Source organism: Callospermophilus lateralis, chromosome X (genome assembly GCF_048772815.1).
Source record: "Callospermophilus lateralis isolate mCalLat2 chromosome X, mCalLat2.hap1, whole genome shotgun sequence".
NCBI classification, from domain to species: Eukaryota; Metazoa; Chordata; class Mammalia; order Rodentia; family Sciuridae; genus Callospermophilus; species Callospermophilus lateralis.
In genome coordinates this window covers 30,796,867-30,868,955 of record NC_135325.1, presented here as the reverse complement: position 1 = coordinate 30,868,955, position 72,089 = coordinate 30,796,867, and the positions used below count along the sequence as shown (strand labels likewise).

Below are 72,089 nucleotides of genomic sequence, written 5' to 3'. Positions count from 1 at the left end.
GAAGGAGATGGGGAGAGATGCAGGGAAGAGGGGGGAGGGGCTGCAGTCCCAATATCTCCTTCAATGGCACATCCCTAATAACCTAACCTGCTTCCACTGGAATCTACCTCTTAAAGCTTCCGCCACCTCTAATAGCACAACAGGCTGGAAACCAAGCCTTTAACACATAGGCTTTTGGGGGACATTTCAAACCCAAACTTTAGCACCTTGACTCATGGTCCTTTATGGTATTTGGAGGACAAAACCTCAACTCTGGGTAAACCTCTTTGCCTATCCTATACCTACCCTCATAGTTGAGTGTGATTGGAAAAAAATATACAATGGGATAAGTAGTATTGCTTTAAATATGTGACAACTCAGTGTAAAAGGTTGGTCCTCCAGTAGTGCCTTTTAGTACCACTATATTGATTAATTAGTTTGCTTTTCCACTCTCCAATTTATTATTTCATATCAGCCACATATCTCATCAAATCCCTAACAGCTCCTTTCTGACTTTTTCTCAGCTGATAAAAATCCATCTCCACTGCTATTGACATAATTTAGGCCCTCATCACCTCGGGGTATGTATAAAACACACACATACAGTTTAAAGTACAATTATACAGGGAGTATCCCTGCAAATCCAATCCATGGCATGCAAAACCTTCCATAAATTGATACAACCTTCTTTTGCATGCATTTTATTAGATTTACTGCTTAGTACTTCATATTTTTTGATGATGTTGTAATGATAGCCTTTAAACATTTCATTTTCTGAATGTCTATTGCTAATACATAGAAATACAATTGAGTTTTGCATATTTTTTATATCTAGTACCTCAGATAAATTTTTGTATGCATTCTTTTATATTTTCAATATATAATCATGTCATCTTCAAATAATTGCATTTTTGTTTGTTCCTTTTCAATTCTTACATTTATTTTTATCATCTTATTTCACAGTCCAGGAAGTTGAACACAATGTAATAGTCAAAATCTTTATATTATTTCTCATCTCAAAGGGAAAACTTCCATTTGTTTTGTTATTCAGTAGGATGTTTAATGTGAGTTTTCATGTAGAACACTTTTGTCATCTTAAGAGGTTGAAGTTGGAAGTATGCTTTCCATTCCTAGTTTGCTAAGAATTATCTCCTTTTAATGAGAAATGGGTCAAATGTTTTTCAAAGGCATTTATTTTTCATTTGTTAAGAAAAAGTACACCTATACATTTTGGTGGGACTGCAAATTAGTACAACCACTTTGGAACGCAGTATGGAGATTCCTCATAAGACTGGGAATGGAACTACCATATGAAGCTGCTAGCCCATTCTTTGATATTTATCAAAAAAGTTTAAAATCAGCATATTATTGTAATGCATACCAATGTTTATAGCAGCACAATCCACAATAGGCAGGTGATGAAACCAGCCGAGGTGTCCATCAATGGACTAATAGATAAAGAAAATATTATACACACACACACACACACACACACACACACACACACACACATAATGGAGTTCTATTTGGCTATAAAAAGAATAAAATTATTGCATTTGCTGGTAAATGGATGGAACTGGAGGGCATTCATGCTAAGTGAAATAAGTCAGATTCAGGAAATCCAGGGTTGAATGTTTTCCCTCATATGTGGAAGCTAGAGAGAAAAAGGAATGAGAAAGTGGACCTTATAAAAATAGAAGTAGATGTGGGGGGATCGAAGGTAATGGAGGAGGGGAGGCAAAGGGGCAGAACTGGGGAATGAAGTTGACCAAATTATGCTACAGGAAGAGGAAGAGGCTCTGGGAAGAAGGAAAAAAGGTGAGGAGAGAGTAGTGGGAATTTAAATGGAGAAAACTGTTATATGCATTTGTGAATATGTCAAAATGAACCCCACTATTATGCATAACTACAATGCATTAAAAATAAAACAAGTGATTTTAAAAAGGCTTTGGTCAAAATTAACTTTTATTTTTCTCATTATTTGTAGAGTTGTATAAATTAAACCTATCCTTGCAAATAATATTAAATCTTTATATAAGAAGGATAATCAGAATTTTTTTGTATTTGGTTATATCATGAATTATATAACTGATTTTCTTTTTCCTCTTTTATTTTTCCAATTTTCATTAATTATGAAATGTGTGTATAGAGTGTATGTGAAATACATATATTTGGTTTAAGGAATTATTACAAAGAAAACAAATCAACCCAGGTTAGGAAATTCATTGTTTTTGCCTCCCCAATCATATCTCCTTTTTTACTCCCTAGATGTAACCATATTTATCACTTTTGTGTCAGTTTCTTGCTTTGTAGAAAATAATTTTTCTCCTATATATGAATACCTTAATTCTATACATTTGCTTTGCTTTTACAAATATTTAATTTGATATTTTAATTTTTTAAAATTAACGTTTTGTTTGTTTTTGTTCTTTTTTGGTACTGGGGTTTGAACCCAGGGGCTCTTAACCACTGAGCCACATCCCCAGCCCTATTTTGTATTTTATTTAGAGACAGGGTCTCACTGAGTTGCTTAGGGCCTCACTTTTGCTGAGGCTGGCTTTGAACTCACAATCCTCCTGCCTCAGCCTCTTGAGCTGCTGGGATCACAGGCATGAGCCACCACACTCAACTACATTTATTTATTTCAAAAAAATTTAAAGTTGTGGATAGACATTTATATTATTTATTTATTTTTATGTGGTACTGAGGATCAAACCCAGTGCCTCACACGTGCTAGGTCGGTGCTCTATTACTGAGCCACAACCCCACCCCACTAAATCCATTTATTTATTTATTTATTTATTTTTAATTTTAAAATATTTATTTTTTAGTTATGGGTGGACATAATATCTTTATTTTTATTTTATGTGGTGTTGAAGTAAAAACCCAATGCCTCATGCATGCTAGGCAAGCACTATACCTCTGAGCCACAACCCCAGCCCTAAATTTATTTTTGATTGTGGAAAAATACGTGTAACATAAAAATGTGCTCTTCATCATTTCTAAGTGCACAGTTCAATAGTGTGAAGTATTATGGACATTTTTCTACAACAGATCTACATAATTTTTTTATCTCACAAAATCAAAACTCTAGGATATCCATTAAATACTGACTCCCCATTTCTCTCCCCAAGCCCTGGCAACTACCAGTCTACTTTCTGTCTTTATGAACTTGACTTTTCTTGGTACCTCATGTTGTTGTAAGGACAGGTGAGGCAAGGCACCAAAGATAGCAGGAAACAGTTGCTGCAGCCAGGTTTAGAGGGCACAGCTTTTGCTGTAATCAATTAATCCCCTGAAACCCGAGTTCAGGAAGTTTCAGAGTTTTATACCCAGTGTGTAAGGGGAGGGGCTCAGAAATTCACAGTCTGTAGAAGTTCACATAAAAGCAACTTTTTCTTTCACTGTTCTGGGCAAGTTAACTCTCAAGGACAACTCCTGAGAAGGGGAGAGCTTCTTCTCCCCTTTCTTTCCTCCACCTGCCAGCTGTTACCATGGAGCCCATTTGTAACTTATCTTAAAAATGTAGACATCTCAGCTCAAGGCCAGAGGCCTTGTTTGCACATTTCTTCAAAGTACTATACTGGATACATATTTGTGAAAAACTAGTAACGGGGTGTCCAGCACCTGGAGTGCTGGTATCTTCCCGGCCAGTAGCCAAGTAAAACAGGGCAACACGAAAATATGAAGTTTATTTACATTGGACTCTTTCACAGAGACTCTTTTGCTGACAGTCCTAAAATCAGCCATGGTGGAGAAAGGGGATGCCACTTCAATGTAAGTGGAATCATATAGCATTTATTTATTTATTTATTTTGTGGCTGGCTGATTTAACTTATCATAATGTCCTCAAGTTTCATCCATGTTGCAGCATGTATTAGAATTGTCTTCCTTTTTAAGACTGAATAATATTCCATTCTTTGACTAGACTACATTTTGATTATTAATTTATCTGTTGATGGATAATTGGATTGCTTCCACATTTTAGCTTTGCTTGTTTTTAAACTTTATATAAACGTTTGTATTTTTTTATTTTTATTTTATTTATTTGGTACTAGAGATTGAACCAGGGGCATTCTACCACTAAGCTACATCCCAATCCCTTTATTAATCTTTATTTTGAGACAGGGTCTCAGTTAAGTTTCTGAGACTGCCCTGGAACTTGTTTATCTTCCTGCCTCAGCCTCCCAAATTGCTAGGATTACAGGTATGTATCACCATGCCCAGTTAGCCCTTTTTATTTTATTTTTGAGAAGGGTCTTGATATGCCCAGTCTGGCTTTGAACTTGGGATCCTTCTGCATCAGCCTCCCGAGTCTCTGGGATTACATGAATGCACCACTGCACCTGGCTTGTTTTTGTTTTTGAAAATTTGGTTCAGAATTATAGTTCATCCACATTGACACATGTAGCTATAGTTCATTCTGTAGTAGAAGAACATTTGGGGTTTAGCTATTATAAACAACTCTGATTTTCTTGCTATGTCTCCTGGTATGCACCTGGCGAGTACCATGTATCCAGGAATAGAACTACTGGCTTATAAAGCATGTATATCTTCAACTTTACTTGATAATGTAAATTTGAATTTGATTACTAATGAGGTTTAGCATCTTTTCAAATGTTTATTGTTTGTTGAATTTTCTCCTGTTGGGAAGTGCTCATTTCCTACATTTTTTTTGTCTATTTCTTTTCCCCTTTGTAAACATTTTCATTACTTGAAATTAAGTTCAGGGGCTGAGGTTGTGGCTCAGTGGTAGAGTGCTTGCCTAGAATGTGTGAGGCACTGGGTTCGATCCTCAACACCACATAAAAATAAATAAGAAATTAAGTTCAGATATTCTTTTATAATTTTAATTTATTTTTAATGAACATAATTAGATGCTTTTGGTCTTTTTGAAAATTTTTATTGTACATGACAATTATATATAATAATGGAATTCATTGTTACATATTTGTACATGCACACAATATAATAATCTAACTTGAAATTGATCAAATTTTAGAAATTTTTAACTTTTTATTTGTAATTTAAATTTTAAATTTTGTTTGTTGTACTGGAGATTGCACCCAGGGGCACTCTATCATTGAGCTACAGCCCTATTCCTTTATTATTATTATTTTTTTTTTTTGATACTTGTTTTCTCTAAGTTGCCTAGGCTGGCCTCGGGATCATAAATCCTGAGTCTGTGGGATTACATTTTTTTTTTTTTTTTTTTGGTACTGGGGATTGAACCAGGGGTGCTTAACCATTGAACCACATCCCCAGCCCTTTTTTAAATTTTTTTTATTTAGAGACAGAGTCTTGCTAAGTTACTTAGGGTCTTGCTAAGATGCTGAGGCTGGCTGCTTGAACTTTTGATCCTCCTGCCTCGGCCACCCCATTTGCTGGGATTCTAGATGTACCATCTACAGTTTATTTTTAATTGTGCTGAATTTTTTTTTTTTTTTTTTAACATTTAACCATTGTTAAATGTCCTAAGTATGTAAATTTGGCGAATCTTGGTCACAAAACCAAGGGCAAAATTCACCTACAACCTTTAAAAATTGTAGCAACTGAGTCTTTTTTATTTGCTTTCCTTTCTGATTAATTATTGTCTTTAAAATAGTCAAGTACATGTCCTTATCAGTAGAAGTCGAATTAATTAATATTAATAATTAATATTAATAATTTTAACATCTCCTTTGCTTTAGTACCTGCCCGGTACTTCCGTGACCCCCAAAATATCACCAATTCCTTATTTCTATAGCGCGCTCCCTAACTCAACCTAATCAATTTAATAGGTCCCCTTGTGGGCACCACTTCTGCCACGCGACCAGCACGTGAGATTCATAATAGAGGTTTGAAGCATAAAAATTAACTAGTGAGTTTTAAAATTAAAAAGACATAATTCTCATTACCTTTATTGCCCAGCTCCAGAGACGGCTCCTCCTAGCTCCTGCCTCCAGCCACCTAATGCTGTGGTGAGATTAACACAAGAGGCCAGCGTGAGAGAGGGAACATGCCTGGGAGTGAGCTTTTATTGGGGAACAAAAAATCCAAGGGAAAATTCCATCCAATGAAGGTCAAGGGGGGAAGCATTCCAAGGTCAGGGTCAGTGATTGGTCTTCGGATCAGTGGTCAGGCACACCCCCACACCGATAAGCCCTGCACCTGGGGCAGGGTGGGGAAGGATCTGACATAGCTGTGTCTAAGCACCTCACACCCAGCCAGGGAGGTAACTCAAATCACGTGCAAGAATGGCTTCCCACAGTTAAATATTCCATAGTTATGAAGCAGACATTCAGAACTTTCTCATCTTGCAAAACTGAAACTCTGTACCCATTAAGCAACAGCTGCCATTCCTCTCTCCTTCACTGTGTGGAAAACACCTTTCTATCTTCTGTTTGTAAGAAATAACTACAATAAATTCCTCATAAAAAAATGGAATAATCTGGGCTGAGGTTGTGGCTCACTGGTAGAGCACTTGCCTAGCATGTGTGAGGCACTGGGTTCGGTTCTCAGCACCACATATATATGAATAAAATAAAGGTCTAACAACAAAAATTAAAAAAAAAAAAAAAAAGAATAGTCTGGGGCTGGGGTTGTGGCTCAGCAGTAGAGCGCTCACCTCACACATGTGAGACCCTGGATTCGATCCTCAGCACCACATAAAAATAAAAAATAAAGATATTGTGTTCATCTAAAACTAAAAAATAAATATTTAAAAAAGAAATAAATAAATAAGTGAAATAAAGGTATTGTGTCCAATTACAACTAAAAAATAAATATTTTTTAAAAAATGGAATAATCTGGCGTTTGTCTTTTTGGGACTAGGTCACTCCACTTAGAATATATGTCCTGAAGGCCCATCTATTTTGTTGCATGTGTCAGAATCTTTCTTTTTTGGGGTGGGGGGCAGGTACCAGGGATTGAACTCGGGGTCACTCAACCACTGAGCCCCATCCCCAGCCCTATTTTGTACTTTATTTAGAGACAGGGTCTCACTCAGTTGCTTAGCACCTTGCTTTTGCTGAGGCTGGCTCTTAACTCATGATCCTCCTGCCTCAGCCTCCTGAGCTGCTGAGATTACAGGCGTGCACCACCACACCCGGCAGAATCTCCTTCTTTTATAAAGACAGAACCATATTTCATTGTATATATAAACCATATTTTGTTTACCCATCCATCTGATGATGAACAGGTGGATTGCTTCCACTTTCTTGGTTATTGTAAATAAGGCTGCAAATAAGACTGTAAATATCTCTTTGAGACCCTGCTTTCAGTTCTTTTGGATAATTACCCAGAAGTAATATTGCTGTATCATATATATGATAGTCCTATTTTTAGTTCTTGAGGAATTGCTGTATTGTTTTGTTTTTCATAGTGGTTGCACTATTTTACATTTCTACCTACAGGGGTTCCAATTTCTCCACAGCCTTGCCAACACTTGATATATATTTATCTATCTATCTATCTATACACACATATATACGTATGAATATATGTACATATATATGTGTATGTATATATATATATATATATATATATAGAGAGAGAGAGAGAGAGAGAGAGAGAGAGAGAGAGAGAAGCCATTCTAATGGATGTGAGGTGATATCTTATTGTGGTTTTGATTTACATTTCTCTAATAATTAGTGATGACTGCCCATCTCTTCATATGCTTGTTAGCCATTTATGAATTATCTTCGAAGAAAAGTCTATTCAAGTTTTTTGTCCATTTTTAAATTGAGCTATTTGATTTTTTGAGTTGTAAGAGTTCCTTATATATTCTGATATTAACTTTTTTTTGGTTTGTTTTGGTGCCATAGATTGAAACCAGTGGTGCTTAACCACTGAGCCACATCCCCAGCCCTTTAGACTTTCTATTTTGAGACAGGGTCTCCCTAAGTTGCTTAGGGCCTCACTAAGTAAGTAGCTGAGGCTAACCTCAAATTTAGAATCCTCCTGCCTCAGCCTCCCTGGTCCCTGGGATTACAGGAATGCACCACCATGCCCAGTAGGATATTAATTTCTCATCAAATATATGACTTGCAAATATTTTCTCCCATTTCTTAGTTGCCTTTTCATTCTGTTGTGTCCTTTGATGCACAGAAAATTTTAAGTTTGATGTAGTCACATTTGTCTATTTTTGCTTTTGTTGACAGCACTTTTGGTGCAGTATCCAAGAAATCATTTTTAAATACATTGTCACGAAGCTTTCCTCCTATTTCTAGAAGTTTTACAGATTTGGGTCTTATGTTTAAATTTTTAATTCATTTTGAGTTAATTTTTGAATATGGTATAAAATGAGTCCAACTTTTTGCTTTTGCTGTTTATATCTAGCTTTTCTAGCACTATTTGTTGAAGAGGCTGTCCTGTACCAATTCCCTTACACTTTCATAATTGCTCTTTATACAATCTATTACTAGCCCCCTGTCAATTATAAGTAGGGTGACTATACATCCTAGTTTGCTCAGAAGAGTTCCACTTTGTAACTGTTGCTCCTGTATAATTAGTGGTCCTTCCTTTCTCTCAATATCATTCTGATTTGAATGATAAATTTACCCTAATTATATACAAATACTTAACACATATTTTGGAATTGTCAGTAATTTTTAAATTTATTCTCTCTCTCTCTCTCCCTCCCTCCCTCTCTTTTTGCACAGCGAATTGAAACCTAAGGGCACTTAAGCACTGAGTCATATCCCCAGCCCTTTTTATTTTTTATTTTAAGACATGGTCTCATTAAGTTGCTTAGGGCCTTGGTAAATTGCTGAAGCTGTTCTTGAACTTAAGATCCTCCTGCCTCAGCCTCCTGAGCTGCTGGGATTACAGGTGTGAGCCATTAATTACCTTTTAAACATCTTTTGATGAATAGAAATTTTTAATGATATTGTAGCTAACCATTTAATGTTTGAGGTACTTGGTTCAAGAACTACTTTCCTACTCCTTGGTGATGAGTGGTTTAATGATTTGGGTCATGAGAAGATTATCCTTGGTCAAGTTTATTTGCCCATCAACTAAATGCTCAAAGGTAAGCAGTGGTTACAGAAGTACCAGCAGAACTTTTTTTTTTTTTTTCTTTTTTCGATGTAATGCTTTTTTTTTTTTTTTTTTTTTTTTTAGTATTTATTACACATGTTGACTGAATGGCTTTGTTTTTGTTTTTGGTAGTGGGAATTAAACCCAGGGGTGCTTTACCATCGAGCCACATCCCTAGCCCTTTTATTAATTTTTTGAGACAGGGTCTTTCTAAGTTGCTGTGGTTCTCATTAAGTAAGTGACTGAAGTTGACCTTGAACCTGGGATCCTCCTGCCTCAGCTTCCGAAATTTCTGGGAATATAAGCCTTCACCATTGTACCTGGCTGTTTTTAAAAATATCTTTATATTATAAAAATGTTTAGCCACACATAAATACACTACTTATCATTCAGGTTTAACAGTGATAGATATTTTGCTCTTCTTGTTTCATCTATCTCACTTCCATTTTTATTTTTCCCTCAGGAATATTTTAAGATGTATCAGACAGCACATCATTTTACCCATAAGAGCTTCAGTAAGTATTTGTAACAGATAATGCCTATTTAAAATATACAATACCATTATCATGCCTAATAAAGTCATTTATAATTCTTTAACCCATTATGTTCCATCATTCAATAAAAATTTAAATTAAGCAACAAATACACCACTTACAATAATTTCAAAATAAATATTGTGTTTTAAAAGTCCTATTATTTTGAGGAAAGAAATAAGTGAGCGATTTCAGCATTTGAAAATATTTTTAAATTCATTGGGAAAATGGCATAAACTTCACTGCAAAAGTTACTTCTACTAAATGTTCAACTGAACAAAAGATTACATACGTAACTTATATGTAATGTAAAAATGCAATCATGAAAGTATTTGCTAGAACTAGGTTGTCATTTTATTCCAAGAATATACTGTATTTCAAATTATCAAAGGTGGAGAACTGCTGTCCTCTAAATAGGACACGGGGACAATGTTTGCAGCACGGTAACATGTAGTATACTGCATTGCAGCCTGATAAGCTACTTGTGTTACATTACAGAAAGTGGTAGAGAAGGACCCAACAATGATCTTTCCCTTGGGAGTGAGATAGTTCTACAAATGAAGTGGTAGAGAATCAGGAGATGCTCTGTACTCTCCAATCATATATATATATATATATATATATATATATATATATATATATATATATATATAAAATTTATTTTTTTATGTGGTGCTGAGAATCAAACCCAGGGCCTTGCACGTGCTAGGTGAGCGCTCTACTGCTGAGCCACAACCCCAGCCCTCCACCTTTTTTTTAAAAAACAATTTATTCAGTGCTTATGATTTTTTGGTATACCTTCAAAATATTGTATTCCAAGCTACAGGCACCATAAAGGAAAACAGACTATACAAGTGTCCTCTGAAATCCACAATCTTAGTGAAAAAAACAAGCAAGAGGGTCATATGATTACAGATTTAATATAAATAATGAAATTCTCATTGTAAAATGGTTAGATGATAAAATTGTCATTGTTGGGACAAACCATGATAACAGTGGGACCATTTGGTAAAGTTCAATAATAGAAAAAATAAACAGTAAAGCCAATATACCTGAACCAAGGGTAGTGGGGACCTGTAACAATTTCAATACTAATATGGATAAACACAATTGGTTGGTTTCCAAATATTCCACTTCTATTATAGGTAAAAATTGGTATTGGCCTTTGTTCACTTGAGTAACCAATATGCATATCGTGAATACATGGATTATTCATAAATTTGTGAACAAAGACAAGAAAGATCTCATAAATTTGTTGGATTTCAAGAGAGATATTGGCTTAACATACCTAATACAGTGCAATGAGAAACCATCCAGAGGAAGAAAGAATAATACTTGCAGACCTACTACTATTCAAGATGATATCACATGTGACATGAGAAGTCATATTATTTTCAGATGGCCAGAACAACAATGATTTCAAAACAAGCCATCTTGTGCATAACTGACAACATATGGTAAAAAAATGTAATGTAACCCCTTGTTTGAAGTGTTTTGCTCCTCTCCACCAAAAATAATTGTTAAATAGGTCATGAAAGTCACTTCTTTGTACATTGTGTAATGCATGAAAGGATATCATATTTGTCCAATATCTTATTTATAGGAGGTCTTATATAAATGTAAAAGATTCTGCATAGTCTCAGTGTCCTACTTATAGGAAAATTTGTACTTTCCTTCTTAATGATAATAAAGGAAATATAAGCTTTGGATCATGTTTTCCAATCTGTTTTAATGCACCTGTGTCAATTTCATTGAAATATTCAGAATTGAAAACTTGGGACTTATTAACAACCCATCTGTGTTCAACTTTCCCCAAATGTTTCTAAAAATTTTTATAGTCAGTTTGTTTGGATCCAAATCTAAACTATCTACACATTTATTTGGTTGAAATACCTATTAAGTCTTTTTTGGGTCATTACTTTCGGATAATTCTTACATTCTACAATTAGCTTATTCCATCCTTGTGGTGTGATTTAACATGTTCTTCTAGCTCTATCCCCGTATTTTTGTGTGGAAGCTTGATTACATTCAGGTTAAATTCTTTTGGCAAGGATACTACATAGGTAGAACTATCTGCTTCCTATCATATGATATCAGAAGAGTTCAGTGTGTAAAGTTAAGATTGATCAAAGGGCTTTAGGTACTGTCATTTTGATTTAGTCTTTCACCCTTATAGTTTTAGTAGTCACTGATGATCATTTTATAGATCCATAATTTCATTTTGGGTTTACAGATGGCAACATCCTGTCTAGCATTCCTTTAATTTTTTGAGACAGGGTCTTTCTAAGTTGCTGTGGGTCTCATTAAGTAAGTGACTGAAGTTGGCTTTAGTGTTTATTTCCTAGAATTTTTATAAAGAGGAATGTTAAGTGAAGTAGGCCAAACTCCAAAAGTTGTGGGTCATATGTTTTCTCTCATATATGGAATCTAGAGAGGAAAAAGGAAAAGATGAAGGGAGGGTCTTATGAAAATGAAAGGGTGAGTGCAGTAGAATAGAAGAAAGGAACTGGGAGGAGGGATGAGAGAAGAGAAAGAGGAAATGCTTGGGAGTGGTACTGGACAAATTACATTGCTATATTGTGTGCAGATTCAAACCCACCATTATTTACTATAATGCACCAAAAAACGTGGAAAAAAATAACCCAATTGTAAAATGGGCAAGGGATCTGAATAGACATTTCTTCAAAGATGATATAGAAATAGTCAATAAGCACCTGAAAAGATGATAAACTTCAATAGCCATCAGGGAAATACAAATCAAAACCACAATGAAATACCACTTTGCGCCCACTAGGATGACTATAATAAAAAAGACACATGATAAAGTAAATAAACAAAGAGGAATGTTCTCCTACTAATTATTTCATTACCTTTCATTACCTCCAGTTTGTTTTGGAAAAGCAGGATACATGCTTGATTTGTTGCCTCTGTATTACTTCTCTCTTTTTTTTATTGGTTGTACAAAACATTACAAAGCTCTTGACATATCATATTTCATACATTAGATTCAAGTGGGATATGAACTCCCATTTTTACCCCAAAGACAGATTCTGCAATCTGTATTACTTCTCTATTGCTACATAACAAATCATTTCAAACATAGTAGCTTAAAACAACATTCATTTATTATCTCACAGTTCTGAAGGTCAATAGTCCAGTCAGGCTTCATTTAGGGTCTCATAAGGCTGAAGTCAAGGTGTTGAATGGGCTGGAATTTTATATGGAGATATTGGAAAAGAATCCTCTTCCAAGTTCATGTGAGTTTTGGCAGAATCCAGGTTCTTGCTATGATAGATCCGAGGTCTCTTTTTCTTTGCTATTGGCAATTACCACTCTCTGCTCCTGGAAGCCACCTGTACATTCCTTCTCATGTGGCTCCCTGCCTCTTCAAATAGAATGGTTGTTGAGTCCTTTCTTCTCTTCAAGGTTCTCACTTCCTTATCTGCCATCAGCTGTTTTTAAAGGGCTTATCTAATTGGGTCAAGCCCACTCCAGAAAATTTTAGTATTCTGAGATTGACTAACTGAGGAGTTTGATTATTGTTATTTGTTTTTGTGGTAGTACCTAGAGTAGTGTTTAAATTAGCCCAAGGTGGGAATTTGGGGAAGCCATCTTTAGAATTATGCCTACCATAGTATGTCAGTTTCAAAATAATAAACTGATACCCTAGAACAGATGATTAATAAAATTTGTTTACATTAGCATCTTCATGGCAAATGGATGTGTGTGTATGTGTGTGTGATGTGTTTTAACCAATTACATTACTTTTTTTTCAATGCTGGGGATGGAACCCAGAGCCTCATGCATTCCAGGAGCCACACCCCAACCCCTAACACTATTCTTTGTGTGTGTGTGTGTGTGTGTGTGTGTGTGTGTGTGTGTGGTAATAGATGGACAGCATGCCTTTATTTTATTTTATGTGTTGCTGAGGATCAAACCCAATGCCTCACACGTGCCAGGCAAACACTCTGCCACTGAGCCCTAGCCCCAGCCCCTAATGCTTTTCTTTTGATGCTCAAATCATTCCATGTTTGGCCAATATAAATGCCTTCAAATTGTTCCTGTGTTATTTTGATAAGACCTCAGTAGTCTTTAGTAATTTCCTTTGCTATATTATAAAGTGTTTCAGGCAAATCTTGAAAATTTCCTACCCTAGTACTGAAATCAGCTCTTCCGTTAAGGAGCCCTCTCCTTTGAGTGAAAAATAATTTGAAGATCATAATCTGGGCACTGGGTTATCATAATTTCCTCTCCATTTTTAGTGGCTAGAACTAGGAAGTGTGTATTTTTCAGAAAGAGAAAAAAAGAAATGTTTATATTGATATTTCCAATTTAAGTTTAAAATTACAGGGTTTCCTTTTAATTTTATATTTGTTTTCTTTTTTTATGCTATAGAACTTGGTTCTTAATAAGCATAATGTAATCACTTATTCACTTTGCTCCATTTTATGCATAATAATGGATAATTTTACTAAATTAAAATAATCACTAAATGCATAATATTACTGATTTCCACATAATCTTATTGATATTATTATAAACAATAAGACCACTTATTGTTTATAAGTGGCAATTATTAAACAATAAGAATTTATTTTTATTATTCTTTGCAACTCATTTTGTCCTTATTACTAGAGGTTAAGCAAAGTAAGGAGATTTTTGGCTTTTGTTATTTCCTTAACAGTTTACTGAGATATAATTCACATAACACATAATTGACCCATTTCAAATATACAATTCAGAGAATTATAGTGTATCCACAGAATTATACAACCAACAGCACAGTCTAATATTTACTTATTTATTTTGATTAGTCTACTTTTAGAACATTTTCATCACCCCAAAAAGAAACCCATAAACCATAGTGATCCCAACATCATGGACATCCATAACAATGAGGTTCTAACTAGAATAAGATATATTGCATGCTTGTACAATTATATCAAAATGAATAATACTGACATGTATAATTTAAAAGAACCAACCAATCCCATATGCATTAACAGTTCCTTCCCATTTCTGCCATCCTACCACCAGCCCCAGGAAACCACTAATCTACTTTATGTCTCTGTAGATTTGCCTATTGTGGACATTTCATATAAATTCAATCACAAAATATATGATCCTTTGTGAGTAGATGCTTTAATATAGCATAATACTTTCAAGGTTCATCCATATTGTAGAATGTAAAAGTACTTCATTCCTGGCAATTATTAAGAATACAAGTAACAAGCCAAGTGCATGGCACATGCCTCTAACCCCAACGGCTTGAGAGGCTGAGACAGGAGGATAATGAGTTCAAAGCCAGCCTCAGCAAGGGCGAGGTGCTAAGCAACTCAGTGAGACCCTGTCTCTAAATAAAATACCAAATAGGGCTGGGGATGTGGCTCAGTGGTTGAGTGCCTCTGAGTTCAATCCCCAGTACCAAATATATATATATATATATATATATATATATATATATATATATGCACACAAGTAACAATATTGTTGGTGAAGATGTGGGGGAAAGATTCACTCATACATTGCTGGTAGGTCTGCAAATTGGTACAACCACTCTGGAAAGCAGCATAGAGATTCCTTGGAAAACTTGGAATGGAACCACTATTTCACCTGGTTACCCCACTCCTTGGTCTATACCCAAGAGACTTAAAATTGCATACCACAGTGACATGGCCACATCAATGTTTATAGCAGCTCAACTCACGATAGCGAAACTATGGAAACAACCTAGGTATCCTTGATAGGATGAATGTATAAAGAAAATGTAGTATCCGTACACAATGGAATACTGCTCAGCCATAAAAAAAATGAAATTATGGCACTTGCCAGTAAATGGATGGAACTGGAGACTATCATGCTAAGTGAAATAAGCCAGTCCCCCCAAACCAAAGGCCAAATGTTCTCTCTGATATACGGATGCTAACACACAATGGAGGGGTGGAGAATAGAAGTTCATAGGATTAGACAAAAGGGAATTGAGGGAAGGGAAGGGAGGGAGGATGGGAATAGGAAAGACAGTAGAATGAATCAGACATAACTTTCCTATGTTCATATATGAATACTGGACTTGTTAAGGAATTTGGTTCCTAAGCTGACATGATGGAGATCATGCCTACTTTTTCTTGTAGTAGGTGCAGGGTTTAATGCTTAGGTCCTTGATCCACTTTGAGTTGAGTTTTGTGCAGGGTGAGAGAGACAGGGTAAATTTCATTTTGCTACATATGGATTTCCAGTTTTCCCAGCACATTTGTTGAAGAGGCTATATTTTCTTCAATGTATGTTTATGATGCCTTTGTCTAGGATGAGATAAATGTATTTATGTGGGTTTGTCTCTGTGTCTTCTATTCTGTACCATTGGTCTTCATGTCTGTTTTGGTGCCAATACCATGCTGGTTTTGTTACTATAGCTCCATAATATAGTTTAAGGGCTGGTATTGTGATGCCTCTGGCTTCACTTTTCTCGCCAAGGATTGCTTTGGCTATTTTGGATCTCTTATTTTTTCAAATGAATTTCATGACTGCTTTTTCTTTTTCTATGAAGAATGTCATTGGGATTTTAATAAGAATTGCATCAAATCTGTAAAACAGTTCCATAGTATGGCCATTTTGACAATATTAATTCTGCCTATCCAAGAACATGGAAAACCTTTCCATCTTGTAATTTATTTTTAATAAAATAAATTACAAGATGGAATTTTCAATTTATTTTTTTAGTATTCTATACTTTTCATTGTAGAGGTCTTTTGCCTCTTTTGTTAGATTGATTCCCAAGGTTTTTTTTTTTTTTTGAGGCTATTGTGAAAGGGATAGTTTTCCTAATTTCTCATTCAGCTGGTTCATCATTGGTATATAGGAACACAACTGATTTATGGGTGTCAATTTTATATCCTGGTACTTTGCTGAATTCATTTATGAGTTCCAGAAACTTTCTGGTGGAGTTTTTTTTTGGGTATTTTAAATATAGAATCATGTTGTGGGCAAATAGGGGTAGTTTGAGCCCTTCTTTTCCAATTCATATCCCTTTCAATTCTTTCTTTTGTCTAATTGCTCTGCCTAGGGTTTCCAGGACTGTGTTGAATAGAAGTGGTGAAAGAGGACATCCTTGACTTGTTTCAGTTTTTAGTGGGAATGCTTTCAATTTTTCTCCATTTAGAATGATGTTGGCCTTGTGTTTAGCATAGATAGTTTTTATAATGTTGAGATATGTTCCTACTATCCCTAGTTTTTCTAGTTGTTTAAGTATAAAAAGAAGTTGAATTTTGTCAAATGCTTTTTCCGCATCTATGAGATAACCACATGATTCATGTCTTTAAGTCTATTATTTGATTTTGATTTTCGTATGTTGAACCAACCTTGCCTCCTTGGAATGAACCCCACTTGATCATGGTGCACTATCTTTTTAATGTTTTTTATGTGATTTTCCAGTATCATTTTACTTTTCTATGTGAATGTTATAAATTTCTTTGTAAGCACTGCTTTAACTGCATCTAATAACTTTTAATCTGTTGTGCTTTGGTTTTCATTTGTCTCAATGTGTTTTCTATTTAAATTTTTTTTAGTTGCAAATGAACACAATACCTTTATTTTGTTTTAATTTTTATGTGGTGCTGGGGATCAAACCCAGTGCCTCATGCATGCTAGGCAAGTGCTCTACTACTGAGCCACAACCCTGGCCCCTCACAGTGCTTTCTAATCAACCTTCTGATTATTATTTCTTCCCCTCCTCATTCTCCTTCTCCACCTTCTTCTTCTTCTCCTCTTTCTCCTTCTTGTCCTTTCCTGGGGATTGAACCCAGGGGTGCTTAACCACTGAGCCACATCTCTGGCCCTTTTTATTTTTTATTTTGAGATACAGTCTTGATAAGTTGCTTAGGGCCTCACTATGTTGTTGAGGCTGGCCTTGAACTTGTGATTCTCCTGCATCAGCCTCCTGAGCTGCTGGGATCATAGATGTGGGTCACTGGGTCTGACTCTGATTTCTTCTTTGACTCTCTGATTATTTAGTGTTGATTGTTTAATTTCCACATTTTTAAAAATTTCTTTATTTTATTTTTTTAAAAATGTTTTTATTAGTGCATTATAGTTATACATGACAGTTGGGTTCATTTTGATATAATCATATATGCAGGGAATTTAATTTGGTTCATTTCAGTCCTCATTGCCTCTCTTTCTCTCCCCTCCTCCCTCCCCCATTTCACTTCCTCTATTCCACTCTTCTCCCTTCTATTTATTTAGTTTTCATTTTTTTAAAAAAATATGTTTATTTTGGCTCATGGTTCTAGAGGCTAGTTTTCATTTTTAATCAGTATTTTATAGATATACATAAAGGTGGAATTCACTATGATATATTTATACATGTACATAACAATTTTGTCAATTCATTTTACATTTTCTCCTCCTTCCCTTCCTTCCTCCTTAGCCCTCAATTTTTTTCTACTCCACTGATTTTCCCTGTATCCTCACGAGATTCCACTCCCCCCATCCTTTTTAATTCCACCTTACTTTACTCTGGCTTCCACATATGAGAAAAAAACTTTTGACCCTTGACTTTCTGAGTCTGGCTTATTTCACTTAGCATGATAGTCTCCAGTTCCAGTCATTTACCAGCAAATGCCATAACTTCATTCTTTTTATGGCCAAGTGAAACTCCATTATGTATATATTGTCTGCTTTTGATTCGTGATTTCATTCCATTATGATTTTACTCCTTTTTAAATATGGCTTAACATATGATATATTTTCTAGAATGTTCCATGTTCACTTCAGAAGAATGTGTATTCCACTGTTGGGTGGAGTGTTCTGTAGATGTTAAGAAGAGGTATATGGCAAGTTAAATCTTCACAAGATTATTATTCTTATCAATGTTTAGGAGTTTTTCTCGAATGAATACTTTTCACATTGTAGTAAGCTTTTGGTTGATTTCTAGGATTGTGAAAAAAATTGACTTAGACAGTTGTTGCTTATGTTCAGATTGTTTTATGAAATTACAGATTTACAGAGGTCCTTACTCTGCCATTCCAGAAGTTGCACCTTCAAAGCTCTCTTTTAAAGACACTTGAGATAATTCTCTGGAATTATCAGAAACTTGAGATGCATCTGGTACCTTTGTTTAATTTTTATTTTTGTTTTTTATATTTATGGAATGCCTTTTTTCATCTTAATGTAATTTTTAAAAATTAGGTAAAGCATTCATTTGCTTATTATTGAAGTCAAATCTATGAATAGGTATCAGAAAGATCTAGCTTTCACCTTTCCCTCTCTTATAAATAAGACACCATTTTTAATTAGTTTTTGGTGTATGCTTCCTTGTTTCTTTTTGAAAACAGAGCACATTGCTACATATAAATACTCTTCCCTTTCCATCTCTTTTTGCTTTTTCCCTTAAGGATACATCCTGGAGATCACTCCATAGTGCAATACTGAGCTCATCTTCACTTAAAGGGTTTTGAAAAATTCTAAGGAAAAAAAAAGTGTCTGAACTTAATTTAAATCACACTTTGGGTAAATAATATATAAATGATGCTTTACTAAGATCTTAAAATTCATCAGGTAACCACTGGTATCATTTCTTGTTGAGATCCCTAAAACTTTGGTTGTGGGAAACTAGTTCAGAGTTGGTCTTTTGTTTATATATACACAATGGAATATTACTCAGCATTAAAAGAGAATAAAATTATGGCATTTGCAGGTAAATGTATGGAGTTGGAGATATCACGCTAAGTGAAGTAAGCCAACCTCCCAAAACCAAAGGCCAAATAAATGTTCTCTTTGATAAGTGGATGCTGATCCATAATGGGGGGGGGGAGCATGGAAAAATGGAGAAACTTTGGATTGGGCAAAGGGGATGGGGGAGGGGAGGGGGCATGGAGATAGGAAAGATGGTGGAATGAAATGGACATCATTACCCTAGTTACATGTACAACTGCACAAATGGTACAACTCTGCATTGTGTACAACCAGAGAAATGAAAAGTTGTGCTCCATTTGTGTACAATGAATCAACATGCATTCTGCTGTCATGTATTAATTAGAAAAAAATTTAAAAAATTTAAATGTTAAAAAATTAGAGTCTTTCTATTTTGTTCTCACTTTTCCACTTCTTTCTTCTCCATGTAGGTCACCAATAGCTTAGAGACTCCCTTAGTAATTGCTCCATAACATAGTGCTGAGTACAAGAGATGAGAGTTAAGATATCTAAAGAAGGCTAAGAGAACATGTGGCAAGAAGCAAATCAATACAAATATCAGTTAATTTTCCACTGGCATGCTAAGGTTTATTTTGACATGTCTCTGAGGATATCTTTATTTTAAAGTAATGATCTAACTATGGCATTTTAATATGAAAATGAAAGAAGTTAGAAAAAATAGAAATAGTAGTTCTGGTATGTCCTAGCCATTAAATGTCACTGGCTTTAGCAAATAAAATACAAGATACTCTGTTAAATTTGAATTTCAGACAAACAATGAATACTTTAAAGAAACTAAGTATTTCCTAAATATTATGGTAAAAGTCATTCAGTGTTGGTTTGAAATTCAAATTTAATGGGGCATTATGCATGTTACCTGGGACTCAAATCACTTAGGTAATATGGGCTTGCCTTGGGGTTCACTGCCTAGATTGAAGAAAGCTTGGATAGTGTGGATCCCCTCAAACTTGTTAGCTACAGAGTTTTGTGCTGGAAGAGGGCTGGGTTAAACTTCCTTATGGCTCAGTTCTTGCTTTTCCATCATAGACCTCCCACCTTCCAGTCATGCTGAAATATCTGCTATCCCACACGTTGACCACAAAGTCAGCACTTTTTTTTTTTTTTTTTTTTTTTTTGGCACCAGGGATTGAATTCAGGGGCACTCGACCACTGAGCCATATCCCCAGCTCTACTTTGTATTTCAATTAGAGATAGGGTCTCACTAAGTTGCTTAGGGCTTCACTGTTGCTGAGGTTGACTTTGAACTCAAGATCCTCCTGCCTCGGCCTCCTGAGCCACTGGGATTACAGGCGTGCACCACTGCATCTGACCATAGTCATCATTTTGCACATGCTATGTTTTTCCTACTACCCCACCCCACATTCTCCATTTGACTACTTCTTACTGGTCCTTACAGCAAGTATTTCAGAGTGAAGGCCAAATAGAAATAATATGCTCACTCTCATTTTCTTGAAGCAAGTGACCATCTTGGTTTACCTTTCATTTTTTCTATTTCATATACAGATACAGATTTAGAGGAATAATATTCTACTATAAGAAAAACAACAACATTGGGCAGCAAAAGATAGCAGTGGGGAATGGGGAATGTTGTGTTAGAGAACATTCTAAAAAGGGACAGCCACTATTCAGTTCTACCAAATGTTGCCACATGGGAATGCATGCCTAATATCAGATCATTTGCTTTTTCAAGAAAAGCCAGAAAAAATATTTTGTTTGTATGTGAATTCTTTCAATTCACCAATGTTAGCTCTTAAAAAAAAAACAAAAAAAAACTTTAAGCAAAATGAAGCTAACTTTTAGGCTGGCTTTAGTCATAAGACCACTAGTTTGAGGTCTTGTATTGAATGTTCAAATCTAACATCATTTTTCAGAACCCTAGAGCTGCATTAAGTAACATCTTGTGCTTAACTCGACCTGAGCACTGTAGGGTAATTTTCTGCTTTCCTTCTATTCTCCCTGAAAGTAGGAAATGTGCATCTCACATTCTTAACCTCAGTGACTAGCAGAGTATAGAAGAGTACCCAAGACATGGTAAAATTCAAATGAATGAATGAATGCATTTAGGTCACTTTCCTTTTTCCCAGCCATGAGATAGAATTCTCAAAAGCAGAAGAATTCTAATATTCCTTTACCATCCCAAAAATGGGGCAGAAAAGGTAAACGGAGTCCTTCGAAGTGTTAGAAGTGTTTTGCAGTTTAATGCTGGTGAAATGGAACTTTAATAGTTGATTGCCTCTTGGAAACCATATATGAAGCAGACAATCAGCCTTCTAGAATTTGGCACTGTTTTATAGTTCGACTCATAGTGGTTTTAAAATAATGTGACTTGTAGTCAGTACAAATGCATTATTGTTAATATTTTATCAGAGAGTTATTGTTTTCCCTTTGAATATGTCTCATTACAGGCACTGCTGCATTATTAAGTATAAATATACTACATCCAAGGGCCAATTTTTCCCCCTGCTGCAATATGAATTTCTGATTTTATAATAGAAGTCAATGGGTAAGTCAGATTCATTTAATCTAAATTTACTTTACAGCACACTTTGTTGGAATGCACGTAGTCTTTCATTTGAGGGATATCTGCATAATCACACAATATATTTTATGCTGTGCAGCAGAATTAAACAAGCAAATGGAGCCAACTTCATTGCGAAGAACACTAGAGCAGCTGCATGGTGACTGCAGATATGACTGGATATATCACCCAGGGACTATCAGCCCTTGTTACAAATCAGGAATGAATCTCCCAAATTTTCACACAGAAATAATAGCACACCACATATACATGCTGTTATGTACACACCTCTTCTGATAGATGTTTTAAGTCCAATAGAGTGATTGAACCCTGTTAAAAAGCAGATATGCTCCAACTCTTCCTATGGAAATGTTACTCAAAGACTAAAGACATACCCATTTAGGAATTATGAATTTATGAACAATGATAATTTTAAAAACTGATGCATTAAGTCGAACATGCCTTGGGCAAATGAGGATGGTGCATGCAGAGACATCCCCTGCCATGTTGCTAAGCTGAAACCTCATTACAAAGGGAAGCTTTCAGAGGGGGAGAGTATGGGTTAGGAAAAGCTTACCCTAGATATTTGATTTACCATTGCCTTATATCATCTGTTTTCCTAGAACAGAACTTAAAATATAATTTATTGTGGACATGAAGAGCTTGACAAAGAAGAACCTTGTGGTATGTGCATGGACATCATTAGCCTTGAGGCAGGACCAGATTCCCAAAGTGTGGCCCCAGCCCCTTCTCTATCACTGTGGCCTGGAACCTAGGCAGCTACCTCTTAGAAATTAATCCTTGTATGATATTCAGAAAATAGCAAATTTTAACAATTTGAACATGAGCACCTGTACCACAAGAGAGGCTTTGCAAATAGATTTTTAAATGTGTCACAAGTTTTTTGTTCTCCCTCAAGGAAGTTGGGCCTTGGAGGTCCCAAGAATTGAAAAATAAAAGCAATTTATTTTCTTATTTTGCTATGATTTTTAACTGTCCTGTCATCAATTGGTTTTTCACTGAAGAAAAGTGGTTAGATTAAATCACTTTTTTCCCCAAGGTATAGTCTGAGATCTTCAGACAACTCACACAAGAATCAGGAGGAAACTTATAAAAAATGAAACTTCCTGGGCCCAGGCCTATAGAGTCTGTGTCTGACCCATCTGACAGTTGTAGCTGTTTCTTAGACACATCAGAGTTTGAGATTCATGGGGCTGGGTGAATCTGAAGGCCACTTCATCTTATAAAATTCTGTAAGGCACAGAGAGTCTTTCCAAAATTAAACTTGTTAGAGATAGAAATTCCTACTTCTCCCTTGCATTAGATTTAATAAACCTGAAAAGGGCTTCTTGAAATAAGATTTAGCTAATAGATGAGGTACAGTATGTAGAGATCTAGTCAACATTGGGCTAGGAGAACAAATAGCACTTAAATATTTATTCAGAGCATTAGATTTAAAATAGATCAGTCTATTTTAATTCTAGTGACTTCAAGGCTCAGTGATTCATATGATGGGTGGGAGGTTGACTTGACATATGTTTCCATGCATTTTCTGTGTATTTTCAATGCATCTAAATTAATTCAGGTTAGTTCCTCTCTGGGTGGAGCTTACTTGTCTTCAAAGCCTATAAAAGATTGAAGAAGGGGTCACAGCAAGCCATGTGAGGCCCTAAAAATATAATGAGGAAGCTGACATGGAAAAAAGAGTTTTCATTTTAGCAAATCCTTCCATGTGGTAGTTGGATTAGAACAACCCCTGCTTCTGGTTTTTGAGGTTATGGAGCAACTGGAACTCTCGCACATTGTTAAGATAGGATCAGGAAATGGCACAACTACTTTACAAAAAGATTCTGTAGTTCTTTAAAAAGTTAAATATGCACCTTTCCTATGACCTACCTCTAATCATAGGTATTTTTTCAAAAGACATATGTCTCTTCAAAGAACATTCTTAGTAGTTGTATTTATAATAAGCAAGAGCTGGAAACAGTCTAGATGTCCATCAATGGGGTATACCCCCTACTGATATACTACTGATATAAGATGAATTTCAAAATATTGTGTTGTATGAAAGAAGACTTACAAAAAAGGGTACTTAATGTATGATTCCATTTCCATGTTCCTGGGTCTGTTTCTATGCTGTTTTTGCAGCTACAGTTCCAAGCTGCTCCACAGAAGAGAATCTGGCTGAGGGCCTAGGCTGCAAACAACCCCTAGTTATGATAATATCCACCATTACTGAGTGCTTAAGGGCCTGGCACTACCCTGAAAGTTGGGTATTACTCCTATTTTATAGATGAGAAAACTAGGCCTCAGACACAGCATATGATTTGCCCAGAGCTACATGGAAATAAGTGCTTAAGCTGGATCTATTTCCATCTAAAGACTCTGTTCTTTCCAGAACAGGACATGATGTTTCACCCTGAGGGTAGCTTTTATCTAGAAGTGGGGAGAGAAACTGGGCATGGTGGTGCACACATGTAGTCCCAGCCACTTGGGAGATTAAGCAGGAGATTGAGGCCAGCCAGGTAACAGGGCAAAGACTCTTGTCTCTGAAAAAAAAAAAAAAAAAAAGAAAAGGTGAGGTGGGGAGGGTGGAGAGACTGTTGAAGAAAGTAAACTGTTATGTTTCAGATCTTTTTTCAAGGGTAGATTTTCCTCTTCATTGTCTCCCTTCTAGCCAGTCTATTGAGCAACTGCTAATTTGTTTCTCACAAAAGCCCTAAAGTAAATGAGAAAATTGTCCAGGAAAAGGAAATTCCAAGACTTAAGTCTTGTAAGAGGATTTTGAAGACAGGTCTGCAGAGTTCATGGTGAACTTTCTGGTAGACAGTTACTATGTGGGACAAAAATGCAAAATGCTTTACAGATTATGTTTATGCTTATTGGCTTTGGAGGGTAAGAAACAAATATACATGTTTTCTAGTCTGTCTTGGGGACATCTGGGAATAAGAGTGAAAGTGTGTTGAGGTGGTGAGGCAGGTGTCTTTCTGCCAGTATCAATGCATTTTCATGATGGCTTCTACTAGCGATTCCAAAGCTAGTGTTTTAGATTTCTCAGCAATTATACTGTTTCCTAAGACCTTCTGAAGTCTCAACGGATGAATTTTGGACATGAACTAATTTGGTGGAGGTGTGTCCATAGATCCCTTTGAGAACCTAACGAAAATCTCAGAAGCTTCCTCCATAAAAGTGATCTAGGGGCTGGGCTGGTGGTTCAGTGGTAGAGTGCTCGCCTACCATGCATGAAGCACTGGGTTCGATCCTCGGCACCACATAAAAACAACCTAATGTATCCACCTAAAACTAAAGATACATAAATAAATAAATATTTTTTAAAAAATGATCTAGAAAATGAAGGCAATGGTGTCTGCTCTGATCCACATTACTGTGAAGAATGTCAGTATGAGACAATTTCATTCTTTGTAAACTTTCAACCATTTATAAACATTGAGTCACACACTGGCCTAAGTTCTGGGTCTACAGTGATCAATCAATCATAAAGTGATCAATCAATCATTTTCCAGCCCGTGGGGCAGGAAGTCAGGTGACCAGTAACAAATGAAATAATGAATGAAGGAAACAAAATGATGTCTATAATTATAAATTGTACGGAGATAGAAAACTACTTGGAAAAATAGGGGAAAATCCTTGTATGACGAGCCACTTAAGTCAGTGGCAATGGAGAGGAATGAATTGATTTGAGGTATATTTTATTTTATTAAATTCTGTCCTTTTTTTTTTTTTTGGATAGGCAATACTTTGACAGGATTCAAAATTCAAAAGTTACCAAAATAGAGTGACTTTCCCATCTGACCAGCCACCTAGTTACCCTCCTCAGAAGCAAGATATCAAATCAATTTCTTATGCAGAGATATTTTCATACATAAGTGAATATATTTCCACAAATGGTAGTATATTAAATATAGAGTTTTATACTTTAGTTTTCTCTTAACAATATGACATGAAGATTGCTCCACATTGATATCCAAAGAGCTACCTAGTTCATTTTGATAGCTGTGTAGTATGTGTGTAGCATAAATTTTTTTAATCTGCTGCCTAGTGAGAGAGATTAAGGTTCTTCCCAAACTTCTTGCTGTTACAAACAAGGCTGCCTGTGCTTTTTCATGCATATTAAGAATGTGTGATAAGGGCTGGGGTTGTGGCTCAGTGGTAGAGTACCTGCCTAGCGAGTGGGTTTGAACCTCAGCACCACATAAAAATAAATCAATAAAATAAGGATATGGTGTCCAACTACAACTTAAAAAAAAAGAATGTGTGATAAATTCCTAGAAGTGGAATTGCTGTGTGCATTTATAATTTTGACAGGCATTGTCATTTGTCCCTCCCAGATATCTTACTAATTTATGGTTCCAACCAGCAATGTTTGAGATAGCCTATTTCATAACATCTTGCCAATTATGGGATAATCAATTTTTGGAGCTTGGTAATCGAAGTCAAGAGAGTTTCTCAGTGTCATTTTATTATTTATTTATTCCTCTTATGATGCATGGAGTTGAACATCTTTTGGGGCTTTTAGGAGCTATTTGTGTTTCCCTCTCTGTGAACTGTCTGCTTATAGCCTCCACCCATATTTCTTTAAGGCTGATAGTATTTTATTTTTTGATATGGAAAAGACCTTTATATATGTCATATGAGTTGCAATCATTTTTTTTCCCAGTTTGTTATTTGTCTTTTGACTTTGCTTGCGGTGATATTTGCTATACAAAACTATTTAATTTATAGTCAATGATATCAATCATTTCTTTTATGACTCTAGGTTTTTGGACTCAGGCCATTCTGCAATCATAAAACAGTGCTTGTATGCTTCCTTCTACTATTTTATGATTCTATTTTTGACATTTTTAAATCTTGGATCTATTTGTAATAGGCGAGGGGTATGGAACCACCATATGTTCACCAGTATTCCCAATATAATTTATTGAATAATCTGGCATTTCCACACTGCTTTGACAATGTCATTTTAAACATATACTAAATTTCTATGTAATTTTCAGATTTATGGACCTTCCATTAAATGGATCTGTTTATTTATGCATCATTATCACATGGTATTACTTGTAATAGCTTTGTAATAAATTTTAATATTTTGTATATCTAATTCCCTTTTATTTTCTTTTGAAAATAATTTCCTGTCTACTCTTTTAAAAAAAACAGATTAAAAAAATAACTTTATTTAGTTATTTATTTTTTTGTGGAGCTGAGGATCAAACCCAGTTCCTCACACATGCTAGGCAAGCACTCTACCACTGAGCCATAACCCCAGCCCTCCTGTCTACCCTTGATTGCTGTTTTTTTTTTTTTTTTTTGCCCACAAAAAGAGTTTGTCTATTTCCAGAGGAAATTCTATTAGCATTTCTTAATGGAGCTTGCATTAAAGTTATAGATTAATTTAGGGAAAATGAACCATATCTATGATGTTGATTTTTCAAACATTTGCAATTCCTTTCCATTTTAAAAAGTCTTTGTGTCCCTTGGAATATTAACAAGTTTTCTTCACATAGATCATGCAAATATTTTAAGTGCATTCCTAGGTATTTTATCTTTTTCATGACTTGTATAAATGGAGTCTTTTATTCCAATAGCTCTTTCACTTGTTATATGAAGACTATATATTAATTTTGTACATCTTTCTCTTATTATTATTTTTTTTATTTTTTAGTTATAGGTGGATGCAATATATTTATTTTATTTTTATGTGGTGCTGAGGATCGAACCCAGTGCCTCACACATGGTAGGTGAGAGCTCTACCTCTGAACCACAACCCCAGCCCCTTATTACTATTATTAACATACATTTTATTGGATTATGTTATTTAAAAATAATTTTAGTTTATTCTTTTGATTTTTTTAAGTATATATTTTTTAAGCATCAAATGTCAGTAATGATGATTTTTACCTTCTCATTTTCTATTTTATTTATTTTGTCTAATTACTTTAGCTAATATCTCCAGGTTAAGGTTAAACAATAACAAAAATAATCTAATCTCAGTCTCAACTGAGAACACTATCACTCTTTTCCCAGAAGTATGATGCTGACCTTAAGCAATATATAAATATATAAATGTATATATATATGTGTGTGTGTGTATCTACCTATCTATTTAAATATATAGTGATCAAATATACATGGCATCAAATTTATCATTTTAATCATTTTTAAGTGTACAGTTCGTTGGCATGAAGTGCATTCACATTATTGTGCAATCATCACCAACACCCACCTCCAGAACTTTTTCATCACTGGGCATAATGTATTTTTATCATGCTATATTTTATTTTTTCTGTTTTACAAAGAAATTTTAAAATAAAAAATGGGCTGAGGGTGTAGCTCAGTTGTAGAGCACACGCTTAGTATAGGCAAAGCCCTGGATTCAATCCCCGGCACTGTAAAGAAATAGAATAAAATTTTAAAAAAATGGATATCAGATGTTATGGTATGCCTATTTAGCATTTATGAGGAAAACTATATCAATTGACTTCTGTGACCTATTAATGTAATGAATTACATTAGGAATTAGTAAAGTTCCTGATATTGAATCATCTGACATTCCTAGAATGAATCTGTCTTGGTCAAGATGTATTATTTTTTTTTAACATGTGCTTTTGTTTTCCCTTTAAAAAATGTATTTTGCTATTTCCAAGTCACAGGGACTCTCCAAGGGAGCGCGGTGGAGGTGGGGTATGTGTGTGTAATCAAAATCACTTCATGACAGCTTTCAAAGTATGCACTTCAAATTGTGCATGTTGAAGTGCAATTATGTTGTTAATTTCCAATTCAAGAAAATGGACTGAGCATATCTGTTTATTTCCTATCCCTACTAAGACAACTTTTGCATTAGTCCATTTTGCATTATTATAATGAATTATTGGAGGCAGGTTACTTTCTAAAGTGGTTTATGGAAGCTGGGCACTGTGGTACACGCCTGTAATCCCAGAAGCTTGGGAGGCTGAGGCAGGAGGATCTTGAGTTCAAAGCCAGTTTCAGCAAGTTATCAAGGCCCTAAGCAACTCAGGAGACCCTGTCTCTAAATAAAATATAAAAAAGGGCTAGGGATGTGGCTCAGAGGTTAAGCACCTCTGGATTTAATCCCCAGTACCAAAAAAAAAAAAAAAAAGTGTTTTATGGTTCTGGATGTACAAAGTCTGGTGGTATCCTTCTTGCAGGCAGAGTCCCAAGGTGGTGCAGGGCATCATGTGGCAAGAAACAGGAATGCATATGCGTGTCTCTTCTAGTCTTCTCTCACTCTTCTTATAAAGCCAGCAAGATTCAACCATGGGTGCTCTGTCCTGATGGCCTTATCTAACCGAATCATTTCCCAAAGGCCTCACCTCTAAATGTTATAGTTGGATTAAGTTTTCACCCTTTTATAAACTCACAGGGGGAATTAAATTTCAACACATGAAGCCTTGGGGGACACACACTGAAAGTATAGCCCAAGTATAGCACCATTAAAATGATAATAAAGAAATTTAAAATATATATATATGTCAGCCAATAACAAAGAAAAGACCACAGGCAGTCAGGAGCAGGGCTCTCTATGTAAGAAGGATTTCAATAAGTAATAGGGGGAGGAAAGTTGATAGAAGGCTGATGACAGGTGTGGTGGGGAAGAGAGTCTGGCAGCCTAGAATAGGTGTTGCCATGGACAGAGCATATCCTGGATTGCTGGGAGACACCAGAGTCAGGGGAAGTGAAAATAGGGGGATTACCAAGTTGCTTCAGAGGAAGCGATACTTCCCCATCCCTCCCATGGAATATCCAGCAGCCATCTAGCATCTATGCAAAATGAACAACAACAATAGGAAGAATAGTAATACAGTGAAAATTTTAATCTGGGTATGGTGGTGCACACCTATAATCCCAGCAATTTGGGAGGCTGAGGCAGGAGGATCCAGAATTTAAAGCCATCCTCAGCAACTGAGGCATTAACCAACTTATCGAGACTCTGTCTCCAAACAAACAAACAAATAAATAAATAAAAGTAAGGGACTGGTGATGAAGCTCAGTGGTTAAGCACCCTGGATTCAATCCCTGATACTAAAAGAAAAGAAAAGAAAAGAAAAACTTAAAATTGGCAGTTTTCTTTTTTTTTATGTGTACTTTTTTAGTTGTAGATGGACACAATATCTTTATTTTATTTTATTTTTAAATAAGGTGCTGAAGATCAACCCAGTGCCTCATGCATGCCAGGCAAGCGTTCTACCACTGAGCCACAGCCTCAGCCCAGCAGGTTGCTCTTTAAATAAATTTAGTCAATGCAAGAGAGTTTAGAGCAAAAGTGGCATTAGCTTGAGTGCAAACATGATGACTTCTAACATTTAGTGGTTCCTAGACAATAGCCTATGCGACCTAAAGTGAATGAAATCTAGTCAGTTAACAAGACCTACCAAGTTCATAGAGTCCTTAGTACATTTTTCTAGTGCTTCATTCTTAAATATGATAATAAAAGATCACCAGACATTTGGGAAAAGATTAAAACATGTGAAGGAAAGAAACAAAGAAAAATCAAAGTCAAAACTAAAAATATGCCCTGACCGTATTTGGAGAGGAAGAGGTGATGGAGGGGGCTGGTATAACTGAGCTCAATTCTCAACTGTCTTGCCAGTTAGTCAGCAGATGATATCTAAAAATGATAAATGAAGACAATGTGGTATCAGCAGATTATTTAGAGGCACAGAGATAAACCTCAGAAAGAGTTAAAACCGGAACAAATAAAGGCAGAGCACAGGGGAAGGGTGAGAAAGACTACTGTACAGCATTTCATGTTTTTAACTCTGTGCAAATTTCTTTTATTAAACATTTTTTTAGTTGTAGATGGATGCAATAGCTTTGTTTTATTTTTTTATTTGTTTGTTTATTTATTTATTTGGTGCTGAGGATTGAACCCAGCGCCTCACGCATGTGAGGCAAGTGCTCAACCACTGAGCTACAACCACAGCCCACCATATGTAAATTCTACATTAAGAAAAGACTTGGGCTAGGGCTGTGGCTCAGTGGTAGAGCACTTGCCTAGCATGGGTTCAAATCTCAGCACCACATATAAATAAGTAAAATAAAGGTCCATTGACAACTAAAAAAGGAAAAGACATTTAAAAAAAAAGTAGAATAAAACACACATAACCACACTCGACATAGAATGTGTCTGAGTGGAAGGGAGAGACATGGGGATGCTGGGCTCTCCCCTGGAGGAATTGTGAAATGGATTCCAGAACAATTCTAAATTCCTTAACATCAAGTTCCTATCATCCATGATATCCTTCCACAAATAAATATTTTGAGGAACATGAACTGTAAATAATGGAAAGGCAGCAACTCAGGTCTGATAAGTCTTCACCAATAAAAACTCAAGATTGGTGATTGATTGAATGATATGGTAGCCTGAAGGGAGGTCTGTGCTCCAGGCTAAATTTGTAAAAATCTTGGAAAGGGAGTAAGGAGAAAATGGTGGTGGTTGGGGGGAGAAAAAAAACAAAGAAAAAAATCTTTTAACTGTCCCAAAGACTAAATTACACTGGCAAAGAACTGGAATCAAACCAGAAAGGAAAGAGCTCTTTGCAGAATTTTATTTGCTGTTCCCAACACCTAAAATGTAATTTCGCAAGATCTTTGCCTGGCTAGCTCCTTGTCATTCAGATCTCAGCTTAATTGGCACTTCACTCATTCATCCAGTGAATAGTTACCGAGCAGCAGCTTCCCGTGTGTGGCACTATGCTAGTGAATGGGGACACTATAAAGCGCCTACTCTCAAGAAACCCAGGTGACAAGGAAATAAGTAGATAAATTATCTCAGGTTGGGTTTGCTAGGAAACAGACTGAGATGTGTCAAAGACAAAGCTAAGTCCAGGCAAAATTAACAAAGGCTCTTTATTCACAAACTTGCCGCAAGAGAACCCATCTGTCATCACCACATTTGCATGGCATTTGATGCAAGGGTGTTAAAGAGTATGTTTTATAGAGTAAAAAGAGGAAATACCGAGATGGTTTCAGATTGGTGAATTTTCTATTGTGGTCAGGATTTTTGGAAGTGGGGAGACCTTCTCATTTTGGGCTATTCTTGGTTGGAGACATTCGGAGACATTTCAAAAGAGGAAGGATTGTTCAAAATATTAAGGGTTTTCTGTAGCCAGCAGTTCCCTGGAACAAGTGGAGATGGATGGCATCCTTTTTTGAAGCTGTCTCTATGGTTCTTACTGGAGGGATTGTAGAAGTGGGGGGCGCGGAGCACAGGTGGGCTACCAGACAAGGCAGTTTCTGCAGAGGGAAGTTAGCAGGTGGGGTATTCATTAGGAAGCACCCTTAGAATTAGTACCTGTGGGGGGTGGGCCAGCAAGCAGATGTGGGAGGAGGGAGAAATTAAGCTGCCAAAGGAGCCCAGATAGGACCTCAAGCCTAGCGCTAGAATGGCCCTTCAGAGTTATCCTGAGCTTGGAAGAGATGACCAGGTCTCTATACTACTACAATAATCAGTCATTGGATGTGACCACGGCCAGATCAAGCTAGGCCTTAAAATTTTTTTTTTGGTCATACTTCTGGTTCCCTCCTTTGCAAATGTAGAAATACCTTGCATATTACTCTGCATGAGGTGGGATGTGATTGAAAAATCTTGAGGGAAGAAGTGCCGTGACCTTACAGGGACATGATTTTTTTTTTCACATTATTTAAAAAAATTTTTAGTTGTAGATGGACTCAATATTTTTATTTTATTTATTTATTTATATTTATGTGGTGCTGAGGATGAAACTCAGTGCCTCACATGTGCCAGGCAAGTGCTCTACCACTGACCTATAGCCCCAGCCCCACATTAACTGATTATTTTGGGATACCAGGGATTGAACTCAGGGGCACTCAACCACTGAGCCACATCCCCAGCCCTATTTTGTATTTTATTGAGAAACAGTTGCTTTTGCTTTGAACTCAAGATCCTCTTGCCTCAGCCTGAGCCTCAGGGATTACAGGCGTGTGCCACCATGCTGGGCCCACATTATTTATTTATTAATCTGCTTTTCTTTCTTTTTTTCAAAATTTTTATTGGCACATTATATTTGTACATATAGATGAGATTTGTTGTTACATGTTTGTACAGTATGCATAAAATATAACAATATAATTTGTTATATCACGATACCACTCCCAACACTTCCCCCCTCCCTCCCTGCTTGCCGGTCAGGACATGATCTTAACACACTTTTAAAGGGTGACTCTGTTGCAGTGTAGAAAATTATCCATTAGGGAAGCAAGAATGGAAATTGAAAGCTGTTGAAAAACTAGTTGAAGAGAACCAGAGAACAGGAGCATGGACAACGGTGGGAACAGAGGAGGTGATGAGGCGAGGATGGATTCAGGATACATATCAAAGGAAGAGCCAAGAGGATTTGCTATAAATTAGATGAGAGGCATGAGAAGTGAAAAGTCAAGAAAGATGGCAGTGTTTTTGGTGTGAACAAGTCACCTTGCTCACTCTTTTGAGAAGGGAAATACTGAGAGGAGCAGATTTGTAAAAGGAAAGGGAATTAAAGATTTTAGTTGGAGACATAGTGAGTTGGGCATGGCTATTAGATATTCAAATGGAGATGTAGAATAGGTAGGTGGATTTATGAGCTGGGAGTTCAGGGAAGAGATTGGGTTCTGAAGTGAAAATATAGGAGTCTTTCACATATAAATGGCACTGGGAAAGTGGTAAATAATAATTCTTTCTCTTCATGAAAAGGTTTCAGAATCATGAATTAGTTCCTTAACATTCTCTTCAGGTGACCAATGAGATTTCTTTCTTTCTTTCTTTTTTTTTTTTTTGAAATATCTCTTGTCATGAATCATGAATTTAAATATACTTAATATGGGTTGGGGATATAGCTCAGTGATAGAGTACTTGCCTAGCATGTGCAAGGTCTCTGGTTCAATCTCTAGCACTGAAAAAGAAAAAAAAAAAAGAAAGAAAAAGAAAAAATATGTTCAATATATTTCCATCTTATGCAATTATAATTTCTGTTGATGCACAAATCTTTGGCCAATGGGAGTTCCTATGAATTGGCCCCTGAATTCTTTTGACACTTTACCAAGACTTCTTGATAACTTCCTTACTTTCTAGTATGACAAGATATTTAAAGCTAATCTTGTACATTTCCTACCCTAGATCCGGAATCAGTTTCTCCCTCTCTCTCTTTTTTTCTTTTTTGTCTTTTAATTTTTTAAATTTATTTTTAGAGGTACTGGGAATTGAACCCAGAGGTGCTCTACTACTAAGCTACATCCCCAGTCTGTTTTATTTTGAGACAGGGTCTCACTAAGTTGCCCAGGCTAGCCTTGAATTTGCAATCCTTATCCCTAAGCCTCCTGAGTAGATAGGATTACAAACATGTACTTGGCTGGATCAGCTATTTTTTTAAGGAGCCCTGGTTCTTTTTAGTATATAAGTATCTCAATTTTAGTATCATTTGCTTCTAGATTGGTCATTGCTTCTATGCCTTTTTAGTATTAGAGTTTGGGAACATACGTTTTTTTCTTATAAAAATAAATTGTAGGGGCTGGGGATATAGCTCAGTTGGTAGAGTGCTTGCCTCATATACAAAAGGCCCTGGGTTCAATCCCCAGTACCACACACACACACAAAAAAAATTGTATCATGAATTTCTATATAATACTTCATTTTTTCAAATTTAAGCTATCTGGTTTTAATTAAACTCTTTGATATTAAATATGTATCTCTATTCATTCTCTCATACTGAAAATTTTGGCCCCCAATTTTATTAACATGTTACTTCAAACAATCTCAGAATACCAACCCCACCACTCCCTCTAACATGACTGCTGACAGGAGTGTAAGATGTTTTTGGATTTCCTTTTGCCTTTAGAGTGTATCCCACTAGGGATATATAGACAAATTACTGTATTTAAAAGTAACTCAAAATAATTATGCTCTGTGGGAGTATCCTACCAATTTGATAGACAATTACTTTCATTCCTTTCATGTAGTTTTCAGTTTTTAGGAATTGCTTTTTGAAATTTTAATTTTGTTTCCTGATTAGCCAAAATAGATGGCTTCAAAATCAAATATGCAAAACAAGGTATATTTGAGAAGTACATTCAGAGAAGTCAAGTTCCATCTCTTGTTAAAATGTATACAAATACACATTGAGAGACAATTCTCTCTGTTTTTTTCTCATATTTCTGCACATCTTATGAACAGAATCACTGGCTGCTTTTATTCTGGACTGTTTTTTCAAGGATTTTATATAGCTAACAGTCTTGTAGATAGAGACAATATCTCCCTTTGGAGCATAAGGCAGTCATGCCCACTACCCATTACAAATGGCTCAGATTCCCTAAGCTCCGGGTTCTTTTCCTATAATGCAATTCACTGCAGGTGCTGGTGTCGCCCCATTCTCTTCATATTACCCTTTAGGAGTCAGCACTTGGAGAACTGGCCCAAATCCCACTACTCTGACAACTGCTATTCTTATAACAAATTCCTTTGTCTCTGACTCAAGAATCTTGTGTCTTTTACCAAAATCCAGAAAATTATGACTAGTTAACTTGTTAGACTACAACTAGGATAAAATCTCAGACACTTCACAGTTCTTGACCCTTTATCTCCTGCTCTACTTCTTGGTCAAATGTTAGTGTTCTATGCATACTTTGCTCATTTAGTGTAGGATCAGGCCTGGGTGTTTAGCACAGTAGTAAAATGTTTCCCTGGCATGCATAGAGCCTTGGGTTTCACCCCAGCACTGAAAAATAAATAAACAAACAAAAATAAAGTACAGATTTAAAAGAAGTTCAAGGATAAGACTCGAGGCTATCCGATATTTGCAAATTGTAAAGATGGAGAGGAATCATCTAAAGACTGAGGAGAAGCAGTCAGTGAGATTGAAAGAGAATAAAAAACAATGGTGGTGGGCTGTGGCTGTGTGGTTCAGTGGTGGAGCGACTGCCTCACATGTGTGAGGTACTGGGTTCAATCCTTAGCACCACATAAAAATAAATAAAAAAAGATATTGTATTGAAAAGTACATTCGGGGCTGGGGATGTGGCTCAAATGGTAGCCCGCTAGCCTGGCATGCGTGCGGCCCGGGTTCGATCCTCAGCACCACATACAAACAAAGATGTTGTGTCTACCGAAAACTAAAAAATAAATATTAAAAAATTCTCTTTCAAAAAAAAAAAAAGAAAAAAGAGAAATACATTCAACAATTTATAACTAAAAAAATATTTTAAAAAAATGGTGGCCCACATTCTGAATTCTTTCTTAGCTAACTTCCCTGAAAAACTGTCTAAAGTAGCCCTCCACCTACAATCCAGTCACTCTTTTTATCACCAGTTTTAAATACTTCATAGCATTTATAACCATTTAAAATTGTTCACTTATTGATTTTTAACTGTCATTCGATAATTTTCCCTGTCAAAGAAGAGACTTTGTTTAAAAGGTCTGCCTCCCAAGCAATTTTTATTTTTTTATACCAAGTTTTTAACCCAGGAACACTTTACCACTGAGCCACATTCCCAGCCCTATTTTTATTTTTTAGTTTATTAATTTATTTTGGTACTAGGGATTGAACTCAGGGGTACTAAAGCACTGAGCCACATCCCCAACCCTATTTTGTATTTTATTTAGAGACAGGGTCTCACTGAGTTGCTTAGTTCCTCACCCTTGCTGAGGCTGGCTTTGAACTGAAGATCCTCCTGCCTCAGCCTCCCCAGCCAATGGAATTACAGGCATGCGCCACTGCTCCCAGTTGTTTATTTATTTATTTATTTATTTTAACAAACTTTATTTTTTTAAATAATTTTTTTAATTGTCAGTGGACCTTCATTTTTATTTATTTATTTATATATACATGGTGCTAAGAATGGAGCACATGCTAGGCAAGTGCTTTACCACTGAGCTACAACCCCAACCCCTATTTTTTATTTTTGCTACAGGTTCTAGGTAAATTGCTTTGGGCCTCATTAAGTTGCTGAGGCTGGCCTTGAAGTTGTGATCCTCGTGCCTCAGCCTCCTGAGTTGCTGGGACTACAGGTGTGTGTCATCAATGTCTAGCCTCCCCAGCAATTTAACCAGATCCTGACACACACACCAAATATGTGTAGAATGAGTGACAGCAGACTTATGACTTGCATACATAAATGAGTGAATGGGTACTTTCTGGACAAAATTTACTTGGAAAAATTCCTAGGTAAGCCCTTTTTTTTTTTTTTTTTGATCAAATTCCTTGTAAAAATAAGCTAATTTATAGTGAGGCTTCAGCACAAAATAAAATTACCAAAGTTTTATAAATACATCTTAGGGCACTTAAATAGTTGGCAAATTTCATTAGAGACTCCAGAACTCTTATTTTTGAGAGCCAGAAGGATCTATGTAGCCTTGGAAAGGGTAACTATGTGAGTGTGTGAGTGTGTGTGTGTTTAAAAGGAAACAAGGGATAATCTAGGTCCAGATAATTGGGAAAATACCAGAACAAATTATGAACCAATCAATTTTCCAGAACTAAAGAAAGCAAAAATTACAGAATGACTAACATTATGATCCCATGTTGAATCAGTGTGCCCGACTGATTCTGTTTTGCATTATGAGTGCCAGGTCATGCTGATCCTAGGGAAGCAATAGATGTAATCTATTCAGACTTCATTAAGGCTCACATGTCCTCCAGCATGCTTTACTAATCAACAAGCTAGACAGATAAGGTCTCTATCTACTGTGTCCAAGAAGACTTTCCTACTTGCCAAAAGTGTAGCAGGAACAAAATCATATTTATTACTTCGATTTAGACCTAGTGGCAGCCTGGGGAGAGAGTGGTAGAGAAAATGATGAAATCACAGGGAAAAGGTAAGCACAACAAAGTCAAGAAAGGGGGAAATGTATGATAATGCCTCGGCTGAGGTATTATTTATCATTTATGCACAGGAAGTTATTCTGTTCCCACCATATGGTACTTGACAGATACAATGGATGACCTTGGCCTAGCTATGGGGCTTTAATATCAGAGCTTATCAGATCTAATAAATAAATTCATTTCATAACTAAGAGATTTTTTTCAAGTTATAGTACCTTTAAAAGTTATTTTCTTTTTTCTGATGATAGATATAATTAATATATTCTTTAAAAAATAAAAATATGCAAAAACACAGAGTATAATAAGAGGCAATATGGCTTAGTATTTAAACAACCATGAACTTTGGTGCCAGATAGTACTGGGTTCAATTTCAGGCTTTGTTATTAAATAAAACTGTGTGATCCTTATTCTGTCTGAGTCTCAGTTGCCACAATAAAAAAATTAGAACAATGATGCTTAATTTGTGTGGTTTGTGTAAAGATTAAATGAACTTGAGTTTTTAATTGTAGATAATATGAAAGACTGGATGATCCAATAAATCTTTCCACAACAAGGCACCCATAAATCATGTATAAAATACAAGCGCCCAGGAAAATAAAGGAAATCTGCAGGATCCAAAAAGAAACACAGAACAGGAACTAAAGTGCCAAAATCCACTGGTTGTTGCTACTATTAGGAAGGTAGAACTCTATCATTTATTGCATGAAAAAGACATGGAGCACAGGACTTTGGACAAAACCCTCTAAGAACTATAGCCTAGTGAAATAGTAAGCTAGAAAAACAGTGTTTCCAGAGAGCAGTGAAAAAAACAAAAAAACAAAAAACCAAAAAAACAAAATGAGCCTTGTTTGTCTCAATGTCACCTCTAAGTGGAAAAAAATACATATGCTCTGAAAATTTATAACTGTAGGCTTGTCCTCATGTGTGGTTAGAATTCAAATTTTTTATCATCTATTGTATTAATTAATTCCTGTTTATATAACAAAGTACCTAAGTCTGGGTAATTCATAGACAATAGAAATTTATTTCTTAGAGTTGTGGAGACTGGGAACTCCAAGATAAAGGTACTGCAGTTTCAGTGTCTGGTGAGGGCTCTTCTCTGTTTCCAAGATGGTGCCTTATTGCTATGTCCTCTGGAAGGAATAAATACTGTTTCTTCATATGGTAGAAGGGATGGAAGGGATGGACCTTTTCCCTTAAAGCCCTTTTACTAGGCAATAACCTATTTATTTGTTTATTTTTAAATGTTAGTGCTAGGGATTGAAGGGTCCCAAGATGCTAAGCACATTCTTTATCAGTGAGCTACAACCCCAGCCCACATTAATCTATTCACGAGAACAAAACTCTTAAGGCTTGATCACTAGGCAATGCTGAGCTGACGTGGATCTGGGGCGAACAGTCTGGGCCTCTCAGAACACACACCGAGCCCGGATCAGCTGAATTCAAGCTCCCGTTCACCTGCTTCTCACAGACAAACTGCTGTGACTCAGCACTAAACGATCCGGCTGAAACAACTGCTCGGCCCTTCTGAACTGCGGAGGTAAAAGCCAACCGAGCCTTCATAGGCAGTGGCCACAGGATTGAGACGGGGCTTGGGAGAGCCAGTCAGGACCCACCCGTTGCATTGGTCACCCGGCAAAGGGAACAAACTGTCGCCATTTGCATGGGATACCACCATGGCAGAGAACTGACGTCACCAGAATGCAGCGGAGGAGATAATTTCATTGAAACCAGCAGGGACAGGTGTGTAACCCCCTAGCCTTCCCTCTCCACACAGCAGGGAAACCTTAAGGGCTCCTCCCAGCTCTCCCGTGAGCGCGATAGCCAGACTGAGGGAATCAGGAGTGGCGCAGGACCACATCGCGGAACTCCCGGCTACCGCTCCCACCAGTGCTGACAACTGAGGTCTCTTGCACCAGCTACTGGGGGCGTGGCTACCGGAGGGCAAGCAAAATTTGCTGAGGATTCTCAGTCCCAAGCTCCACAAACTTAGGGTCTGGGGGAATGGCAAACAGGGAGAGTGTGCCCAGTCGTTCATGAAAATAGGGCTCCCGGGAGCAGCAGACCTGGCGTGTAGCCAGTATTGTGGTGAGCGTCATCGGTGAGCAGGGCCTGGCTTGAGGAAAAGTGGGGATGTGACTAGACACAAGAGAAGGCCCTAGGCACTCAGGATTGGAGACCCGCCCAGTCGGGAAGGAGGAGCTGCTGCACAGTGATTGGTTCCCACCTATTGAGAGGAGAAGCTTGACCCAGTGGGCAAAACTCCACCTACTGGAAGAGAAGTTGATCGAACTCTAAGAATGCATTTATTAATTTTTTTTAATTTGGTTTTTTTTATTTCCATTTTTTTGCTGTTTTTTAAATTTTTTTAAAATTTAAATTTTTATTTCCATTTTTTTGCTGTTTTTAAAATTTTTTTAAAATTTAAATTTTTATTTTTTTATTATTTTAAAATTTTTTTTCTTTTTTTCTTTTCTATTTTTTTTCTTTAGTCTTTTCATTTCATTTCAATTTCCTTATTCCCCCTTCCTTAAATTTTCTTTAGTGACTTCTTCCCTTCCCTTCTAATACCTTTCCTCCCAAGCATCAAATAAATTTATAGGAGTAAACAGTAACTCAGCAGTCAAACAGAACAAGAAGTAACATGAGCAGCATGAAAAATCAAGGAAGAAAAGGAGTACAAACAATACAGGACAGCCTAAATATTTAGGAGGACCTAGAGGCATCAGAAAAATGGTCAAATAAGGAACTCAAGGAATACCTTAGACAGATGGAATGGAACCTTAAAGAGGACATGAGACAGCAAATTCAAACAGTGAAAGAACACATTGAAAATGAATTACATAAACAGATAAAAGAAGAAGTTAAGCATCTTTATCAGGAGATAGAGATTATAAAAAAATCAAACAATAATTCTAGAAATGAAGGAAACTAGAAACTAAATTAAAAACTCAAATGAGAGTATCACTAACAGAGTGGAGCAAGTAGAAGCCAGAACATCAGATAATGAAGACAAAATATATCATCTTGAAAAGAAAGGCTGGTAAAAAATCACGAGAAAACATCCAAGAGATATGGGATAACATAAAAAAAACAAACTTAAGAGTCATTGGGATAGAGGAAGGTATAGAGGTTCAAACCAAGGGAATGAGCAACCTGCTGAATGACATAATTATAGAAAACTTTCCAGAAATAAAAAAGGAAACGGATATACAAATTGTAGAAGCATACAGGACACCAAGCACACAAAACCACAGTAGACCAACGCCAAGACACATTGTTATGAAGATATACAATATACAGAACAAAGAGAAAATATTAAAAGCTACAAGAGAAAGGAGGCAGATTACATTCAGGGGTAAACCAATAAGGTTAACAATGGATTTTTCATCACAGACGCTGAAAGCGAGAAGATCCTGGAACAATGTATTTCAAACACTGAAAGACAATGGATGCCAACCAAGAATTTTGTATCCAGCAAAATTAAGCTTCAGGTACGACAACGAAATAAAAATCTTTCATGATAAACAAAAGTTAAAAGAATTTGCAGCAGAGCCGCCGGGCGCCTGCAAGGTAGGCGGACCCGCGATCCACTAGCAGAACAGGCACAGCAATCCGCAGAGCGGCAGAGCCACCCCCGAGCCTGCAAGGTAGGCAGATCTGCGACCCACCGGCAGGTCAGGCCCAACAACCTGCGGAGGGGCACAGCTGCCCCACGAGCCTGCTAGGTAGGCAGAACCGTGACCACCGACAGAACAGGCCCAGCGGCCGGCCAGACACATCGCCCCGCCCCGGTTGGGGGAGGGGCAGAGCCGCCGGGCGCCTGAAAGGTAGGCAGACCTGCGACTCACCAGCAGATCAGGCCCAGCGACCCGCGGAGCGGCAGAGCCACCCACACGCCTGCAAGGTAGACACACTTGCCACCCACTGGCAGGTCAGGCCCAGCAACTCTCGGAGGGACACAGCTGCTCCACGCGTGTGCAAGGTAGGCGGAACCGTGACCACCGACAAAACAGGCCCAGAGGCCCGCCAGACACATCGCCCGGGTTGGGGGAGGGGCAGAGCCGCCGGGCGCCTGCAAGGTAGGCGGACCCACGACCCACCAGCAGAACAGGCATAGCAATCCACAGAGCGGCAGAGCCACCCCCGAGCCTGCAAGGTAGGCAGACCTGCGACCCACCGGCGGGTCAGGCCCAACAACCTGTGGAGGGGCACAGCTGCCCCACGCGCCTGCTAGGTAGGCAAAACCGTTACCACCAACAGAACAGGCCCAGCGGCCAGCCAGACACATCGCCCCACCCCGGTTGGGGGAGGGGCAGAGCTGCCGGGCGCCTGCAAGGTAGGCGGACCCACGACCCACCAGCAGAACAGGCACAGCAATCCACAGAGCGGCAGAGCCACCCCCCGAGCCTGCAAGGTAGGCAGACCTGCGACCTACCGGCAGGTCAGGCCCAAAAACCTGCGGAGGGACACAGCTGCCCCACGCGCCTGCTAGGTAGGCTGAACCGTGACCACCAGCAGAACAGGCCCAGTGGCCCGCCAGACACATCGCCCCGCCCCGGTTGGGGGAGGGGCAGAGCCGCCGGGCGCCTGCAAGTTAGGCAGAACTGCGACTCACCAGCAGATCAGGCCCAGCGACCCGCGGAGCGGCAGAGCCACCTCCGTGCCTGTAAGATAGGCGCATTTGCCACCCACCGGCAGGTCAGGCCCAGCAACTCTCGGAGGGACACAGCTGCTCCACGCGCGTGCAAGGTAGGCGGAACCGTGACCACCGACAAAACTGGCCCAGTGGCCCGCCAGACACATCGCCCCGCCCCGGTTGGGGGAGGGGCAGAGCTGCTGGGCGCCTGAAAGGTAGGCAGACCTGCGACTCACCAGCAGATCAGGCCCAGTGACCCGCGGAGCGGCAGAGCCACCCCCACGCCTGCAAGGTAGACACACTTGCCACCCACCGGCAGGTCAGGCCCAGCAACTCTCGGAGGGACACAGCTGCTCCACGCGCGTGCAAGGTAGGCGGAACCGTGACCACCGACAAAACAGGCCCAGAGGCCCGCCAGACACATTGCCCGGGTTGGGGGAGGGGCAGAGCCGCCACCAGCGCCTGTAAGGTAGGTGGACCCGCGACCCACCAGCAGAACAGGCACAGCAATCCACAGAGCGGCAGAGCCACCCCCCGAGCCTGCAAGGTAGGCAGACCTGCGACCCACTGGCAGGTCAGGCCCAGCAACCTGCGGAGGGGCACAGCTGCCCCACGCGCCTGCAAGGTAGGCGGAACCGTGACCACTGACAAAACAGGCCCAGTGGCCCGCCAGACACATCACCCCGGTTGGGGGAGGGGCAGAGCCGCCACCAGCGCCTGTTAGGTAGACAGACCTGCAAGTGACAGACAGAACAGGCCTAGCGGCCAGCGGAGGGGCAGAGCCGCTGCTCACGCCTGCAAGGTAGGCGGACCTGTGACCACCGAAAGAACAGGCCCACCGAAAGTACAGGCACAGCGGCCTGCCGGCGTGGTAGGCACATTGCCCCAATTGGAGGAGGGGCAGAACCACCGCCAAAGCCTGCGAGGGAGACTTTGCAACTATACAAGAGCAATATAAATATATAGGGGGAAAAATCAATAACACAACAGTTTCACCAAGCAGAAAGAAACGCGATCAGTATGAAAAGACAAGGAAAGAAAGGACCACAAGCAATGCAGGTCAACTCAACTTTAGAAGAGGTAATATCTGCAGCAGATGGAATGTCAGATAAAGAATTCAGGATATACATGCTTCAGATGATCTGGAGTCTCAAGGAAGACATTAGACAGCAAAATAAGACAATGAAAGACCACTTCGACCACTTCGACAATGAATTACATAAACAAATCCAAGAAGCAAAAGATCAATTATACAGGGAGATAGAGGTTATAAAAAACAGAAATCCTGGAAATGCAGGAAACAATAAACCAACTTAAAAACTCAATTGAGAATACTACCAGCAGAGTAGAACACTTAGAAGATAGAACATCAGACAATGAAGACAAAGTATTTCAACTGGAGAAGAACATAGACAGCTCAGCAAAGCTGTTAAGAAACCATGAGCAGAACATTCAAGAAATATGGGATAACATAAAGAGACCAAACTTAAGAGTCATTGGGATACAGGAAGGTATAGAGGTCCAAACCAAAGGAATGAGCAATCTATTCAATGAAATAATACGAGAAAACTTCTCAGACTTGAAGAATGAGACAGAATTCCAAATCCTAGAAGCCTACAGGACGCCGAATGTGCAAAATCATAAGAGATCCACACCTAGACACATTATAATGAACATGCCCAACATACAGAATAAGGAGAGAATTTTAAAAGCTACAAGAGAAAGGAAGCAGATGACATTTAGGGGTAAACCAATTAGGATAACAGCTGATCTTTCAACACAGACTCTGAAAGCTAGAAGATCCTGGAATAACATATTTCAAACACTGAAAGAAAATGGGTTCCAACCAAGAATTGTGTATCCAGCAAAATTAAGCTTCAGGATGGAAGATGAAATTAAAACCTTCCATGATAAACAAAAGTTAAAAGAATTTGCAGCTAGAAAACCATCTCTTCAAAACATCCTCGGCAAAATATTACAGGAAGAGGAAATGGAAAATATCAATGAAAACCAACAGCGGGAGGTAGTACAGTAAAGGGGGAGGGAATAATCAAAGAGGAAAACAAACCATGTTTAGTAACATAAATAAACAAATATGGCTGGAAGAACAACCCATATCTCAATAATAACCCTAAATGTTAATGGCTTAAACTCACCAATTAAGAGACACAGGCTAGTAGAATGGATCACAAAACAAGACCCAACAATATGCTGCCTTCAGGAGACGCATTTGATAGGAAAAGACATACATAGACTGAAGGTGAAAGGTTGGGAAAAATCATATCACTCATATGGACTTCGGAAACAAGCAGGAGTGTCCATACTCATATCAAATAAAATAGTTTTCAAGCCAAAGTTAATCAAAAGGGATGAAGAGGGACACTACATACTGCTCAAGGGAACCATACACCAACAAAACATAACAATCATAAATATATATGCCCCAAACAATGGTGCAGCTATGTTCATCAAACAAACTCTTCTCAAGTTCAAGAGTCTAATAGACCACCATACAATAATCATGGGAGACTTCAACACACCTCTCTCACCACTGGACAGATCTTCCAAACAAAAGTTGAATAAGGAAACTATAGAACTCAATAACATAATTAATAACCTAGACTTAATTGACATATATAGAATATACCACCCAACATCAAGCAGTTACACTTTTTTCTCAGCAGCACATGGATCCTTCTCAAAAATAGATCATATATTATGTCACAGGGCAACTCTTAGACAGTATAAAGGAGTAGAGATAATACCATGCATCTTATCTGATCATAATGGAATGAAATTGAAAATCAACGATAAAAGAAGTAAGGAAAAATCATGCATCACTTGGAGAATGAACAATAGGTTACTGAATGATCAATGGGTTATAGAAGACATCAAGGAGGAAATTAAAAAATTCTTAGAGATAAATGAAAACACAGACACAACATATCGGAATCTATGGGACACATTGAAAGCAGTTCTAAGAGGAAAATTTATTGCTTGGAGTTCATTCCTTAAAAAAAGAAAAAACCAACAAATAAATGATCTAATACTTCATCTCAAAATTCTAGAAAAAGAAGAGCAAAACGACAGCAAAAGAAGTAGAAGACAAGAAATAATTAAAATCAGAGCTGAAATTAATGAAATCGAAACAAAAGAAACAATTGAAAAAATTGACAAAACTAAAAGTTGGTTCTTTGAAAAAATAAATAAAATCGACGGACCCTTAGCCACGCTAACAAAGAGAAGAAGAGAGAGAACTCAAATTACTAGCATACGGGATGAAAAAGGCAATATCACAACAGACACTTCAGAAATACAGAAGATTATCAGAAATTATTTTGAATCCTTATACTCCAATAAAATAGAAGATAGTGAAGGCATCGATAAATTTCTTAAGTCATATGATCTGCCCAGATTGAGTCAGGAGGATATTGACAACCTAAACACACCAATATCAATTGAGGAAATAGAAGAAACCATCAAAAGACTACCAACTAAGAAAAGCCCAGGAACGGATGGGTATACAGCAGAGTTTTACAAAACCTTTAAAGAGGAACTAATACCAATACTTTTCAAGCTATTTCAGGAAATAGAAAAAGAGGGAGAACTTCCAAATTCATTCTATAAGGCCAACATCACCCTGATTCCTAAACCAGACAAAGACACTTCAAAGAAAGAAAACTACAGACCAATATCTCTAATAAACCTAGATGCAAAAATCCTCAAGAAAATTCTGGTGAACCGGATACAAAAACATATCAAAAAAATTGTGCACCATGATCAGGTAGGATTTATCCCTGAGATGCAAGGTTGGTTCAATATACGGAAATCAATAAATGTTATTCACCACATCAATAGGCTTAAAAATAAGAACCATATGATCATCTCGATAGATGTGGAAAAGCATTCGACAAAGTAAAGCATCCCTTTATGTTCAAAACTCTAGAAAAACTAGGGATAACAGGAAAATACCTCAATATTGTAAAAGCAATCTATGCTAAGCCTCAGGCTAGCATCATTCTGAATGGAGAAAAACTGAAGGCATTCCCTCTAAAATCTGGAACAAGACAGGGAAGCCCTCACTCACCACTTCTGTTCAAGATAGTTCTCGAATCACTGGCCAGAGCAATTAGACAGACGAAAGAAATTAAAGGCATAAAAATAGGAAAAGAAGAACTCAAATTATCACTATTTGCAGATGACATGATTCTATACCTAGCAGACCCAAAAGGGTCTACAAAGAAACTATTAGAGCTAATAAATGAATTCAGCAAAGTGGCAGGATATACAATCAACACGCATAAATCAAAGGCATTCCTGTATATCAGTGACAAATCCTCTGAAATGGAAATGAGGACAACCACCCCATTCACAATATCCTCAAAAAAAAAAAATACTTGGGAATCAACCTAACAAAAGAGGTGAAAGACTTATATAATGAAAACTACAGATCCCTAAAGAGAGAAATAGAAGAAGATCTTAGAAGATGGAAACATATACCCTGTTCATGGATAGGTAGAACTAACATCATCAAAATGGTGATATTACCAAAAGTTCTCTATAGGTTTAATGCAATGCCAATCAAAATCCCAACGGCATTTCTTGTAGAAATAGAGAAAGCAATCATGAAATTCATATGGAAAAATAAAAGACCCAGAATAGCAAAAACAATGCTAAGGAGGAAGTGTGAATCGGGCAGTATAGCTATACCAGACTTCAAACTATACTACAGAGCAATAGTAACAAAAACAGCATGGTACTGGTACCAAAACAGGCGGGTGGACCAATGGTACAGAATAGAGGGCACAGAAACCAATCCACAAAACTACAACTATCTTATATTCGATAAAGGGGCTAAAAGCATGCAATGGAAGAAGGATAGCATCTTCAACAAATGGTGTTGGGAAAACTGGAAATCCATATGCAACAAAATGAAACTGAATCCCTTTCTCTCGCCATGCACAAAAGTTAACTCAAAGTGGATCAAGGAACTTGATATCAAATCAGAGACATGGTGTCTGATAGAAGAAAAAGTTGGCTATGATCTACATACTGTGGGGTCGGGCTCCAAATTCCTCAATAGGACACCCATAGCACAACAGTTAATAACTAGAATCAACAAATGGGACTTACTCAAACTAAAAAGTTTTTTCTCAGCAAAAGAAACAATAAGAGAGGTAAATAGGGAGCCTACATCCTGGGAACAAATCTTTACTCCTCACACTTCAGACAGAGCCCTAATATCCAGAATATACAAAGAACTAAAAAAATTAGACAACAAGATAACAAATAACCCAATCAACAAATGGGCCAAGGACCTGAACAGAAATTTCTCAGAGGAGGACATACAATCAATCAACAAGTATATGAAAAAATGCTCACCATCTCTAGCAGTCAGAGAAATGCAAATCAAAACCACCCTAAGATACCATCTCACTCCAGTAAGATTGGCAGCCATTAGGAAGTCAAACAACAACAAGTGCTGGCGAGGATGTGGGGAAAAGGGTTCACTTGTACATTGCTGGTGGGACTGCAAATTGGTGCGGCCAATTTGGAAAGCAGTATGGAGATTTCTTGGAAAGCTCAGAATGGAACCACCATTTGACCCAGCTATTCCCCTACTCGGTCTATTCCCTAAAGACCTAAAAAGAGCACACTATAGGGACACTGCTACATCCATGTTCATAGCAGCACAATTCACAATAGCAAGACTGTGGAACCAACCTAGATGCCCTTCAATAGACGAATGGATAAAAAAAAATGTGGCATTTATACACAATGGAGTATTACTCTGCATTAAGAAATGACAAAATCATAGAATTTGGAGGGAAATGGATGGCATTAGAGCAGATTATGCTAAGTGAAGCTAGCCAATCCCTTAAAAACAAATGCCAAATGTCTTCTTTGATATAAGGAGAGTAACTAAGAACAGAGTAGGGACGAAGAGCATGAGAAGAAGATTAACATTAAACAGGGATGAGAGGTAGGAGGGAAAGGGAGAGAAAGGGAAATTGCATGTAAATGGAAGGAGACCCTCAGGGGTATACAAAATTACATACAAGAGGAAGTGAGGGGAAAGGAGGAAAAATATAAGGGGGAGAAATGAATTACAGAAGAGGGGGTAGAGAGAGAAGAGGGGAGGGGATGGGGGAAGGGGGATAGTAGAGGATAGGAAAGGCAGCAGAATACAACAGACACCAGAATGGCAATACGTAAATCAATGGTTGTGCAACTGATGTGATTCTGCAATCTGTATATGGGGTAAAAATGGGAGTTCATATCCCACTTGAATCAAAGTGTGAAATATGATATATCAAGAACTATGTAATGTTTAAAAAAAAAGAATTTGCAGCCAGAAAACCAGCATTGCAAAGCATCTTGAGCAAAACACTGCACGAGGAAGAAATGAAAAACAATAAACAAAACCATCAGTGGGAAGTGCCTCAGTAAAGACAGAGGGTGGGGGGAAAGCTAATCATGGAGAAACAAACTAAATTAAAAAAAAATGATAAATAATCAAACATGGCTGGAACTACAAACCATATATCAATAGTAACTCTAAACATTAATTGCTTAAACTCTCCAATAAAGTGACATAGGCTGGTAACATGGAAAAAAAAAACAAATTCAACAATATGCTACCTCCAGGAGACACATCTGATTGGAAAAGACATACACAGGCTGGGGGTGAAAGGTTGGGAAAAAATATGCCACGCACACAGTCCTCATAAGCAAGCAAGGGTGGCCATCCTCATATCGAATAAAATTGACTTCAAGACTAAGTTAATCAAAAGGGATAAGGAAGGACATTATATAATGTTAAAAGGAACCATTCACCAACAAGACATAACAATTATCAATATTTATGAACCAAATAATGGTGCTGCGACTTACATAAAACAAATTCTCCTCAAGTTCAAGAATCAAATAGACCACAACACAAAAATTATGGGTGACATCAACATGCCTCTCTCACCATTGGACAGATCCTCCAAACAAAAGTTGAATAAAGAAACTATAGAACTCAATATCACAATCAATAACCTAGACTTAACTGACATATATAGAATATATCAACCATCATCAAGTGGATATACTTTTTTCTCAGCAGCACATGGATCCTTCTCAAAAATAGACCATATATTATGCCATAGGGCAACCCTCAGTAAATATAAAGTGGTGGAGATAATACCATGCATTTTATCTGATTATAATGGAATGAAACTGGAAATCAATCATAAAGGACGGAAGGAAAAATCCTACATCACATGGAAAATGAACAATTTGTTACAGAATAATCAATGGGTTACAGAAGACATAAAGGAGGAAATCAAAAAATTCTTAGAGATAAATGAAAATACAGACACAACTTATCGGAATCTATGGGACACAATGAAAGCAGTTTTAAGAGGGAAATTCATTGCCTGGAGGTCATTCCTCAAAATAAGAAAAAAAAAAAACAACAAATAAATGAGCTCACACTTCATCTCAAAGCCCTAGAAAAGGAAGAGCAAAACAACAGCAAATGTAGCAGAAGGCAAGAAATAATTAAAATCAGAGTGGAAATCAACGAAATGGAAACAAAAGAAACTATTGAAAAAATTGAGAAAACTAAAAGTTGGTTCTTCGAAAAAATAAATAAGATTGACAGACCCTTAGCCATGCTAACGAAGAGAAGAGAAAGAACTCAAATTACTAACATACGGGATGAAAAAGGCAACATCACAACAGACACTACAGAAATACAGAAGATAATTAGGAATTATTTTGAAAACCTATATTCCAATAAAATAGATGATAGTGAAGACATCGATAACTTTCTTAAGTCATATGATTTGCCTAGACTGAGTCAGGAGGATACAAATTTGAACAGAGCAATATCAATGGATGAAATAGAAGAAGCCATCAAAAGACTACCAACCAAGAAAAGCCCAGGACCGGATGGGTATACAGTGGAGTTTTACAAAACCTTTAAAGAAGAATTAATACCAATAATTTTCAAGTTATTTCAGGAAAAAGAAAAAGAGGGAGTTCTTCCAAATTCATTCTATGAGGCCAACATCACCCTGATTCTGAAACCAGACAAAGACACCTCAAAGAAAGAAAACTACAGACCAATATCTCTAATGAACCTAGATGCAAAAATCCTCAATAAAATTCTGGCGAATCAGATACAAAAACACATCAAAAAAATTGTGCACCATGATCAAGTAGGATTCATCCCTGGGATGCAAGGATGGTTCAATATACGGAAATCAATAAATGTTATTCACCACATCAATAGACTTAAAGATAAGAACCATATGATCATCTCGATAGATGCAGAAAAAGCATTTGACAAAGCACAGCATCCCTTTATGTTCAAAACATTAGAAAAACTAGGGATAACAGGAACTTACCTCAACATTGTAAAAGCTATCTATGCTAAGCCTCAGACTAGCATGATTCTGAATGGGGAAAAACTGAAGGCATTCCCTCTAAAATCTGGAACAAGACAGGGATGCCCTCTATCACCACTTCTGTTCAACATAGTTCTCTAATCACTGGCCAGAGCAATTAGACAGACAAAAGAAATTAAAGGCATAAAAATAGGAAAAGAAGAACTTAAATTATCACTATTTCTGGACGACATGATTCTATACCTAGAAGACCCAAAAGGGTCTACAAAAAAACTACTAGAACTAATAAATGAATTCAGCAAAGTGGCAGGATATAAAATCAACATGCATAAATCAAAGGTATTACTGTATATCAGCGACAAATCTTCTGAAATGGAAATGAGGAAAAACACCCCATTCACAATATCCTCAAAAAAAAAAAAAATACTTGGGAATCAACCTAACAAAAGAGGTGAAAGATTTATACAATGAAAACTACAGAACCCTAAAGAGAGAAATAGAAAAAGATCTTAGAAGATGGAAAAATATACCCTGTTCATGGATAGGCAGAACTAACATCATCAAAATGGTGATATTACCAAAAGTTCTCTATAGGTTTAATGCAATGCCAATCAAAATCCCAATGGCATTTCTTGTAGAAATAGATAAAGCAATCATGAAATTCATATGGAAAAATAAAAGACCCAGAATAGCAAAAGCAACTCTAAGCAGGAAGTGTGAATCAGGCGGTATAGCGATACCAGATTTCAAACTATATTACAGAGCAATAGTAACAAAAACAGCATGGTACTGGTACCAAAACAGGCGGGTGGACCAATGGTACAGAATAGAGGACACAGAGACTAATCCAAAAAGTTACAAGTATCTTATATTTGATAAAGGGGCTAAAAGCATGCAATGGAGGAAGGATAGCATCTTCAACAAATGGTGCTGGGAAAACTGGAAATCCATATGCAACAAAATGAAACTGAATCCCTTTCTCTCGCCATGCACAAAAGTTAACTCAAAATGGATCAAGGAGCTTGATATCAAGTCAGAGACTCTGCATCTGATAGAAGAAAAAGTTGGCTTCGATCTACATATTGTGGGGTCGGGCTCCAAATTCCTTAATAGGACACCCATAGCCCAAGAGTTAAATATAAGAATCAACAAATGGGACTTACTTAAACTAAAAAGTTTTTTCTCAGCAAGAGAAACAATAAGAGAGGTAAATAGGGAGCCTACATCATGGGAACAAATTTTTACTCCTCACACTTCAGATAGAGCCCTAATATCCAGAGTATACAAAGAACTCAAAAAATTAAGCAATAAGATAACAAATAACCCAATCAACAAATGGGCCAAGGACCTGAACAGACACTTCTCAGAGGAGGACATACAATCAATCAACAAGTACATGAAAAAATGCTCACCATGTCTAGCAGTCAGAGAAATGCAAATCAAAACCACCCTAAGATACCATCTCACTCCAGTAAGATTGGCAGCCATTATGAAGTCAAACAACAATAAGTGCTGGCGAGGATGTGGGGAAAAGGGTACACTTGTACATTGCTGGTGGGACTGCAAATTGGTGTGGCGAATTTGGAAAGCCGTATGGAGATTCCTGGGAAAGCTGGGAATGGAACCACCATTTGACCCAGCTATTGCCCTTCTCAGACTATTCCCTGAAGACTTAAAAGAGCGTACTACAGGGATACTGCCACATCGATGTTCATAGAAGCACAATTCACAATAGCTAGACTGTGGAACCAACCTAGATGCCCTTCAATAGATGAATGGATAAAAAAAAATGTGGCATTTATACACAATGGAGTACTACGCAGCACTAAAAAATGACAAAATCATGGAATTTGCAGGGAAATGGATGGCACTAGAGCAGATTATGCTAAGTGAAGCTAGCCAATCCCTAAAAAACAAATGCCAAATGTCTTCTTTGATATAAAGAGAGCAACTAAGAACAGAGCAGGGAGGAAGAGCAGGAGGAAAAGATTAACATTAAACAGAGACATGAGGTGGGAGGGAAAGGGAGAGAAAAGGGAAATTGCATGGAAATGGAAAAAGACCCTCATTGTTATACAAAATTACATATAAGAGGTTGTGAGGGGAATGGGAAAATAAACAAGGAGAGAAATGAATTACAGTAGATGGGGTAGAGAGAGAAGATGGGAAGGGAGGGAGAGGGGATAGTAGAGGATAGGAAAGGTAGCAGAATACAACAGTTACTAATAGGGCATTATGTAAAAATGTGGATGTGTAACCGATGTGATTCTGCAATCTGTATTTGGGGTAAAAATGGGAGTTCATAACCCACTTGAATCTAATGTTTGAAATATGATATGTCAAGAGCTTTGTAATGTTTTGAACAACCAATAAAAAAAACTCTTAAGGCTTAATCTCCTCCTAAAGACTCCATCTCTTAATACTGTTGTTTTAGGGATTAAGTTTCAACATGAATTTTGGAGGAGACCCAAACATTAGAACTGTAGCCCCTATGGACCCCGAGGAGCCTGATTTAATGTGGTCCTCAGTTTGTAATACCTTGTTTTGCTTCATTGAAGATAGTGGAAGTTCTCTCTGAAGGAATTTAATCCTTAAACTAAATTCCTCATGATTTCTGCAAGTGAAGTTCATCTAAGCAGAAGGTAATACAATCTTAGAAAGTATTGTATAAGCAAGCCACTATTAACTAGAGCTAGCAGAAATGAAAACCAGCAGAAATAAAACCTCCTGGATTCTATATATTAGATGTATCAAAATCAAACTACACAAATGGTGTATTTTTAAAGTTGTTTTTTATTTTATTTTATTAATTTATTTAGGACGCCTAAAAAAACTATCAAAGAGATGCATTGCAAAGTCTTTTTTTCCAATTATGTACCACAAACATACAACCCTCTCTCCAAATGAAATTAGAATTACCAGTTAAATTGTAAAAAAGCACACACACAAGACACAGTTACAAATATGAGCAAGGAACATAAAAAATACATTAAGAGGTAATAAAAATAATCAAACAGACTTGAAGAAAGGTCCAATTAGCACTGCTAGAAATGAAAAATATAATCATAGAAATTATATACTCAATGATGGGGTTAAAGAGATTAGACAGACTTGAAGATAAAAGTAGTGAACTGGAAGAAAAAATCTGAAAAAAAAAAAACCCAACAACTGCAGAGTTCAACACCCAGAGACACATAGATGGAAAAATGTGAGAAGATAAAAGACACTGAGTCTACAATGGGACAATTCAATAAGCATTTAATTGAATATCTAGAAAGAGAGAACAGAAGAATGTGAGAAAGATAATATGCACATATGCAATGGTGGAGAATTTTTTAGAAATGTTAAAAGACATGAATTTTTAGGTTGAAAAACTAATAAGCTCTGAGAACATCAATATAAGCATATATTCTCAGATTTGTCATAGTGAAAGTGTAGAACAACAGAGTGTAGGACACTAAAATTTCAAAAGCAATTAGAAAGGGAGGAAGGAAGGAAGAAAGAAAGAAATGATTGCCAAAAAAAGAAAGAAAAAAGAAAAATAAACGAAAAGCAATTGGATGGACACCACACTTATCAAGAGCAAAATAAAGCCAGAATACAGTGGATTATTGCTGTAAAGTGGGAAAACAAGGTAACTGTTGACCTAGAATTATATGCCCAGATAAATTATCTTTTAAGAGTGTGAGAGAAAGCCAGGTGTGGTGGTGCACGCCTGTAATCCCAGTGACTTGGGAGGCTGAGGCAGGAGGATCTCAAGTTTAAAGCCAGTGTCCGCATAAGCAAGGTGCTAAGCAACTCAGTGAGACTCTGCCTCTAAATAAAATACAAAATAGGGCTGGGGATGTGGCTCAGTGGTCAAGTGCCCTTGAGTTCAATCCCGGGTACCAAATAAATAAATAAATAAATAAAATAAAAGAGTGAGGGAGAAGTACAATGGTTCCAGATGATGAAAAATTGAAAATTTTCTACCATATATTCTTCAGAAAGAATGATCCCCAAAAGAAGTTCTGAGATATAAGAAAAAAATGACAAATCAGTTGGTAAAAATGGAATAAGGGAAATCTAAACACATGTTGATTCTACTGAAAAAAATGTTCATTTGGGGTCCTAAAAATAAAATGTGACAAAATGAATTATAAATAAATAATGTGCACGACAGATGGTCAATTAGATTTGGAATATTCCTTACTTTGTTCAGGAGGAATAAAGAGTTATTGAATGAAATTAAACTTTAAACTCAATATGTATTATGCCATTATTTTGAATTACTTCATAGTTATAAAAATAATAGAAATAGAATGCATAACATCAGAACAAAAGAGGAAAGAAAATAATATTTAAAAACTTAATCCAGGGGCTGGGGCTGTAGCTCAGTGGTAGAGTGCTTGCCTTGGATGTGTGAGGCACTGTGTTCAATCCTCAGCACCACATAAAAAAATTAATAAGCAAAATGAAGTTAAAAAATTTAAAAATTAAAAACTCCTTAATCCTGAAGAAGGAAAGAAAGGAGAAGGAAAAAAAAACATAGAGTAAAATGGTAAAAAGACATAAAGGGCTGAGGCCATGGCTCAGCAGTAGCGCACTTTCCTGGCATGTGTGAGGCACTGGGTTCAATTCTCAGTGCTGCATATAAATAAATAAAATAAAATTCTATCAACAACTAGAAAAACTGGGAAAAAAAAAGAATACATAAGTAAGATGCAGGAAATAACTACAGATGCCTCAGCAATCACAATAAATATAAATAGACTACATTTATCAATTGTCAGAGTGTGAAAAAAATCTAGGTTTGTGTTGTTCACTAATAATATACAATGCCTCAGATCAATAATGAAAGATCAGGGAAAGATATTTGGGTACTAAGTTGTATAGTTCTATTAATATTGTCCTGGGGATCAAACCCCTTAGACATGGTAGGCAAACACTCTATCACTTTTATTCCTTTTTGAGACGGGATCTTATTGTGTTGTCTAGACTGGACCTGAACTCACAATCATTCTGCCTTCCTCTCCAGAGTAGCTCAGATTACAGGCATGCACCATCACACTTGACTAAAAATAGATTTTTTGTTGTGATAAAGTCTGTTAGCTATCCATTACGTCTCTTTTCTTTCATTTAGAGTTATAGCTGGGAAGTGGCTAATCCATCAAGAATTCAATTCCCAAGACTTCCTTTTATCTAACAGTGGCCATATGACCAGTTACTGGCAATCAACCATGAATAGAATGAATGCCTGCCAAGCACAGAGTTTGTCACCTATTTGCACACAAATTTTTTTTTAAATATTTATTTTTTGTTTTTAGGTGGACACAATATCTTTATTTTATTTTTATGTGCTGCTGAGGATCAAATCCAGTGCCTCATGCATGCTAAGCAAGTGCTCTACCACTGAGCCACAACCCCAGCCCATGCTTGCTCAAAATTTGTGTGCAAATTTTCTGGGTTTTGTTGTGATAAAAAAATTTACCCAAATCTCACTACTCAGTGTAAAAATTTTATTGTTTTCTGGGTTCTCCTCTACATATTATTTTGTAAACAAAGTGGGCATTACATTGTACACACAGTCTTGTCTTGATTCCTCATTAAACCCTATATCCCTGCTTCTCAAATGTTCCTCCAAAGCACGACTTTCAAGCTTGCCACAGCCCCTCTGAAACCCAGCACAATGCTGAACACACAGTAGATTTTAATAAATGCTGGCAATGAATGATGAAAACAGAGCACCTGAGGCTGATAAGTAAGGAGATGGAGGACATAGCACAGTTCACCTATGTTGAGAGCCACAGCTAAAGCGGCCCCAGCAAACTTCCAGCTGATTGGCTGGGTCGTGTGGGTGGAGCCAAAAGAGTCCCCCAATGAGCAGCTTCATGGTCTGAAAGGGCGGAGAAACAGTCCAATGAGCATCATTGCAGAGGAGCCAATCAGCTGGAAGTTTGCTGGGGCCGCTTCAGGAATTCCCTCAGAGCCCAACTGCCACCCCTGGCTTCCAGGGAGTCTCTCAACCCCCACTCCTCCCGCTCTTGAGGCCGATTGGCTGGGTCGCATGGGTGGAGCCAAAAGAGTCCCCCAATGAGCAGCTCCGCGGTCTGAAAGGGCGGGGAAATAGCCCAATGAGCATCACTGCAGAGGAGCCAATCAGCTGGAAGTTTGCTGGGGCCACTTCAGCTGTGGCTCTCAACACACCTAGTCTTTCCCCTGACATCCATAGTAATGAATATCAACACCTAAACATTTTAGTCTGTATCTCTGATAATTTCCTAAAGACAAATTGCTAGAAGCAGAATTACTGTGTCCATGAATACAGAATGTTTCAGACTCTTGATACAGATTGTCAAATTGTTTTCTGGAGAGGGCACACCAATTTACAGTTCTCACAATTGCCTTGTGTGTCAGTCGGCTTTTCATCACGGTGACAAAATACCTGAGATAATAAACTTACAAGGATAAAAGGTTTATTTTGGCTCAAAGTTTCAGAGGTTTTAGTCCATGGTTGCTTGGCCCTGTTGCCTTTGAACCTGTGGTAAGGCAGGACATTATGTTGGCAGCACATGGCAGAAGAAACTGCACATCTCATGTTGATCAGGAAGCAAAGAGAGAGGAAAAGGAGGTATCCCCCTTCAAGGGAACTCCCCTAATGAAATGATTTTTCTCCCCATAAACGTTATCTACTAAAGGTTCTACCACCTCCCAATAGTGACATGAGCTGGGGAGCAAGACTTCAACACATAGGCCTTTGAGGGACATTCAAGATCCAAACTATAGTATCTTGTAAATGGGGATCATTATTCCCATTTTAAAAAAAACAAATACCTGCATAAAGCTATAAATTTAGCATTTCATTCCATTTTTAATTTATTTTGGGATTCAGATGTTTTCCCCCAAATGTATGCCAAAGCTACAAAACCACTGGCCTGAATTCTTCAAAAATTTCATTGTCCTGAAAGATCAAAAAATAACTGAAGAGAAACAACTAGGAACTCCTGTAGATTAAAGGAGACAAAGGAGATTTGTACAATGTGATCCTTCACAAAGTGGGGTTGTGGCTCAGTGGTAGAGCGCTTGCTTAGCACCTGTGAGGCCCTGGGTTTGATCCTCAGCACCACATAAAAATAAATAAATAAAATAAAGGTATTGTGTCCAACTACAACTAAAAAAAAAAAAAAACACAACAGCAGTTCAGGAGGCTGAGGCAGGAGGATTCCGAGTTCAAAGCCAGCCTCAGCCAAAGTGAGGTGCTAAACAACTCAGTGAGACCCTGTCTCTAAATAACATAAAAAATAGGGCTGCGGATGTGGCTCAAGGGTTGAGTGCCCCTGAGTTTGCCCCTGAGTTCAATCCCCAGTGCCCCCCCAAAAAAAAGAAAGAAAGAAAGAAAAAGACAAACTCTGTTTGGGGCTGGGGTTGTGGCTCAGTGGCAGAGCACATGCCTCGCACATGTGAGGCACTGGGTTCAATCCTCAGCACCACATAAAAATAAATAAACAAAATAAAGATATTGTATCCATCTATAACTAAAAAATATTTAAAAAGAAAGAAAGAAAGAAACTGAACTTCAAAAACAAATAAAGGGTATTTGGGAGAAAGTTGAGAAACTTTAACCATGGACTATATGTTAAACAACAGTATTGTGCCAATAGTTTGAAAATGTGAGAACAATTTTGTGGTTATTTAGGATAATGTCTATTCTTAAAAGGTACATAATTGAAATACTAACATTGAAATGCCATGGTATCTGCAACAAACTCTCACATGATTCAGAAGAAGAAAGAATGAAGGAAAAAAGAAAAAGGAAAAACAAGAAAGGAAAAAAGAAACAAAAGAGATGTATTTGAGGAAAGTGGAAGAGAAAGTAACTGTGCTGTACTTGATGAATCTTGGTGCAGGGTATATGGGTGTTCATTGTACCATCTTGCAGCTTCTCTCAAGGTTTAAAATTTTACAAAATAAATGCTGCTGCATAAAAATGGATAGCAAAACCTGGCATCAGTACTGGATCTTTAAAATGATATCTAAGAGAGTAAAGACTGCAAAGCAGAGGTTCCTTGCTTTATAAAAACATTTGTGAGAATGTTTTAAAGAGAGTCTGGTACCCTTTGTACTCAAGGGACCCTAAAGAATTTTCCCCATAGAACTGATTTTTAGTCTGTTAAATAATTGCTGCTGACTCATTTGCTCATGGTCCCTGTATTTTCTACTTTATTCCTGTGATTATTGTTGTCTTGGTGACACAATCAGAGCTGGATTGTGTGTCTTCTTTCTCCATCCCAGGGGGCAATTATAACTCATCTCTGGAGGGATCATGGGGGTGGAAACCAGGCAGTGAGAAAGGATAGAATTCTTTTCTATAGTTTCATTCCTTTTCTTTTTATTGGCTAGCTGTATCTGTCATAAATAGGTTGGGGGAAATTAAAGTGTTAAGGTGTAATCTATTTCTCTGGGGCACATTCTATTTGCCAAGCAAAACTATGTTATCTAGACTGTGCACATTCGTTGACAATAATTGAGATATGGGTTCTGCAATAGAAAATTCTATTCACAATTGCATAAATGTACATATTGCATTTTCCTTTTTAAGGGAGAAACTATTTAAAAATATACTACTAAAAGCAGAATTGTTTAAAAATGAAATGGCTTTACCTCTCCCCTTATCTAAATAAGCAGAATTTAATTTTAAAGTGGTAACATTGTTATATTTCTGCAATAGCAATAACAATAGTGGGAAAAGAGTTGAATTATCCAAGTTTCTTAATGAAAAGTTTGGTATAAGGTAATTTCTGGGGAGTGGGCAAGTGTAAGTCTCCATGAATATATGTTGGTTTTAAATCAGTTCCACTTAAAAGTAATACTGAAATTGGGGTGTAAACAGCTTGTAATCTTTTTTGTATTTTTCAGTCCTTCTGGGTTGCTTTGAAGAAGTACAAATCTCTCAGGTCAATTGTTCAGCTCAATGTACTCTTTCCTTCCAGCAACATTGCATATTTGTTGGTGAGAAAACAAGGAGAACATGGATAAGGAATCAATATTAACTTAGGGTGAAATATTTATGAACAAATTTAACCAAAGAATTACATAATATAATTGAATTGAATTAGCATTTACCTACTTTGGGGCAGAGTACGGAGCCAGTTTCAAGATTGTCACAATTGTAATATGTTTTTTAGGTTTACCTTTTATTTTATTTTATTTAAATATTTTTGTTGGTACTGGGGATTGAACCCAGGGGTGATTAACCATTGAGCCACATGCCCAGCCCTGTTTTATATTTGTTTTCAACTATTTTTCTTTTAGTTGTAGATGAACTGGCTTTGTATTTGCTTTACGTGGTGCTAAGGATCGAACCCAGTGCCTTCCACATGCGAGGTGAGTACTCTACCACTGAGCTACAACCCCAGCTCTCCTTTTTTTTTTTTTTTTTTTTTTGTATTTTATTTAGAGACAGGGTCTTGCTAAGTTGCTGAGACTGGGTTTGAACTCACGATCCTCCTGCCTTAGCCTCCAGAGCCACTGGGATTACAGTCATTATGCCACTGGGTCTGGCTCATTTAATTTTTCACTTTGAAATAATTTAAATTAATAGATTAATTTTATTTAGAAAAAAATAGTACAAAGATCTCGGACAAATCTTGTATCCAGATTTATCCACTGTTAATATTTTATAATACTGAGAAAATAATATCATATACATACAAAGAGAGGTATTATATGTGTATGTTTTATATGCACAATATATATATAATGTTTTATATGTTCAGTATATATACATATTATTGTCTTCATTCTTTCTTTTTATTTGTTCTAATTAGTTATACATGACACATTGTACACAAATGGAGCACATCTTCTTCTTTCTCTAGCTGTATATGGTGCAGAGTCACACGATAGTGTCATCATACATGTATATAGGGTAATAATGTCCGTCTAATTTCACCTTTCTTCATTCTTTTTTTAAAAAAATATCTTTTTTAAAATTTATTTTTATGTGGTGCTAAGGATCGAACCCAGGGCCTTGCATGTGTTAGGCGAGCGCTCGACCACTGAGCCACAACTCCAGTCTCACCTTTCTTCATTCTTATTGTTAGTTTTCATTTAAAAATAAATCACAGACCTCATGTTCCCCTGCCCCCACCCAATACTTCCAAGTGTATTCTCTTTTGTAACCATGGCAAAATTATCAAATTCAGAAAATGCGATATTGATACAATACTAATGTTAGGGAACAGACAGATGTAAATGGGAACAGAAGGTTAAGGTTATAAAATGGACCTACTGTGCTGACCCTCACATGCTTTCTTTTCCAAGAAGTAATTTACCTGCAGCCCTGCCTGGCCTAAGTGGACAGGCTATGTCATATTCCTCAACAAACTCCTGTTAACTGCATGAGAAATACAGGCCAGAAATAATGTCAATAAGAGGAATCCAAGTTTCCCTGAGGGGAGAGATTTTTGTGATCAGATCCTGAAACTCAGGGAAATAAGGATAATTCCTCCTAACAATAAAATCTATAAAAATTTATGGTTAAGAATCCAATTAGGTTGGGTGCAGTAGGTCTATAGGAGGCTGAGGCAGGAGATTGCAAATTCAAATCCAACCTCAGCAACTTAGAGAGGCCCTAAGCAACTCAGTGGGCTCAGTGGTTAAGTGCCCATGAGTTTAATCCCTGGTACCAAAAAAAAATTTAAAAAAAGGAATCCATTAGAACTGATCAGCATGGGCCAAGATGACCTATATCTGTCATGGCAGTGGGGATTTGAAAGTCTGATGTCATCTTGCTTTAGTCCAAAGTCAAGAGGTGAGCTAGGCTGGGTGTACACGCCTATAATCCCAGCAGCTCTGGAGGCTGAGGCAGGAGGATTGTGAGTTCAAAGCCAACCTCAGCAATTTAGCAAGGCTCTAAGCAACTCAGGAAGACCCTGTCTCTAAATGAAAAATAAAAAGGTCTGGAAATGTGGCCCAGTGGTTTAGTACCTTGGGTTCAATCCCTCGTACAAAAAAAAAAAAAAAAAAAAAAAAAAAAAAAAAGTCAAGATGTGGACCTGGGTGGGATTCTCTGGAAACTTCTCTGGGATCCCCAATAAAACTGGAGTGCAGGAGGGGTACATGATCCTTTTTTTCTATGAGAATGTCCCTTTTCCCTTTCCTATCCCTTAATAAACTCATTCTTGTTACTCTGAGTGACATGTCTGAAATTTTTCTGACAAGATTGTAAGAATTGGAGTTTGAAGGGGGCTCTTCATCTTGCCTCAGTTTCCTGGAAAGTCCCAGCTCTATAAAACTATGATCTAGTATATAGTTTATTCACAAATTTTGCCAGTTATCCCAATAATGTCCTTTAGAGCAACTTTTTCCACTTTGATGCAAGATCCAACCCGGGATCATACTCCGTATTTAGCAATCAGATTTTCTTTAAACTTTTGAATTATGGAACAATTTTTCCATTTTTCTTTGTCTTTCATGTCAGTTGTTCAGTAGAATATCTCTCAATTTAGATTTGTATATTTCTCCAGATTTGTCTTTTGCATATTTGGCAGAAGCATCAGAGAGTGCTTGATATCAGGAGGCAGTTTGCCCTATTATTGATAACATTACTCTAAATTACTTGGTTAAGAAGGCAATTTTCATGTTTTTCTACAGTGAAATTACTATTTTTCCTCTTTAATGCAATATTTTTTGAGCCTGCTACTTACTAATATTATAATAGCTAAGGGCAGTAGTAGAGATTGAAAGTAGTATAAAATTATAAATCTAGTACATAAATAATAAAAATAACTCTGTATTTTAAATAAATTTAGAAATCTGATTGTAGATTTGACTATTGCACACATAATCTTAATAAGATTGTGTTTGTCTCACATGGAATTGAATTATATGATTATTTTGTTCTAACGCTTTAAATAAGCAATCTATTTAATATGTTCCAATTTTTTAAATTTCTTTTTAGTTGTAGATGGACACAATATCTTTGTTTTATTTATATACATATTTATTTATTTATTTATTTAATGTGGTGCTGAGGATCGAACCCAGTGCCTCATGCATGAGAGGCAAGCGCTCAACCACTAAGATACAACCCCAGCCCCCTTTTTTTTTTTCTTAACCTCATTGGTAATATATGGAGTTGTGGATGATGTAAATATAGTTCTGTATTGATATTTTGCATGCTTATTCCAATGTGGCTCTTGGAATAGGGAATACCTGGATATTTGTATTTTTTCAATAAGTATTTAAATAAAGCAATTGAATATATCTTCCTAAATGTCTACTTGAGAAATCTAGAAAACCAAAGCAAACATGAGGTTAGTCACAATATGGATAAAAAGAACCTCTTAAAAATAACACAGAACAGAAAAATATGCTTCTATATGTCGATGTTGCAAGTATCATTCCCCAAATGATCTCACCTAAGTTAGGCAACCATCCAATGATGATAAGCAATTATTAGTAATAACAAGAAAGTGTCTCTGTGGGTTTGTGTCACCCTCAGCCCACACTATACATCATTAGGGAACCCCTGATGTATTTCTTTGTGGCTTCTTTTCTCTGACCACATGAAAGCCTGAAGCAGAATATGGTGATTTAAAACGATAGTCACAGTCAATGTATTGACCCCTGAAATTGGCTGCCTGTGAAATTGGAACTACTTCTGGTTTCTGGGAACCCTACTTAACAACTCCATTTCTCAATTTCTGTCTGGCTTGAATCGCATTTCAATAGGCTCTGACTTTGTTGGAATGGGGAATAGGAAAACTGCCACCTTGGATAATGAGATTGGAATCTCAAGCTTCTCCATGTTACAGAGCAACCTATCAGTATCATTTTAAGGTAACTTTATGTAGTCTCATCTTCTTCATATAGAAAGATGACAATATGCAGAGTCCTTGAATTAGAACATGTTTTAACATTTTCAAGACTGTCTGTCCCCTTTTCTTTTAAAATTATGATAAATGGAAAATATCCGCAATCCAATGCTTTAACGGAATGATCCAAGAAGCAAGTAGGGAATTTAAATAGCATTGAGCTGGCTTGTAGTAATGTACTATTTTTTTGTTATTGTTGTTGTTTTAGATTTCTGAAATAGTTTTAATGATATCATAATTCACATATCAATATTCCCAGGTTATAGATAGTTCTATTTTTAACCTAATAATTTTTTAAATGGAACTTACTTCTCCGAGTAGATTTTGATTACAGGCCACATATTAATTTCTACTCTTTCCAAAACAGAATAACATAAATTTAGTGGCTTAAAACAGTACTCATTTATTAGTATATGGCTCTGTAGGTCAAAAGTTTGGGTACAGACGGCATTGCTCAAATGGGTCCTCTGCTTAGGTTTCACAATGCCCCAAATCAAGGTTTTGGCAGAAGCTTTCCAGAGATTCTGGGAAAGAGTCCACTTCCAATCTCATTCAGATCATTCACCAAATTGAGTTCCTATGATTGTGGAAGTAAGGTCACCTTTCCTAGTTGGCCATCAGTCGGTTGCTAATCTTGGCCCTAGAGGTTTCCTGCATTCTTTTTCATGCATATGGCCTTCTCCAGTAATGGCAAGTCCAGCCAGTCTCATGCCTCGAATCTTTCTCACCTCTTCTGCCCCATCTCTTTGCTTCCAGCTACAGCAAACTCTTTGTTTTTACAGACTCATGTCATTAGAGAGGGCCCACTTAGACAATCCAGGATTTCTGCATTTTCTTAAGGTCCATAACTTAAATCATCTGCAAAGTCCGTTTTGCCATGGAATATAACATATAAATATAACATATTTATGTTTCTAGGAGTTAGAGTGGAATATACTTGGGAGGCCATAATTCAGCCTACCAGTAGAAGACCAGATTAAATACTCAAGGTTTAACCTGAACCTGGCAATTTCCAAACATCAGCAGACACCAGCACCTACTGTCAAACGTGGTACCTAATAGAATCTTCGTGGTTAGCTGGTGAATACAGAAATTAGGGGCCTTGGAGATGAACAAAAGACAAGCCTAGATATTATTCTAACATCAATCTATTCATCAGGGGCTTTGAAGTGAAAATAGATATGTATTTGTGAAGTTTCAGTCCCTGAGCTTGACCCAGACTCCAGAAGAGTGGTAAGCCTTCTGGGAGTAATGTGCATGCCTTCTTGGGTCCCCTGGTGACCTCTTTGAGAACAAAACAGCAATAGCAATGCTCTGTTGACATAGTCAGATGTGAGAAAGAGATTTATTTATTTTGCAGTGCTGGGGGTGGAACCTAGGGCCTTAAGCACCCTAGACAAGTACTCTACCACTGAATAGCATCTCCAGCCCAAGAGGATTTTAAATGAGGTCAGATATTCTCTGGTTCACACAATATTACTTTTATTTATCAGTTATTGGATAAAATGTTAAAAGATTCAACAAACTATTAATAACTATGAATATAATAATTTTAATGTGGGTGAATATAATAAGTCAATTTCATTGTCTGAAATAGCCTCATAAATAAGGTCACAGAAAAATTCAAGATTATTTTTGTTTTTGTTGTTATTGTTTCTTCCCCCAAAAGGACAAATACAAAAAAACATACATTAAATTAGCTCATCCTAATTACAAAATTTCTAATTTTTTAAAAAAATATTTATTGTTTAGTTTTCGGCAGACACAACATCTTTGTTTGTATGTGGTGCTGAGGATCGAACCCAGGACGCACACATGCCAGGCGAACGCACTACCGCTTGAGCCACATCCCCAGCCCCAAAATTTCTGATTTTGATATAGGCTAAATTAAAAGTTCTTAGGCACTTTAATAGTGTAAAATCACTTGTGGGGACAATTGGCTCAGAAAAACCAGCATTCATGATATATTGATAAGTAAAAGTAGCAGATTACAAAAATAGTGTGCATTTTTTTCTTTTATTGCATACATATGTCTAAAAAAGAATGTGTGGGCATATACCAAAATGATAATGGTGATTATATCTGAATGGTAATATTATAGGTATTTAAAAAAATTTTTTTGCATGTGTTTTTCTGAGTTTTCAAATTTTCTTCTATGTAGCATATATTTTAGATTAGAACTGCACTAAGAACAACAGCAAAAAGAAAGAAAGAAAGAAAGAAAGAAAGAAAGAAAGAAAGAAAGAAAGAAAGAAAAGAAAAGAAAATTCAAGATGGAAAGAGTACAGGAAAACCATTCAAGAAGATGATTTGCTATATTCTCAAATATCTTTATCTGCAGTGTAATAGATATTGTTCAGCTTTTGACATCAAGCATATTTTGAAACCCTTTCTATATTATGGAATTTCGTATCTCCTGACTCTGATTCTCACTCCCCCCAAGGTGGAAGACAATGGTCCGTTCAAACTTTCTTTTTCATTTTTTGGTTTTAAAAAATGTATTTGTTCTTTTTAGATATACAGAACAGTAGACTGTATTCTGACATATTATACATAACATGGAGTATAGCTTATTCTAATTAGGACCCCATTCTTGTGGCTGAAGGTACAAACTTGTGATCTAGGATTTCTGTGACCAGACATAGCAATAGAAGTGAAACCTCTGTTCAGCAGCCAGTGACATGAGGAGGTAGGCACCACATGGAGTCTGTGGCTGAGTGGCATTTATCCTTCAGAGGCAGAGGTGGCTGTAGGATCTCCCTGGGAACACATCCTGAGATGTGGTTTGGGTGTTGTCTGAACCGTGCAGCCTGCATGCTAGAGTCTCTGGTTCTTCAGTAGCTTCTGGGAATTGCTTCATATGCTTTTATGATTCCCACTCTGCTCAACTACTCAGAATGAATTTTCTTCACAATCAAGAATCCTGTTAAGGACTGAATTGTGTCCCCCTCAATATTCATATGCTGAAATCCTAACCCCCAGTATCTCAGAATGTAACTGTATTTGGAGATAAGGCCATTAATGAGTAATTAAGTTAAAATAAAGCCTTTAGGGTAGGCTCTAATCCAATAGCATTTGTATACTTATAAGAAGACAAAGACACACCAGGGCAATGTGTGCAAGGAAGAAAGACCACGTGAGGACACCGTGAGCAGGTGGCCATGTGTGAGCCAAGGAGAAGAGACCCCAGGAGAAACCAACCCTGCCAATACCTTGTTCTCAGACTTCTGGCCTCCAGAACTGTGACACAGTACACTTCTCTTGTTTAAGTCACCCTGTCTGGAATATTGTGTTAAGGCAGCTCAAGCAAACCAGTATAGTGATGATACAACAGCCTATTTGCAAAAGAAAGAAAACAAATGTATGCATCAGTTAATGAGTTCCTATTAGGCTGCTGCCCCAGCAGGGGCCCCAGAGAGCTGAAGAAAGGGGGGCAAAATCCATGAAAAAACATGATTGGGGCCAAGAAACTGTGTGGCCAATTGGAAAGAAACTCAGAAACGTGAAAAAGTTAGGACATAAACACAGTACTGCAGGTCAGAAACCAGGACAGTAGGTAAGACATAGAAGACAATAGGCAATAGTCATGAAGATAGTCCACAGTAGACTGGAAGAACAGTGATTTACTGGGGCTGGGATTATGGCTTAGTGGTAGAGCGCTTGCCTAGCACATGTGAGGAACTGGGTTCAATCCTCAGCACCAGATAAAAATAAAAAATAAAATAAAGGTATTGTGCTGGGTGCAGTGGCATATGCTTGTAATCCCAGCAGCTCGGGAGGCTGAGGCAGGAGGATTGGAGTTCAAAGCCAGCCTCAGCAAAAGCGAGGCACTGAGCAACTCAGTGAGATCCTGTCTCTAAATAAAATACAAAATAGGGCTGGGGAAGTGGCTCAGTGGTCAAGTGCACCTGAGTTCAATCCGTGGTACCAAAAAAATAAAAAGGTATTGTGTCCATCTACAACTAAAAATATTAAAAACAAAAAGAGGTTCAGGGATGGGCAAATAATGAAAAGATATCAACCGCAAAGGAAACAGATTCCATCTGGGCATGGTGGTGCTCACCTGTAATCCCAGCTACTTGGGAGGCTGAGGCAGGAGGATTGAAAGTTCAAGGCACAACCTGGGCAACTTGGTGAGACCTTGTCTCAAAATTTAATAATAATAATAATAATAATAATAATAATAATAATAATAATAATAATAAAGGGCTGGGGAGGTAGCTCAATGATAAAGAACCCCTAGGTTCAGTCCCCAGTACTATGGAGGAAAAAAAGATTCCAAGACAAGTTCATTTTTCTTTTGTTTTCAATAACATGTATTTGGTTTTATTTGGTTACATAAGAATTATATGCTCTTTACAGAACGTTTGGGAAATACAGACAAAAATTAAATTTATACACAATACTTGCATATAAGCAGAATTCATGAACAAACCTGAAACCTAGACATAACATAACCACTGTTAAAATTTTGGTGCGTTTTCTTCAGAACATTTTTTTCTGTATCTTATATTTTTTTTTAAAAAAATCATGACTGTTACATACCATATAGTGTATTTCTATTGTGCATTCATTGACTTTAGGAAGCAATGTAGTGAGAACACTTTTCTGTGTCAAAGTGTTATATGAGTTTCAGGTTTTTGGTCTGTCCAGTGCTGACAGGTAGACAGAGGATATGGTTCAACAAATTAGGAATGATACTTGAACCTGAGACTAAGGGCAGACCCTTAAAATAGATACATATTATTTCATTAAAAGAAGTCACCCTGATATTCTTATTAACTTTTTAATTTGAAAAAAATAAATCTCAAAGTTTCAGGAATCCACAATTCATTTTTTTTAAAATCCTATTTGTGAGATTATATTATGGCTTATTGAGTTTGGAAAACTCTCCAGTGACTGCCTCCAGCCTAACCAAGCCTTTTGCTAAAGCAGCCTACACTTGTCAAAAATTTACTCTAAATAGCTTGCAAACTACTTGAATCTGCCCCCTTTATGTAGTAAAATTGGTCAGTTTCCCAACAGAAAAGAAGAGGGAAAATATGGATTGGCAGCAACCAATGCTGCCCTGAGAACATTGGTTTTATAAATCCAGAGCTTTTTAGTAGAAGACATAAGCATTTGCAGTCTTACGTAACTGTTAACTAAGGTTTTCAAACCCTAGGAAAAGAGAGCATTCTTTTGTTGGCTTTTGTTTCTGCTTTGAGCTCAGGGCTACAATTCTTGATCAAGTTGGGCCAATTAGGAACATGGGTAAATTTTCACTAACCAAATCTAGATTTGTAGCCCCAAATGAATGCTTTAAATCATACCCTAAAGCAAATGGAAAGTCATTATCTCCTGTTTGGTAAGGCCAGATGCAAGATATTTTGTGACAGGGCAATACCTTCTGCCTTTGGGATTGCATTTGACACAGGCTTCTGTTGTTGCTGCCTGCTTAGGGCCTTTTTGAATTCCATTTCAGACAAAGCAAGGGAATCTCATCGTGTGTGTGTGTGTGTGTGTGTGTGTGTGTGTGTGTGTGTGTGTGTTGAATTGGAGTGAAATATATATAACATAAAATTTACCATTATAACCATTTTAAAAATGATTAATTAATTAATCGCAAGGTATGTGGTAACCTTTTTTTGTCTACCACTTAATTATAGACCTTAGAACTTTTCTATGTTCGCTTATGATGTAAAGGTCGGGCGAACGTCGGAGGAAAAGACCACCAAGAGACTGTCTCATGCAACAGCAAAGGGTTTATTGGGGGGTCCAGCATGCTGGGGCTCTGAGCTCACTTCAGAGAAGCAAAGAACAAATAGCCCCGAGAACAATTTAAGCAGAGTTTATATACATTCTTTTGAGAGGGCAGGGACTTTACATACATCATAGCATCCCTTAGCAAATCATCACATACTGCAGGAAAATCAAATAACAACTCTAAAACATGATTGATTGGTCAGTACTAAGAAGGGGTATACATTCAAACTGATTGGTTTAAGCCCTGAGGTGTATACGTGCGGGACTGCATGGCTTCTGAGGAAAGGTGGTTGTTCTCATTGAGCAACTAGGTGGTCAGGGGTGATTTCGACACACATCTAATGGGCAGTTCCGGGAATTGTTTTACTGCCACATGAATTTCAGGACAAACCTTATCCTTTCATGTAAGCATAGCTCTTTGTTTTTGATGGTAGAATACGGTTCTGTTGTATGGAAATACAAAAAGTGGCCTATTGATGGACATTTGGAGGTAAAAAATGATATCTTGGAGTTTGCATTTCTTTTATTATGAGGCAAGTTGAGCAAGCTTTTCAAATGCTAACTTTTTCTATAGGGTCATTGATCTTCTCATTGAGCAGTCTGTTTTTAAATTGGAGAGTGCATAGTCACATACTTAGCATTCTGGAACTGATTGGATCTGCCTCCTGGTTAATCTTACAGTTTCATTAGGCTCTGCAAAAAGGTTTTCACTATGGCAATCTTTATTCAAAATGTTGAACAGTGCAAATTTATCACCTTACCTGCCCTTCTGTGGAATGAGAGTTAACTGTATCACACAAGTCTTAGCCTCTGTCAGGCAAGTGTTAAATTTTTTTAATTTAAAAATCTTATTTTTAAAAATAAGATTTAATTTAAAAATCTTTATTTTTTAACTAGTACAGAAAAAACTTAAAAATTGGACTTATCTATGGGGTACCATGTGATATTTTGAAATGTGTATACATTGTGGAATGACTGAATCAGGTTAAAATAGCTATCTCCTTAAACAGATTTTTTTTTTTTTTTTTTTTTTGGAGATGGTGCTGAGGATTGAACCCAGGGCCTTATGCATGTGAGGCAAGCACTTTACCAACTGAGCTATATCTCCAACCCCTAAACACATCATTTTTTATGATAAAAACATCCAGAATCCTTTCTTCTAGTTTTTTGAAATATACAATACATTATACATTATGTGTCTATAGTCACCCTACTGTGCAATAGCATGGAGGGATTTATCCATCATATCTAAATGTAACTCAGTATCCCTTTATCAACCCCCTGCACCCACTGTCCACAACCTCTGGTTACCACCTTTTTACTCTCAACTTCTATGAGATCAACTTTTTTAGATTCCACATTGAGTGAGATCATACAATACTTGTGTTTCTATACCTGGCTTATTTCTTTTAAGGTAATGATCTGTTCCATCCATGTTGTTGTAAATGACAGAATTTCTTTTTTTCTGACTGAATAGTATTCCATGGTATATGTATACCACATTTTCTTTATTCACTCATCAGTTGATGGTCTTGTAGGTTGTTTCCATTTCTTGGCTATTGTGAATAGTGTTGCAATAAATGTGGAATACAGATGTCTCTTCAACATGCTGATTTCATAATCTTATATATATACTTAATAGTGGGATTGCTGCATGATATGGTAGTTCTATTTTTAATTTTTTGAGAAACCTCCATACCATTTTCCCTGATGGCTGTACTAATCTACATTCCCACCAACATTGTGAAAGGGCTCCCTTTCCTCCATATCCTCACCAACTCTTTTGTCTTATTGAAAATAGCTATTCTAAAAGTTGTGAGGCGATATCTTATTGTAGTTTTGATTAGCATTTCCCTGATTATTACTGCTCTTGAGGATTTTTCATATACCTGTTGTAAGACTGGAAAAACGCCACACCACATGACACAGATTACCAAAGTGGTTTCCCACTTTATTACAAAAGGCTGTGTGTTTATACAGGTCTAACCAGAGGTCGCAGGGCTGAGGTAGATAACAGGTCGCCCGCTTATTGGCAAGCTCTTCCATATGTCAGTTCCGGAGCCCAAGAAGTTAATTCTAATTGGGGCTAAGGCTTCCCACCAGCAGGGTTTGAACATTGGCACCGGCGGGAACGTTTCGTGCCAGTGAAAGAAACAAAGAGGAGAAAGAGGGTCGTTAGATGCCATGCTGGGGTTTTTCTTGGGGTGCTGCTGCTGTTATATGTTTTCCCAACACCTGTTGGCCATTTTGTATGTCTTCTTTTGGGGAATATCTATTTAGATGTACATCCCCTCCCCCCTTCTCCCCCTTTTTGCAGTGCTGGGGATCAAACCAAGGGCCTGGTGCATGCTAGGCAAATACTCTACCACTGATCTGCATTTCAGCCCTATTGTCCATTTTTTTTTTACTCAGGTTATTTGTTTTTTCAGTTATTGAGGTTTTTTGAGTGCCTTCTACATTTTGGATATTAACCCTTTGTGAGAAATATAGTTTATAAATATTTTCTCCACTTCTAAAGGTTGTTTCTCTACTTTGTTGATTATTTCCTTTGTTGTACAGAAGCTTTTTAGTTTGATACAATCTCATCTGTTTCTGCTTTCCTTTCCTGTGCTTTTGAGGTTTTGTCCAAAAAATCTTTGTCTATTTCAATGTCCTGAAACATTTCTTCTGTGTTTTCTCTTAGTAGTTTTATGTCTCATATTTAAGTCTTTAATTCATTTTTTTTTTGTAACTGATGAGAGAGAGGAGTCTAGCTTCATTCTTCTGCATGTGGATGTCCAATTTTCCCAGCACCATTTATTGAGATGACTTTCTTCACTGAATATTCATAGCACCTTTATCAAAA

At 37.2% G+C, this 72,089-nt stretch overlaps 1 non-coding gene across 1 annotated transcript; it reads left to right on the top strand.

The window, feature by feature from the left end:
* The first annotated feature begins 34,300 nt into the window (after positions 1–34,300).
* Trnam-cau (transfer RNA methionine (anticodon CAU)) lies at positions 34,301–34,374 on the top strand. Its single transcript has one exon. It is a non-coding gene; the product is annotated as a tRNA-Met (tRNA).
* Positions 34,375–72,089: the final 37,715 nt, after the last annotated feature.